At 43.9% G+C, this 70,313-nt stretch overlaps 7 protein-coding genes across 7 annotated transcripts; 2 read left to right on the top strand and 5 right to left on the bottom strand.

The window, feature by feature from the left end:
- The first annotated feature begins 2,330 nt into the window (after nt 1-2,330).
- Nucleotides 2,331-13,164, top strand: LOC146578218 (uncharacterized). Its single transcript, XM_085268636.1, has 7 exons — nt 2,331-2,737; nt 2,836-2,931; nt 3,242-3,565; nt 8,482-8,814; nt 10,765-11,094; nt 11,256-11,585; nt 11,651-13,164. The coding sequence occupies exons 1-7, from the start codon at nt 2,365-2,367 to the stop codon at nt 11,740-11,742; spliced, it is 1,878 nt and encodes a 625-aa protein (XP_085124762.1). The 5' UTR covers nt 2,331-2,364; the 3' UTR covers nt 11,743-13,164.
- On the bottom strand, nt 12,513-18,768 carry LOC146578217 (uncharacterized). Its single transcript, XM_085267776.1, has 8 exons — nt 18,736-18,768; nt 18,350-18,527; nt 18,168-18,209; nt 17,810-18,088; nt 17,518-17,745; nt 17,207-17,428; nt 16,919-17,044; nt 12,513-15,171 (listed from the first exon to the last, which is right to left on the bottom strand). Exons 1-8 carry the CDS (start codon nt 18,766-18,768, stop codon nt 15,134-15,136), a joined length of 1,146 nt encoding a protein of 381 aa, XP_085123902.1. The 3' UTR covers nt 12,513-15,133.
- Nucleotides 18,769-21,830: 3,062 nt separating this feature from the next.
- Nucleotides 21,831-23,517, bottom strand: LOC146578216 (E3 ubiquitin-protein ligase TRIM21-like). The gene has a single exon (XM_085268567.1). It carries the CDS (start codon nt 23,511-23,513, stop codon nt 21,855-21,857), a length of 1,659 nt encoding a protein of 552 aa, XP_085124693.1. The 5' UTR covers nt 23,514-23,517; the 3' UTR covers nt 21,831-21,854.
- Nucleotides 23,518-33,359: 9,842 nt separating this feature from the next.
- LOC146578214 (uncharacterized) lies at nt 33,360-43,734 on the top strand. Its single transcript, XM_085268630.1, has 8 exons — nt 33,360-33,526; nt 37,468-37,824; nt 37,923-38,018; nt 38,329-38,652; nt 39,386-39,718; nt 42,125-42,454; nt 42,622-42,951; nt 43,017-43,734. Exons 1-8 carry the CDS (start codon nt 33,478-33,480, stop codon nt 43,106-43,108), a joined length of 1,911 nt encoding a protein of 636 aa, XP_085124756.1. The 5' UTR covers nt 33,360-33,477; the 3' UTR covers nt 43,109-43,734.
- Nucleotides 34,520-35,980, bottom strand: LOC146578215 (uncharacterized). Its single transcript, XM_085249901.1, has one exon. It carries the CDS (start codon nt 35,978-35,980, stop codon nt 34,520-34,522), a length of 1,461 nt encoding a protein of 486 aa, XP_085106027.1.
- A 6,174-nt stretch (nt 43,735-49,908) lies between the features above and the next one.
- LOC146578213 (E3 ubiquitin-protein ligase TRIM21-like) lies at nt 49,909-51,591 on the bottom strand. Its single transcript, XM_085268571.1, has one exon. It carries the CDS (start codon nt 51,589-51,591, stop codon nt 49,936-49,938), a length of 1,656 nt encoding a protein of 551 aa, XP_085124697.1. The 3' UTR covers nt 49,909-49,935.
- Nucleotides 51,592-63,950: 12,359 nt separating this feature from the next.
- LOC146578212 (uncharacterized) lies at nt 63,951-68,853 on the bottom strand. Its single transcript, XM_085267775.1, has 7 exons — nt 68,811-68,853; nt 67,698-67,739; nt 67,352-67,618; nt 67,021-67,271; nt 66,772-66,967; nt 66,072-66,197; nt 63,951-64,216 (listed from the first exon to the last, which is right to left on the bottom strand). Exons 1-7 carry the CDS (start codon nt 68,839-68,841, stop codon nt 63,951-63,953), a joined length of 1,179 nt encoding a protein of 392 aa, XP_085123901.1. The 5' UTR covers nt 68,842-68,853.
- Nucleotides 68,854-70,313: the final 1,460 nt, after the last annotated feature.

Below are 70,313 nucleotides of genomic sequence, written 5' to 3'. Positions count from 1 at the left end.
CTGGTTTTATTTTAAAGGGCTTTATAAATAAAGATGGTATCATACAGTATGGTAAAGTTAAATTAACACCTATAATTCACAGTTAAATAACAGTGGCCATTATGAAGTGTTACCCACTCAGTTCCTTTCTGTTACTGAATGAACTCCCACTGGTCACCATCAGCCTTTGCTGTGTTTGATTTGAGTATCACTCCCTCTGGTGGGCTGTACAGGTATTACATGTGAATGGCATTTTTTTGTTGTTGTTTTTGCTGTTTTCTTCAGTTTTGTAACTAGAATTTAAATCTATCCTATAATATTTATGATTAAAAGTTACATTTAAAGAGAAGTGAAAATAAAGATCAATCCCAGCTGTGCTTAGATGCACTTAGATGGTGGGAAAATAGTTAAAAGAGAGTGGGAATCAACAGATCCAAAACTGGAAACATTTAATTTTAGTGTTTCATGTTGAAAAAGTGTCATGATTAAAGTTATGCATAACAGATTAAAATCACAGATTTGAAGCAGGAAGTTTTTAAATGTGCAAATAGGTTATTTAGGTTTTTACTCTAATGAATGCTTCTTTCATTCAAACAGTTTCTTCTTTACTGGCTGAGGCTTTTGTGAACACTCCTCCTCCTCCTGCTTTTAAAGAAGTGTTTCCTCTTCCTGAATGAAAGCAATCCACAGGTGTGCTGTGTGACATGGAGAGCAGCCAGAAAACACCTTTGGCTTCTTGGCAGGATTATTTAATCTCTTAGTCGGTTCAGGTTGAAGACTAACTTTGTAGATGTCTACTCTATGTATAGCAACATGAAGATTTAGGATTTGTTTGTGATTCTCCTGTACGGTAAGAAAAGTTTCTTTTAAACTTATGACACACACACATATTTACACAAGCACACACACACTGGTTTTGCTTACAGAAACAGTCAGACAGGTTTGTGCATGTTGATCTGGAAGATAAGTTCTCAAATGCCGCAGGTTATTCTCGCATAGTTAAAGCCAAAAGAGAGAATTGTTTCTGTTTTAGGACCAAGTGTATGTTTGCACCAGACTTTTACCATAAGAAGTATGTAAATGAGAAAAAAGTGAACTGTAGTCCTCTCATTTCTTTTAAAACAATGACGGGACTCAAACACAAACACACTGAAGCTGAAGTCCAGCTGTAATCCAGGCCTGAGTTCTGAACAGTAAGACAGTCAGTGGGTAAAATATCACAGGCAAGGGGGAGAGATGACAGACAAAATATAAAAACAGCAAAGGTAAACACACACACACACACACACACACACACACACACACACACACACGGCATTATTATAGACAGGAGAAACGTCTTGGAAGTAGTCTTTGAGCATGAAGAATCCACATCTGTCACTGGTGGGCAGATAAACTGAATCCGTTGATACAGCCATCCTTGGATGTGCATCTGAGGCAAATGATCAGACGGAGCAGGTGGTGGTCAACCTCCCGAGCAAACCACACCTCATCCAAAGTTTGGGCATGGAGGTGGTCACCACGTACAAGCTGCTGGGTGTTCACCTTAACAATAACCTGGACTGCTCAGAAAACACTCAAACTTGGCACAAGGACCAAAGTCGACTGTGCTGACAGGCTGAAGTCTGCAGGACATTACTGAGGATGTCTGCAATCTTTTATCCAGAGCTCTGCTGTGGAGGCGGCAGCAGAGAGAGGGGCAGGTAACGGCTAAATAGCCTGGTGAAGAGGGCCAGCTCTGTCCTGGACAGTCCCCTAGACCCCATAAAGGAGGTGGGTGGGCTATTATGCACAACATCTCTCATCCCTGCATGAGACTGTGGACGGAGACTGTGGACGGAGACTGTGGATGGAGACTGTGGACGGAGACAGTGGACGGAGACAGTGGACGGAGACTGTGGATGGAGACTGTGGATGGAGACCGTGGACGAAGACTGTAGACGGAGACTGTGGATGGAGACTGTGGATGGAGACTGTGGACGGAGACAGTGGACGGAGACTGTGGATGGAGACTGTGGATGGAGACTGTGGACGGAGACAGTGGACGGAGACTGTGGATGGAGACTGTGGACGGAGACAGTGGACGGAGACTGTGGATGGAGACTGTGGAAGGAGACAGTGGATGGAGACTGTGGATGGAGACAGTGGACGGAGACTGTGGACAGAGTGCTATCACAGGTCCTTCATCCCGACAGAAGCCAGGCTGCAACATTGTAAACAGGATAAACACTGTTTAGAAATATGTGTGTATAACTATCACTGCCTGCACTTTATGTGCACATAAAACATCTTGTGTTATTTTTCTGCACATAGCAACCATTTGCACAGAATCATTTTATTATTTATTTTTTCTATTTTTATGTGGGATCAATAAGGTCTTTGTCTATGTCTGTGTCCTCAGTTTCCCAGTGTGCCTCAGGTGTGGAGGTACTAGAGGGGGTGGAGTTTGTTCTCCTGCCCTGTGAGTATCCTACTTTTGAAGAAAAAGAATCCACAGCTGTGTGGAGTCGCTATGACCTCAATCCCTCCACAGTGCACCTGCGTCGACGAGAAGGCGATGACCTCCAGAACCAAAATGACCAGTTCAGCGGCCGAACATCCATGAATCCTGACGCTCTGGAAACCGGAGACCTCAGTCTCACTCTGAAAAAGCTTCAGCTGTCTGACAGCGGCAGCTACACCTGCACCGTCCGTAAGTTTGGAGTAGAACTGGGTCAGTCAAGAGTGGAACTGCAGGTTCAGCGGGTCAAAGGTGGAGGTCAGTGCAAAGAGATTCAAAATCACATGCAGTGTCACAGAGTGTTAATCATTTTATGTTAACATCATGTAATGTTCATGTTTTCATTGTGTTATAAGTTCCCATCAGTGTCCCAGTGGCTCTGGGTGTCCTGGCTGTAGTTGCAGCTGTCATCGTGGGTGTTGGAGTTCACTTCAGAAGCTATTTTAAGGAAGGTATGTTGTGTGTGTGACGTGTTTGCATTGTGAATAATCTGAATCATCCCTAAACCTCAGATTTATTTTACTTGACTTGACTTGTAGTGTTTTTACTTCTTCTTAATCTATTAGTTATGTTAATAGGTGGTTTTAATTGTCTCCTTTCTTTCAATAAAACACAAACCAGTGTTTCCCCATGTTTCATGTTCTTAAGGAATCCTCCAGCGCATTTTGCAAAACAGGCTCCCCTCACACACTTTACATGTCAAACATGGGGGCTTTGACAGACTGCGCGCACAAATCATTATTTGTTTTTCTTACTTCACAGTCTCACAGGTGGATGTGGATTCGGGGGTGGAGTCTGTTCAGCTGCCCTTTATAACCACAGGTCACCGACATGAAGATGTAACTGTAGAGTGGACTGACAGCTCCAACAGGATAGTGCACGTCTTTAAAAACGGTTCTGACCACCTTGAAAAACAGCACTGGTTTTACAGAAATCGAACAATGATGAGGAAAAACCTGCGGATAGCTGTGGACCTCAGCCTGACTCTGAAATACCCGACAAACAGAGACGCACTCACCTACACCTGCACCGTCTACAGGGGGGAAAACATCCTAAAGAAGAAACAAGTGAAGCTCTATGTCAGAGGTGAGTGCTGTAGACAGAAGATGAAGATGTGAGTCAGGAATTGAAGAGCTTGGTGACCACACTGATAATCTGTCCCTGAGGTGAACAGGACTTGATGAGTGAGCTACAGTAAGATCTATTAAGTTAGGTTTTTCAACCATTACTTTTTTATCAGCTCAAACTGAAGATGTGACACAAGTCCGAGAAATTGAGGAGTTTAAGAGAAATTTATGAAATGATTTAGAATGAAAATATTATAATGATAATGTTTTTGAGTCAATGTCAGCCTGAAAGCACCAGGATTTTGAGGATCAGATGTTTTTGTGGGAAACTCACACGAGCTTCTTCTATTTCTTCTATTCCACATTAAACAACCTCATTAAAATGCTGCACGCTTTGTCTGGGCCTGCATAGCCCAGAATAATAGCTTATTTAACAAAAGTTCATATTAATCTGCATGTAGAGAGAAAATTCAAAGGAAATATTAAGTAGGCAAGCTCCCATTATGGTCTATTAACGTTTCCAGTTTGGGTGTAGTAAGTGAAGATAAAGACAGATGGCACCGATGATAAATTTCTTCCCATAATTGATTTAGGACTGTCAAGGCTCGGCTGTGTGGCAGGCAGGAGTAGGACCCAAAATGCAGGACTCACAGGCACGAGGGAATGAACTCAAAACTCAGCTTTATTTGCTGGCAGAACAAACATATAAACTAAACCAAACTGGGAACCACAAACTAAGAACTCACAGAGAGACACACAGGGAGATCCACACAGCAAGAGGGACGACGTCACACTGAACAGAGGGAGACGCAGACAGAAATACACAGAGGGTTAACGAGGGAAGTGGGAACACACGGGGAACACAGGTGACACTGATAATCATAACGAGACAGGGCGGGGTGAACTGAACACTGACGGGAGAGGTGAAACAGGAAGTACAGGAGGAGAGAGAGCACGAGTAGAACACCAACGTAACGGGCAGGGGAGACACGGAATAAACACGAAAGGGGACGAGGGCTCATAAATACATAGAGGGCACACAGGGGGAAGAGAGAGCACGGGGAGAACTTAGACATAATGGGCAGGGGAAGCATGGAATAAAACATAAGGAGAGACGAGGGCTCACGGATACACAGAGGGGCACACAGGGAGACATGAAGGGCAAGGGATCAAAACTAGAAGCCATAGAATAAATCACACACAAGTACAATAATACGAAAAATCACAAAGAACTAAAAACGCTGGGTCAGGAGACCCAGGACCGTGACAGTACCCCCCCCTCAAGGGCTGGCTCCAGACAGCCCAAACACAGAAAAACAAAACCAAAACAGAAAACAACCCAGGGCGGGCGGCGGGGGCCCAGGACGGAGGGCTCGGAACAGAAAACAAAAGAAGAGCACAGCAAACACCGGAGCCCAAGAAAATAACTCAAACACAGAACAGTTCAGGAGGCCGGCCGTGCGCAAGGCAACGGCGGAGACGTGGAAACAGTTCAGGAGGCCGGCCGTGCGCAAGGCAACGGCGGAGACGTGGAAACAGTTCAGGAGGCCGGCCGTGCGCAAGGCAACGGCGGCGACGTGGAAACAGTTCAGGAGGCCGGCCGTGCGCAAGGCAACGGCGGCGGTGAAGGAGACGACGGAGCAGTTCAGGAGGCCGACCGCGCGGGAGGCGGCGGCGACGATGACAGCGCTGGTCCGGGGGCCGACCGTGCGGAAGGCGACGGCGGCCACTCAGGCGATGACGGCGCAGTTCAGGGGGCCGGCCATGCGGAAGGCGACGGCGGCCACTCAGGCGATGACGGCGCAGTTCAGGGGGCCGGCCATGCGGAAGGCGACGGCGGCCACTCAGGCGATGACGGCGCAGTTCAGGGGGCCGGCCGTGCGGAAGGCGACGGCGGCCACTCAGGCGATGACGGTGCAGTTCAGGCGGCGGCTCTCCAGTGTCAGGCGTACTGGCCGAGGCCCGGTGGGCACAGGACCAGTCGAGACGGGACCAGGCGAAGCACAGGCTGAGGCTGCTGCGGCAGACGAAGGCTCTGAGGAGGCTGCGGCAGACGAAGGCCCTGAGGAGGCCGGGCCAGGCGAGGACGAAGACTCGGAGGCCGGGCCAGGCGGAGCTGCAGAGGCTGAGGCCGGGCCAGGCGGAGCTGCAGAGGCTGAGGCCGGGCCAGGCGGAGCTGCAGCACAGGCGGATGTAGCCGGGCCAGGCGATGACGAGGCGGTCGCAGATGGCGGCTGGACAGGCTCCTCGGGCCCTCCAGCTGATGCGGCGTGAGGCTGAACGGGCTCCTCGGGCCCTCCAGCTGATGCGGCGTGAGGCTGAACGGGCCCCTCGGGCCCTCCAGCGGAGACAGGAGGCTGAACGGGCCCCTCGGACCCTCCAGCGGAGACAGGAGGCTGAACGGGCCCCTCGGACCCTCCAGCGGAGACGGGAGGCTGAACGGGCCCCTCGGACCCTCCAGCGGAGACAGGGAGGTGCTGGCCGGGCTCACTGGAACCCCCAGCGGACGAGGTAGATGGCGGCGTGGGAGCCGCGGAGTCCTGGATGAGCTCATCCGAGCTTCCAGCAGGAGCCGATGTAGAGCCAGAGAGGATTGGGACCCCGGGCTCAATGTTAAGCTGGCTAGAAAACTGCACTGCTACGGGGAACTGGGCCAAAGGTTCAGGTGCGAGCTGAGCTGCTGGACACACGGGGACCTGAGCTGCTAACGGTGGAGAAGTAAATGACTGCACAGGGGACTGAACTGATGTCTGTAGTAACGGTGGTGGTGAGAGTGGAGTAGGTGGTGGAGTTAATGACTTCACAGGGGAATGAACTAGAGGTAGTGATGGTTGTGGTGCTGGTGGTTGAGTGGGTGACTGCACTGGAGACTGCACTGGAGACTGCACTGGGGACACTGGAGACTGCACTGGGGACACTGGAGACTGCAGTGATGGTTGTAGTGGAGGTGTAACGGGTGAAGGAGTGGCTGAAGTGGCTGTGGGTCGGACGGCTAGTGGCTCAGCTACAGGGTATGGTAACGGCAGGGCTCTGGGTTGAATGACTGACTGAGTAGCAGCCTGAGTGGCTGGGTGTAGTGACGGTTGTGGTGGAAGAGAAACAGGTGGTAGTGTGGATGATGGAGCTAAGGGCGACTGAGTGGCAGACCGAACTGATGACTGAAGCGATGGTAGAGGTGAAAATGGAGCTTGTGGTGGAGTTAATGGCTGAGCTAGCGGGGACACAGGAGACTGAACTGAGGGTGGCGGCGAGGGAGCTAACTGAACTGAGGGTGGCGGCGAGGGAGCTAACTGAACTGAGGGTGGCGGCGAGGGAGCTAACTGAACTGAGGGTGGCGGCGAGGGAGCTAACTGAACTGAGGGTGGCGGCGAGGGAGCTAACTGAACTGAGGGTGGCGGCGAGGGAGCTAACTGAACTGAGGGTGGCGGCGAGGGAGCTAACGGAGCTGTGAAGGGCTGCGAGGGAGCTAACGGAGCTGTGAAGGGCTGCGCAGGCGATAAGCAGCTCGCATTGACTCCCGCCACACAAAACACAGCCCCTGAATGAACAGTCATAATGTCTGGAAAAGACACAGAGTTCTCACTCACCACAGCAGGTGAATTAGAAGGCCGAATGTCCGGCTGTGGGGTGGCGCGTCGGCGGCGTGAATGCCGTTTTCTTCGGGAAGCCGGAGGTGCGGTGATGGAGGAAACCGGCAACGACGGAGAGATCGCGGCCGGCTCCTCATCCTCCGACCACATTGCTGCGAGAAAAGCAGCGGGTGAGTGACAGTCAGAGTGGAGGGTGGATGGAGAGGAGTCCAGTGGCAGCAGCGTGGAAACGTTTCCCGATTGTGGCGGTCGCTGTTGCGGTATGACGAGCTCGCGAATTTGTACTGTCTCCTTGGCTTTCTGCAGATTGGACAGTAGGCCCGAAAATCCTGAGAGCTCGTGGAGATGGGGATTCCCTTTGAGAATAGCCTCGATGGCGTTTATCCCAATGGACACGGCTTTAATGTCCGAGGCGTGGGAAACTCGCTCCCACAGGCCGAAGATGCGGGCCAAATCGCTTTCCCGGGAGGAGCCTGCTGGGTCCATGTCTGGTGACGTCGTACTGTCAAGGCTCGGCTGTGTGGCAGGCAGGAGTAGGACCCAAAATGCAGGACTCACAGGCACGAGGGAATGAACTCAAAACTCAGCTTTATTTGCTGGCAGAACAAACATATAAACTAAACCAAACTGGGAACCACAAACTAAGAACTCACAGAGAGACACACAGGGAGATCCACACAGCAAGAGGGACGACGTCACACTGAACAGAGGGAGACGCAGACAGAAATACACAGAGGGTTAACGAGGGAAGTGGGAACACACGGGGAACACAGGTGACACTGATAATCATAACGAGACAGGGCGGGGTGAACTGAACACTGACGGGAGAGGTGAAACAGGAAGTACAGGAGGAGAGAGAGCACGAGTAGAACACCAACGTAACGGGCAGGGGAGACACGGAATAAACACGAAAGGGGACGAGGGCTCATAAATACATAGAGGGCACACAGGGGGAAGAGAGAGCACGGGGAGAACTTAGACATAATGGGCAGGGGAAGCATGGAATAAAACATAAGGAGAGACGAGGGCTCACGGATACACAGAGGGGCACACAGGGAGACATGAAGGGCAAGGGATCAAAACTAGAAGCCATAGAATAAATCACACACAAGTACAATAATACGAAAAATCACAAAGAACTAAAAACGCTGGGTCAGGAGACCCAGGACCGTGACAAGGACACCAAAGATAACACAGTGTCGGCACAGTGGAGCAACAGGACAAATCCCAGGCTGCAGCCAGTCAAACATGTTTTCAGTGCAGATGTTTCACTTCATCCAAACAAAATGTTCTCAGTGCTGATGATGCTGTGTTCAGCTCATTGTGGTATTTTTTCTCCTTTCAGTCCCCCTGGTGGAGGTGGAGCAGGGGGTCGAGTCTGTACAGCTGCCCTGCAAAACCAAACTTCACCTGCTTAAAGGCAGTAAAGTGGAGTGGACCTGCATTTACATCCGGACCACAAAGGTCCACGTGTCTGAGAACGGCTCTGACCAGCCTGAAGAACAAGACCACTTTTACAGAGACCGAACGAAGATGAATGAAGACCTGCTGAAAACTGGAGACCTCAGTCTGACCCTGAGATACCCCACAGACAGAGACAACGAAGTCTACACCTGCACCGCCTACAGCAGCGAGGGAAACATCCTGCTGAAGAGAGAAGTGAGGCTTCGAGTCAAAGGTCAGAAATGAATTTAAGTCAGTTATTTATACAGCACCAAATCACAACAACAACTGCGTCAAGGCACTTTATATTATAAGGTAGTTCCTTCAATAATACAGAGAAAACAGAGAAAAACCCAACAATCATATGAGCCCACTATGGGTAAGTGCTTTGGTGATAGTGGGAGGAAAAAATCCCTTTTAACATGAAGAAACCTCCGTCAGAACCAGGACTGGGGCGGCCATTTCTGACCCATTCCAACAAAACGATGGCTGATAAACAGACATGCTGTGGTAGAGAGGCAGAGGTTATTAATGACTAATTATTACATTCAGAGAGGTGTATTAGTGTATTAACACATCATCGCAATCACAATCAACACAATCATCATCTCGGCTCCTCTGACGACCTGTTTGCTGTTGCATGCTGCTGAAAGGCAGTGGGGAGAGGGGACACTCGGGCAGTGCATTTATCACGTATAATGTGTTTCCTGGATACACTGCTGCTTTTACAGCATTCAGAGATCGATGGCTCCGTGTCAGAGCTGGCTATGAATTTCAGACGGATCAGACTTTAACTTAACAAAAAAGTTATCAGTAGTTCTTTTCATCTTTCCTTATTACCCACACCTACATCCACTCTGTCAGGCCCAGGCTGCTCACTAGGGCTGGGTATCATCGCTGATTTCTATAATCCCTTTGATTCTGATTCACGAAGTCCCGATTTGATTCAATTTAGCCTCAGACAGTCAGAAATATTATAATTCTGATCATTTATCAGCACTGATACATGTGAGACTTCATCACAATTGTGAGCATCACAGCAGATGTCTTTGTGTGAAAGTAACTGAGGATAAAACACAGAAAAACATGAAGGAGATTTTCCTGGTCTGGCGTTTTATAGCAGATAACCTTAAAAATATTCTGCAGTAGATCAAAAACTGTAGAAAACCATGAATCGACATAGCATAACTAAGGGAGGATTCAGGGTCACCTGGTCCAGCCCTAACTATATGCTTTAGCAAAAAGGAAAGTTTGAAGCCTAATCTTGTAAGTAGAGATAGTGTCTGTCTCCTGAATCCAAACTGGAAGCTGGTTCCACAGAAGAGGGGCCTGAAAACTGAAGGCTCTGCCTCCCATTCTACTTTTAAATACTCTAGGAACAACAAGTAGGCCTGCAGAGCGAGAGCGGAGTGCTCTGGGTAAACTGGTGTAAGATCCAATAAAGTGTCATCTTGTCATTATATGCTCCACTTTCTTGTAACTAGTTACCAAAATAGATTGTACTGATACAATACAATAGATTTATACACAAAATGAGTTGAGATCAGGAGTATCTGTACTTCATTGATTTGATTGATCACAATCTGTGTGTTACATGAACACACAGATTGTAGTTTTGGGTAAGTTTAAGGGTCCAAATATGTGTTTCACTCAATGATATACAGATGAATTTACACTTTTTATGTAATCTTTCTTTTTTGGATTTTTTGTTAATAAATGGTAAATGGCCTGTATTTATATAGCGCTTTACTCAGTCTCTAAGGACCCCAAAGCGCTTTACACTACATTCAGTCACCCATTCACACACACAGTCACACACTGGTGATGGCAGCTACAGTGTAGCCACAGCCACCCTGGGGCGCACCGACAGAGGCGAGGTGATAATTTGTCTCCCTTTATTAAAGTCAAACTACCATAAAAAATTAGAGACTCGTTCTTTCTTTGTGAGCAGTCCCACTCAAATCCTACTAAAGTGGACTGAAGGCAACAATTCAAAAGAAATGAAGAACAACCAATAAAATACATTAATCCTGAATTAAATGAGTGTAGTATATTTCATCTTTAGGAAATCAACACAAGCAAAGACAAACATCATAGTTTGAGCTTAAAATTGAATATTAAAGCTCTCTTTGGAATCATTGAATAAAACTGCTGCTGTGTCATGTTGTGTTCGTTGTCCTCTCAGTCTGTCAGGTGGAGGTGGAGGAGGGGGCGGAGTCTGTCCAGCTGCCCTTCACAACCACAGAAAACCTGCCTGCAGATGCTGAAGTGGAGTGGTGGCGCTATGAACCTGAACCACCGATGACTGTTCACAAATATCACGCCGGCTCTGACCAGCCTGACGCACGAGACCAGTTTTACAGAGAGCGAAACGAAATGAGAGACGACTCACTGAAAACTGGAGACCTCAGTCTGACCCTGAAACTCCCCACAGACAGAGACACTGGAAAGTACATCTGCAGAGTTGAGGGGAAAGGGATCAAGAGAAAGAAAACAGTTCTGCTGAGAGTGATGAGTCAGTGCAAATACCTATGAAATATTTCTTACAGTGTATTTGTTTATAAAATAACAATAATTAAATGTAAATATCAGACTGCAGCATAAAGAAGCTTAATAAGGTGTTTTCTAGATTCACTGCTGTCTGTACAGCTCATGTTGTGTTTGTTGTCCTCTCAGACTGTGTGGTGGAGGTGGAGGAGGGGGCGGAGTCTGTCCAGCTGCCCTTCAAAACCACACAAAACCTGCCTGAAGATGCTAAAGTGGAGTGGAGACGCTATGAACCATACAGGAAGGTCCACGTGTATGAGAACGGCTCTGACCAGCCTCACAAACAGCACCAGGATTACAGAGACCGAACGGAGATGAATGAAGACCTGCTGAAAACTGGAGACCTCAGTCTGACCCTGAAACAGCCCACAGAGAGAGACAGTGGAGAATACATCTGTAATGTCTGCAGCAAAGAAAGAAGCGTTTCAAGAGAGACCACGGTGCTATTAAAGGTCAAAGGTCAGTATGAAAATATAAGTTTGTCTCTTGTTGTCTGTCCCTGTCTGACTGTCTTGTCTCTGCAGGGAGAGTTCAGGTCCAGGATCAAACAGGGGACATCAGGAACAGAAGCAGCTCCATTGATCCGACTCCTCTGATGGCTGATCAATCAGTTTGATCTGTGCTTAGTTTAGGATCAGCTTTTAGTTCAAGTTAAAATTAAAGTCCCTTTCTCATGACTACACTTTAAGAAAGGGACTGGAGCACACCAGCCTGCGTGGCAGAGTTCCAAGACTTTTGGGGAAAAAAAACCCTGGACTGATGAGTGTGTGTCATTACACACTGCATTTCAGAAAAGGAAGCTCATACAAACAGTAAAATATGGTGGTGATAGTCTGATAGTCTGAGGCTGTTTTGCTGCCTCGGGACCTGCAAGACTTGCCTCCCTAAATGGAACCATGAATTCGGCCCTCTTAAAGAAACAATTCTTTAGGAGACTATCTGGCCATCCGTTCTCATCTGACCTGAAGCGCACTTGGTTTCTGCAGCCGGAAAATTATGCAAAACACCCAAATAAGTCAAAGTTCTTACCTGAATCTGATTTATATGCTGTGACATGACCTTAAAAACGTGGTTCATGCTTGAAAACCCAGCAATGTGGCTAAATTACAACAATTCTGCAACAGTGAGTGGGCTGAAAATCCTCCACAGTGCTGTTAAAGATTTATTGCAGGTTGTTACAAATGCTTGGTTGCAGTTATTTATTAAATTCAGGGGGCAATAGCTTTTTCTGACATGTTCATCTAGGTTTGGGTTTTTTCCCCTTAATGATAAACACATTTATTTAGAAACTGCATTTTGTATTTACTTCTGTTCTTTGGATAATATTGTAATTCAATTAATGTTTTATCACTCACCTTTGAAAGTTCAGGTCAGGGGTTAACGTGTAATAATGAGAAATAACAGAGAAAAACAAAAGGAAGGTGCAATGAGACATAGGAAATCATGATTCATGGCAAATGAAATTTATCAATAATTGAAAGCCATCCTGACAGTTATTACAAATTAATATTAGCAGGTTCAGTCCCAACTGATGACCTATAAAGATCTGTGTCATTACCAAAGTGTCACAAAAGAAACATCTCATGATGGGTAAACCAGTGAGCTGTCTCAAAACCTTCACAACCGTATTGTTGCAAAACATACTGAAGGTATTGGTTCTAAACTACTGGAGGTTCTAGTGAGCACTGTTGGGTTCTTAATGCAGAGGTGGAAAGAACATCATTTCACCATATATAATAATGATCAGAAGAGTCGTTGAAGAGCCAAGGTGCTACAGAAAAACCTGGAATCAGCAGGTACAATTGTTTCAAGAAGGCATGGCATGTAGGTCACCATCCATGGTGCCATTGCTGAAGAAAAAGAGCTTTTAAAGTTTGCTGAACATTTAGAGAAGCCAGTGAAATATGGTCTGGTCAGATGATCATATGATTGTTCGGTTTTTCTCTGTAGGGTCTACCTTACAATATAAAGGTAACTGTTATTGTGATTGGTCGCTATATGAATAAAATTGACTGGAAATGAAAAGATGACATTTAGTCCTTGCCAAGCTCAATACAGGAAGGCTACATAGATAAAGGTCAGTAAAAATAGTGTTCAAGCTTGTGGTTTATTTTCCGGCTCTACATAAGAAATGCTTCAACCACGAGTGATGGCAGTTCACTGATTATCATTTATACATGTAAACTGGTTGTCTGTGTAAACGAACTGCTGCTACTGCTCTAATCCAGCTGAGCACTCAAGACTCAGCTATTCACACACTGCTTTCTAAGCACCTTTATCAAACACTCACGTTTGGATGGAGGCGTCAGAAGAAATTTGGGGTTCAGTATCTTGCCTAAGAATACTTCAGCATGCAGACAAGAAGACACATTTAGAAGACAACCCACTGCATCACATGAGCCTCAGTCAGCGTTCACAGTGCACAGAGAGATCCTGCTGGTTTGCTGTTTATGCATTACTAATGTAGATTTGTTTTTGACATGCGTGTTTAAGGTTCGGTGCCCAAACTGACAGTGACTGATGGCAACATTTAGACTGAAAACCAAACAATGAAACTCTGAGAGACAAGGACGATTATCGACTCTGTCCACACAGTGGAAAATTAGTTCTTAATAGAGGAAACATCGTCTACATAACAGACCCAATCAGCAGGAGCGATGCTAAACACAGCAGCTGTGGTTTCCTGTTTGATGAAAACAGGTCGTCTGCCTTCATGTTCAGTCGTCATGTTACAGATACTAACTGAACTGAACCTTCAGCAGGTTTTGGACGTTTATGAGACAAATTTAAATCACAAACTTTCATCACTTTAATCCTGCAGGTTTGAAACTGTTTTCTATTATTAGAAAGATTCTTTGTGTATTTCAGGTAAAGTGTGATGCTCATATGTAAATAACATCTTGTTTTGTTTCCTGTCCAACTGGCCAGCTTTGAGATGAAACCAGTCATTTTTAACCAGGATATGTCCTTTAATGCACATATTAAACAAATATGTAGGACTGCTTTCTTCCATCTGAGCAACATCTCTAAAATTAGAAATATCCTGTCTCAGTGTGATGCTGAAAAACAAGTTCATGCATTTATTACTTCTAGGCTCAAAATCGTTTTCTGTGCCTGTCATGAACAGCTGTGTGGCAGGCAGAGGCAAGACCCAAATGCAGGACTTGGAAACAAAGGGGTCGGCTAAAAGAGGCAGCGTTATTAATGTTAGAAGATACTCAGAAAGAAACATAAAAATACAAGAGAAACAAAAAAAGAAAATTAGAGAATATAAACAGGAAACTACGAAGGAAACATAGAACTCACAGAAGAACACAGCAAAACAGGCACGAGGGAGACTGAGGACCTAAACACAGGGATGGGATTACAAACACAATGAGACAGAACACAGAGAAAACAGACAAACGCAGGTACGTGAGCGGGGAGACTGAAAGAATAACAAAACACAGAGAAGAGGCTGGCACAGACTGGACACGAAGGAAATAAACATGAACAACAAGAAATAGAGAATAAGAAATATAAATAATGACGACTCTGACAAATAAGGGAACCTGAGCTCAAGAGACACCAATATAGAACCAGAACAAAGGTCATTGAAACAAGAGAACAAATAAACACATAGTCCATAACAAACACAAAAACTAGGTCAAAGACTGAGGACCATCACAGGACACTCTGTGTCAAACATGAGTGTTCATAAGTTCAGAGTATTGATCAGTTTGAAATGATGGAAGCAGCTCCTGAAAGTGACGACTCTTCACCTCACAGTAGACCTTTGTCAGAGTTCAAGCTGCACAGACTCAAACCAGCAGCAGGTTGATTTCTTTAGTTCCCCGTCAATCCTGGTTCCTCAGGAGGAACTTGCTCCCACAATGACATCACTGTGTGAATGAATGGGAGTGAATGAAGAAAGGAGGAAGCTGATGACTGCCTGTAAATGTTCCCACGGTGACTGACAGAGTGAGACTGTCCACAGGAAGTCTGCAGGTCTGTCCTCAGCTTCCTGTTTACACTTCTTCTGTGGTGTCTGTGGTTCCTTTAGCTTCTGTAAAAATGGGACAGTTGAGTGTGCAGTCATGGTGCAGGTCACTAGAAGGGTGAGGCATTTATTGTCCTACCAACTTTAAAACCTAATTAAAATGTATATGTATGTAACAAATGTATGAAACTTTAAACCTAATTTTTAAACTGAAGCTTAAAGAGAAAAAAGTTAATGATGGATTGCATTTATATAACACTTTTCTAGGCACCCAAAGTACAGTTCCACAGTCACTCTCACACACTGGTGGAGGCAGCTACAGTTGTAGCCACAGCTGCCCGGGGGCAGACTGACAGAAGCGAGGCTGCCATATCGCACCATCGGCCCCTCTGGCCAACACCAGTAGGGGGTAGGGGAAGTGTCTTGCCATAGGACACAACCACCAGGACAGAGAGAGAGCAGGAGGGATCAAACCGGCGACCTTCCACTTATAGAGGAGCTTCCCAATCCACTGAACCACAGTCGCCCCGATAGTTCAGCATGTAATAACACTGGGACATGAGTCATATAGGTGCAGCCTCCCTACCTGTGTTCTCAGGGGTCTGAGTGATGATGTCAGCATTGGTCATGTGTGTTTTTGGGATGACATCATCAAGACAAGAACATGCCAATGAGTGACTGAATATCCGGGTTTTATTTACAACTCACTGAACTTGGATTTCCCATCAACCCTGTTTGCCTGCTGAACTGAATTCAAATATATATTGTTTTCATTTAATAATAATCCTGCAGAGAAATCTTAATTCTTATGAAGACGTTGTGAGGGGCTTCATGAATCTCTCTCTGAAAAAGAGCTCATTTTGTTTCACTTTAAACACTAGTCACACAAAGAGATGAAGACAAGAAACAAAGTTAAGAACATCTTTTGCTGTGTGGTAACTTTACATCTTCCTTTGTTCAGTCCTGTATCTCAGCACCGGTATCTGCTGACATGCACTCTCTCTACTCTCAGACACTGTTTATCTCTACAGAGTCCACAACATTCAAATAGCTGCTAGACTGATCTTAAACACATAAAACACTTCATGGTTTATGTGTTTTACCTTTGATCATTTCCCACTGATCTCAACAAAGAAGCTCCGTCACAGAGAGCTTCTCTCAGCAGTTAACCACACCAGCAGCACCTGTTTTGATGTGGGTGAATGAACGCTCGACTCCGGGAAATATGAACTACTGACTCAGGTGACTTCACTATTTATGTGCTTTTACATCTGATTACTGCTACTACTGTGTATAACCCTCAGATTTACATGGCAATAAAAGAAATAATGTGGTCACTGAACTAGCTTCTCTTTATTTTTGAAAAGATACATCTGGATTAAAAACAAACCAAATCCGCTCAGATTATTTTTAATCTTCAGTTCAGGCCGACAGCTCCTGTTACACTGTGTCATTCACACAAACCTGAATTGACTCCCATCAAACACCGATCATATCTGTTTAAGCTGCAGGATTTCCTGTCTCAGTGCCACGTCTCTCTCTGCTGACTGCCTCATGTTATAAACACTGAACTGACCAACGAAACCACAGTACAGCTTTAATTATGAAACCAGTGACAGGTTTTACTGAGGAAACAGGAACCTAAAAAGTGAAATGCACCTGCATTCAGGTCCCACTTTCAAAACACTAGTTTGATAAGTGTGAGAAGAAGATTCTCATTGTTTCATTGACCACATTTTACAAGCCCAATGAAAACTACTTTTGGGTTTATCTCTCATTGATGTCCCTCGCTAGAACACAGGTGAATGTGTACCTGCAGTGTTTGTCCTCAGACTGGAGTAAAGTACTTCAGGTTCGCTGGCTGGAGTCTTATTGGTCCAGGCTCTACTGGTGACCTCAGCATAGGTGACATCATTTACTGGAGCTGACTGGTATCTCCCTGCAAAGATGAAGTGATCTGAAAGAATACTAGTATTTGTGTCTGTGGAGTTTTAGTCTGAATCTACTTTCTAAGTGTTCTAAAAATAGAAACGCTGATGGAGGCTGTCTTGATGTGTCCAAGATGATGACTTTGGATGAAAATTTGAGACAGACGCCATACCTGTGCGCTTCTTCCACAGAAGATGAAGTACAAACAGAACCAGAACCAATAGCACCAGGGAACCTATAGCAGCTACAATTGGGAATATGAGGGAGGAGGGGGGAGAGGGAGAAGGGGGAGGAGAAAGAAGGGTAGAAGAAAAGGAGATATGAGTGTTTGTGAGTGACGTTATGGTTGTTGTTTCTTCTTTTGTTGTTGTAAACAAGGCTGTGGTTGAAGGACCTGCAGGAGAGATGAGGAAGCTGGTTCAGTCAGTTTATCATCAGCTCAGCAGATTGGCTTTAAACAGGAAGTGATGTCAGTGATCTGACCTCTGACCCTCAGAAAGCTCTGAGGAGATGATCCAAACTCATCAGTAGCACACCAGTAGAGACCTTCATCAGACTGCTGCACGTTAATGGTGATGAGTTTCTCTGATTTAGGTCTAACAAGACGTCCATTACAGTAGAAATAAGCTGCAGCTGTGCCACCAGTTTTCTTCTTACAGCGTAGAGTGACATGACTTCCTGTCCTCACAGGAAGTGCAGGGATCTCCAGGAAGAAAAGACCCACAGAGTGATGTAGAGGTGGTATAACAGTCTGCTGTTAGTCTGATGAAATGAATGACTTCATTACCTGATACAGTGATGTTGACTTCTTCACTCTTCTCTCCAGCTTCACCTTCACACCAGTAAACTCCACTGATTGGCTTGAACTCATCAAACAAACAGGATGAACCATTGAACCTCCCGAAGCCCCGCCCCCTTGCTCCACATGACTCAGTCCCACTTCCTGTGTCCCTCTTCACCGTCCATCCATCAGAGCCCAGCTGACCGTCACATGTCAGAGACACTGAGGCTGCTGTGAAGAACTGCTGAAGGTTTGGACTGACGCTCAGAGAGACTGGAGGACAGACGGACAGTTTCTATCAGTGTTTACACTCAGTGTTTGTCCTGGACCATGGTGCACTTCATCTACTCACCTGTACAAACAGTCAGTGCAAACAGCAGCAGCACACACACACCTGCAACAGGAGGTCAGAGGTCAATGAAGGCCAGAGGTCAATGAAGGTCATAGGATATTAAAGGTGAGAGGTCACTGAAAGAGAGTGGACATTATGACCAGAAGGCAGTAATAGGCCTGGGAGAGCATCTTCTATGTTACCATGTTCACTCTTCACCCTGCTATGATGGCACTTGTTTAGCCATTTGTCACATAGACTCTGGATGTTATATTTCAAAGCTGCACACTGGTTATCTGTGTAGGTCACAGTTAGGTGTTGTGAGAAAGTTGGTGACACCCAGTTGGTGGGGAGGTCCTGGTGGTGAAGTCTTCTGTTCTCCTGTGTCAAGGGTGTAGACAACAGCTGTTGAAACACCTTCTCTTTTAACGTCTATTCAACTAAATGCTGTGCTATTTATCTTTAGTGACTGTGTACCTGCCCCCCCTCTCTCTCTCTCTCGTGCTCATAAGAATAAAAACGAATAGAAAGTTGTTGATTACTTCTACTCATGTGACAAAGTGCAGGAAGACCACGCCCGGGTGCATACTTTTGATAATAGCCCGTCACCAGTAGTAACCATCTATTACCTATGACAAGCCACCTGGGAAGGCGAGACAAACTTTGGAGCAGACACAAGACACTTTGTCGAGAGACACTTCTGCATCGATGACGGGCTGATTTCAGTTCCCACAGAGTCCCACATGTGCAGCCGAGTCCAACCTCAAACTCCACAAAATTGCCTCAAATAGTTTCTTAGTCATGCAAGCCTACACCCGGTGTGGAGTTCTCTCCATATGTAATAGTATCTTCAACCTCTTGTATACTCCGAGTGGAAAACAGTTAAAACATAAACATGTTTAATCAATACCTTTCATAACTTGAAATGCAAATAGAAATGATACATTTTTAAAAATGATGCAAACAACAAAGTAAAATGTTGCTATTTACCCCAAAATGCAGCAAAGGCCTCAGAGTTTTTTGCACAATCATTTCAAACTATTTACAGAACAATCAGGTGTGTTGCATCAAATAAGAAGGCACACAAAGTATTCATGCAACTCCCAAAGAATAGGTCCTGTCCACTATAAAACAGAGGAGAACACCACAAGGTCTGACAGCAGGAGCACCTGTGACATTCACTAGTATAACTCACAAAAACCCAATAACTGCATAACACACTAACTACAGCCTCCAAGTAACTCCCTGATGGATGACATGAGCAATGAATAGCTTCACTGATTTTATTAGGTTCTATTTGAGTCTCAATCTGCTGCTGTTTGAAGCTCATCACCAGAAAAACAACAAAACATACAAACTCTGAGGGAAATGACCAAAACAGTCTCCAGTCTTTTGTTAGACTCTGTGTTTATAGTGGAAAATTTGCTCTTATTAAAGGAAGTGAAGGCTACATAATAGGCAGATAAGACAAACGTGTGGTGAGTGCAACTAGCAGCTGTGGTTTCCTGAATGAACGTCGATGTTCGAAGAAACGAGGTTACTACACCGGGGGACCCCATCCTTGGGGTGGACCCATTTTTGTTTTAGCGTCTTTTGGAGTTTAAAAGCCACAGAGACGCGGTGCTTAGGAAAAATGCATTTCAGCTGTGCTGATGCTCCTGACACGTATAAGACTGGGGAAACCTGCATTCAGCTGGACCTGAAAAACACTATGTCCAGATAAACACAATCAACTTTTGGAGAAAAGTAAAAGATTCTTCATCAGACTAACAACTAAAAACATGACACTTACCTTAACAGTATGGGCTACATCAAATATATTCAAGACCGACAACAACACTTCTCACTGCTGCTAATTTTAACAAAACTAAACAAAAAGTAGAAAAAGGCAATTCACCAAGTCTTGAAAAGTAAAACTGAAAAATAGAAACACAGAATAAAATAAAACATCCATCCAGATCTTTACCACCAACAACATAAAATCTATCTTAATTAAATGGCCAAATTCTCCAATAAATTAGCAATAATAAAGTAAGAAAAAATAAGACATTCAATTTATGGACGCTCAAATTAACAGAGCGACATTAAACGCACCTCATTGCCTGCCGTAGCGTTCTTCGCAGCTGCACTTCACCTCAAAGGTCGGTTAATACATCGGATTGAACTTAACCAAAGTCCAATTAAAGGAAAATAAATGTTTCTAACAAATACAATGAAGAAGATTAAAATAATTCACTGTCAGTTACTGTCGCTGTGAGTTTGACGAGGTCAGCTGCTTCATTTGGTTCTGCCTAAAGTTCTCTCAGTGATCCAGTGTTTATATGATAAGATACGTGTTTAATGCAGAGAGTTGGAATTACAAGTTGGTAAGAAGCTTTTTAACAAAGGTTTGATTTAAGCTTTAAGTTCAAAGGTGAAAGAAATTTCACGTTTGATGAAGGAAGATCAAGGCTAACAAGGACATAGGTCAAAGGTCAAAATAAGGTGAGAAAATATAATAGATATATATAATCAATCAATAAGGTGAAAATATCAGATAAAAGGGTTTCTTTGGTTATAAGGAATAAAGAGGTCAAAGGTCAAAAGAAGAGTACTGTTAAGTTAACATTAAAAGGTCAAAGGTCAGATTAAACAGGTTACACAGAAAGGATCGGCAAAACTTAAACAAGGATAAAGAAATAATACATTAAACAAGGAAATAAATTAAAAGTCTGAGTTAATGAGAAATTAAACGTTTAAATCAGGTTAAGAGTTAAATTTTAAGCTTTTCTTAGTTAAACTAAATAAAATAATCAGAATAAACGATTGGAGGAAAAAAGCAAAGATGTTGTGATCAAATAGTTTGTACGGCAGAAAGAAAAACATGTTTCAGTAGATTGTATGTTGGAAACCACAGTAGACACAGTAGACTCAAATCATTGTTACTGAGGAATTCTGCCTTAAACAGTAAAGTGTTCTTTAACAGTGTGTGTGTGTCTGCAGCTGTTCTTTGTGTTGTTGCTGCATCGTTGCCTCAGGGGGAAAGTTGTGTGTGTGTTATGCAGACTAGCAGAGACTGCAGCTGTCAGCAGCCACACACACTTTCTATTCTTCAAATCAAATCACAGTGAAACATGTTCACTGACAGCTCAGCTTCAGCATCGTCTTCATGCTGTGACTGCAGCCGTTCAACTCTGTTTGTCTTTAACCCAAATCATCACAACATGCAAATATAATCATCAAAATGATGTGACTGGAAGGATGCAGCAGTCTGTGCTCCACCTTTCTCCTCCACACCTGCAGGTGGAGAACATGGATGCATGAATCTCTACAGAGTTCTTTGAATATTATCCGTCTCATCAGTTTTCAGTGAACAAAACTCCTCACAGAGCCAAAATAAGCAGTTTGTATCCAACATAACTCAGCTGGACTCTGATGCTCCGTATAACAGCCACACATGAGTCTGGATTCACTCAAAGCATTGAACAAACTTTATTGGAAATGAAGCTTTTGGACATTTGTTCTCTGATATTTGCTCTTCAGCTCGAGTCTCCATCAGTGGGAACATTTCCTGATTCAACTTTTCTTCTGTTCAAATCAAACTCCATGAGAATCAAAGTGTGAATCAGAGTCCTGATGATCAGATTCTATAGAAACATGGAGACTGTAGAGGATTTACACTCAATATGTTCATTTGTTCCCTTCAAGAAAAATCAATCATTCATCCAATTAAATCAGTCGTTGATCAGTTTGATTGACAGGACAGATGATCAGAGGTGCAGAGTTTTTACCTCCATCATTAGGACTGGGACTGAAGAATGGGTGGAGTTTGTGAGTGAAGGAGCAGCCAGTAAAGGAGTAGATCAGAGCTGCAGCACCTACATCATAAAAGGAGACCAGACCCTCCTCATAATCCACAAACACCCCCACCTTCTCAGGACCAGGATGAAGACAGAGGGGAACTAAATACTTAGCACAAGCTTTGTACTCATTTCCATTTCTCAGCATCACAGTCCAGAAACCATCCTGAGGACTCAGTCTGATTCGTCCCTTCCTGTTGATCGACTCTGTGGCCACTCCTAAATCCCAGTCAGTCTTTCCTTTAACCTGAACCTCAAAGTAAAATCTGCCTGAAGAGAAACTCTGCTCTCCTAAAACACAAACACACAGAGAAAATCTCTCTGGGTTGTCTGGAAGTTTCTTCCTCACATCACTATGATAAACTTGTTTTCCATCATCAGACAGGATGAGAGCAGGATGAGCTGTATCAGGATCCAGAGTCACATCCACCTCATGCTGCTGCACCCTCTGCAGCTCAGCCTCTAACAGCTTCTTCTTCATGGGTTTCCAGACTGTCTCCTCCAGCTGAGCCACAGCTCTCCCCACAGTCCCCTCATATGATGGTGGATGAACTCTGACCTCTGTCCAGTCCTTGCTGGGTGGAGCAGCTTTCAGGGAGGAGAAGCTTTGGAGGAGGTGGAGGTGGTCTTCAGAGCGTGAGAGCTGCTCCACCTCAGAGCTTCTCTCCATCAGCTCAGAGATTTCCTGTTCCAGATCTTTGATGAGACCTTCAGCCTGTTTCTCTGTAGCTTCCTGTTTGTCTTCGATCTCCTTCATGAGCTCCTTCAGGCGTCTCTCAACAGACTCCATCAGAGCCGTGAGGACCTGAACACCTTCTGCTTTCTGTCTGTCTGCAGCATCTTTACTCATCTTCACCGACTCTGTGATCTCCTGAATCTTCAGTCGTCTCTTCTGGATCATCTGCTGAATCTCAGCCTCTGTCTTCTCCAGCTCTGCCTTCTTTCCTTCATATTCTTCTCTCAGAGGAACAAACTCGTGGTTCTTGTGGTCTAAAACAGGGCAGAGCATGCAGACACATGTCTGGTCGGTCTTACAGAACAGCTGCAGAAGGTTATCGTGCTTCGTGCACATCCTGCCTTCCAGGTTCTCCACAGCATCAACCAGCTGATGTCTTTTCAGGCGTTTCAGTGTCAGATGAGGCTCCAGGTGAGTCTGACAGTAGGAGGTCTGACACACCAGGCAGGACTTCAGGGCCTTCAGTCTGGTTCCAGTGCAGACGTCACAGGGAACTTCTCCTGGTTTGGCAGCTTGTTGCTCTGAGCTGCTGCTGCTGGCTTTCTGCTGAGCTTCACGTCTGAACTGAGCAACCATCTCAGAGATGAAGGTGTTGATCTTCAGCTGAGGTCGAGTGTAGAAAGTCTCTTTACACATGGGACACTGACAGCTCTGACTCATGTCCCAGTGCTGACTGATGCAGGTTTTGCAGAAGTTGTGTCCACATGATGTAGTGACTGGATCAGTGAACACATCCAGACAGATGGAGCACAGAAACTGATCTTCAGATCGCAGATTGCTGGCAGCAGACATGTCTGCACTCTGAGGGAGAAAGAAAAGAAACATTTGATTCAAAATTCACTTTAAATTTCATTTTACAAAGAGAGAAACAAGCGTCAGTAGTCTGAGGAGCTTGGAGAGAAAAGCGTCTGGACTTCTTTAAGTTTCTTTTCATCACAGAAGCTTCTTCACCTCATCCTCAACACGGACCAAGGAATGAATACTGCACTTTTGGAAGAACTCCCTCCCCTGCAGCCTCTTATCGTCAAAGGGACGGAGGTGGAGACGGCAAACAGCCACAGATTCCTGGGACTGCAGGTTACATCAGACCTGAGCTGGACTCTCAACACTACAGCAACTGTGAAAAAAGCCCAGCAAAGGCTTTATTTCATTCGGCTGCTCAGGAAAGCTGGCATGAACCACCACCCTCTCACCCAGGCCTGCAGAGGACTGATAGACAGCATCCTCACCGCAGGCATCACTGTCTGGTATGGAAACACTACACAGACACAGAGGAAGGCTCTGCAGAGTCATAAAGTCTGCAGAGAGGATTATGGGAACAACACTTGCATCCATGGAGCTGCACATACAAAGCTGCACATACAATCTCAGACACAACAGAGCGGACAGCAGCATCACACACAGAACACGATTCTTCAACAGCTTCTTCCCCACAACTGTCAGACTGACGGCAAACAAAAACACACTGAACACTTAAAATAACACAGCACTACTTAACCTCACTTTGAATGTATCATCGGTTCACTGACCATCGGGCAATACACTCACAACAGACTTGTGAAACAGATCTGTGGAACAAATGTGCAACACTGTGAGTGCGATAAGAGGTAGAGAACTACACACTCTCTGTACATTTTCTTCTTTTTCTTTGTATATAGAAAAGAGTACAAATAAAATAATTCACGCGGAGTGTGAGGCATGAATTATGATCAGTTATTTTTTTAAGAATTCTAGAAATGGTTGCCAAATCATACAAAAACTCGCCAGTTTCCCCTCTCTATCAAATCTTATCTGCTCCACCCTGGCCACAGACACCATCTCATTAAGCCACCTGGTAAAACACGGGGCCGAAGAAGACCGCCACTGTAAAAGAATAAGTTTCTTTGCAGCCAGCATACCCATTGTAATTATCTGTTTTTGTGAAAAGGAAAAAGATTCGACTGATGCAAATGATCCAAGTATAGCCAATGTACCATCACGTGGTACTTTTTTCCTAAATTGGTTTGAAAACCACATAAAAAATCTGGCTCCAAAAAGCATTCAAAACAGGGCAATGCCAAAATAAATGTGCAAGGGAACCTTCACCGACTTTACATCTGTCACATAAGGGGGATACAGAATTATAGATCCGGTTAAGTTTAAGTTTAGAAAAGTGTAGTCTATGAATGACTTTAAACTGGATTAGTTTATATCTGGCATTTATTGAGCCTTTCTGAATATTGGACAAACAATTTGACCATTGGTCTTCAGACAGAGGGACCCCGAGGTCTTCAGACCATGTTTTCTTAATTCGGTCGGAATCAACTGGGATTGTAAAGCACTTAACAAACTGAGATATCAAATGTTTAAAATCTGCTTTCCGAATTATATCAAAGTAAGTATAACTTCATGGCTTCAGTGGAAAGTCTGAAAAGTTTTGTTGAACAAAATTCCTTATTTGAAGATAACGAAAAAAATGTGATTGAGGTAATAGAAACTTTTCTTGAAGTTGAAGGAAGGACATAAATTTGTCATCTGTATATAAGTCCTCAATGTATTTCAATCCCGTTCCCCCCCATTCTAAAAACACCCTATCCATTTTACCTGGTTTAAACAAGTAGTTATGTATTATTGGCATTCCTACTGAAAAATCAGGTTGTTTGAGAGATTTCCTAATTTGACTTAATATCTTTAAGGAGTGTTTAACAACAAAATTACGACTGAGCGAATTGTTAAAAGAACCCGTGTTAGAAAACAATAAGCCCGGTAATGAGGCTTCAGATACTGTTGCTGCCTCTACCTGGAGCCAGATCGGAAGCTTGTCATGACAATAATCAATAGGCGAGCCCCACTGCCAGTGCAATAGAGCTCTTGAATTTGCTGCCCAATAATAATGTCTAAACACAGGGAGACCTAACCCCCCGCAGGAAGTGTTTTTTTGAAGATGAGCCATGGATATCCGAGGGGGTTTTCCTGCCCAAATGAATGAGTGAATCAATGAATCAAGCTGCTTAAAGCTGCTTTTTCTGTCTTTATATTGTTAAAGTGTGATTTGACTTGGAAAGCTCTGCACAAGTATTCCACTGTGCATGGACTGTTGGTCCTGTGTGCAAATGTCAAAATAAAAATCTTGAACCTTCAGTTGTCAGAGTAACTGGTGGAGACCCAGCAACACATTCAGACACAAACTGGTTCATCTCAAACACAAACTGAACAACGTCGTGTCTGCTGTACAGTGCAGCGTCCAGATGAACAGGATCAACAGGATGAACATCTTTTTAACAGTCGTTACAAAGATGTGAAGTTGTTTGGCTGACACAGACAAACAGTATCCCACATTCTTGATTTTTAGCTCACAAACACGTCTTATAAGGACTTATTGATCCTGAAATGTTGGAGGTTTTAGCTCTTTAAACAGTAAAGTTACAGGAGGATACAGATAATTATCAGGAAAATGTCCTCGGTTTGTTAAAATGATCCCGTCCGATAACACACGAGAACAATAAATGTATCATTTTCTGTTGTAACCCACAAACTGAACGGTCACACTCATCTTTCATGTTGTCACTAAAACATCACTCCTTCCACGTCTAGTTGGTCGTGATGGAGGCGGAGTGCGTTGGGTCCGCTTTCCCTGCCCAGCCGATGTTCCTGACGCAGGGAAACAGATCCTGTTGGGGATCCCTACCTCGGCACAACACCTGCCATGGTCTTTGCACACTCACCACAGTAAATGCATCATGTTGTCAGCTTTACAGTATCATAGTCAGAGAAACTGGTCAGGCCGCTCTCTTCCAAATGTCTACACTTCACCCTTTTACTGTCAGTGGGCTCAGAGTCCATCTAATGTGGCTCATTATCTGATGCCGTCTGCAGACCAGTGTTAGACACTGAGAGGTTGATGGCTCCGTGTCAGAGCACCGGCCTTAACGAAAAAGTTATCAATCGTTCTTTTCATCTTTTCTCATTACCCACAGCTACATCCACTCCTATCAGGCTGCTCACCTCTGCTGCGACGATTCAAACAGCCGGAAAGTAAATAATTTGGAGACGGTGCGTTTGTGTCACAGTGAAGAGTGAAAACAGAGACTTTCTAAAACGATGATGCATGTTAGTCATGTGATGCAGGCATGTGACCAATTAAACAAAGATAGTGGAGAGCATTATACAGCAGCAGTTTTGACAGTCCTATTAAAGATGAATATCAGTCTGCACATGCTCCACAGAGCTTTTCTTCAAATTCTTTATTTCTCTCTCGCTTTTGCAACTTTGTACTTTTGTGTTACTCGCAGCAACAACTCCACCTCATTGTTAGTCCATTTTAAAACTCGGTGCTTTTCCTCCACCTTTTGCCGCGACGTTTCAAACAGCTGGAAAGTGAATAAGCGGCAGACAGAAATGAGACCGGTCGAATCGTCTTGCGTTTCACGCATGCGCAGGACTGGAGCGTAAGCGTTTTCGGCCGTCTTAATGTGGACGCACAACTCTGTGAAAACGACTGAAAACACTAGTGTGGACGCGGAGCGCTGTTTTCAAATCTATCCGGGCGAGTGTGGACGTAGCCTAAGTGGCACCATGGAGAAATGAGGAGGCGCTCTAGAGCCTGATGAAGTGAACAGAGTGAAGATTTGTGTAGAAACAGGAAGTGTGATCAGCTGCACTCACCACTGTTGCTGAGAGAAACCTGATGGACTCCAGTGAATCTTCTTTTAGAGACAAACAGGACTCGACTGCAGCTCTGCTGCTGCTCTCTCACACTTTCACTTCTGCAAAATGACGTTGAGCTTCTTGTTTTTCAGGTGTTGCTCCGCCTCTTCCTGCCTCTCCCTTTACAGGAATCAGCCGGTCTGTACTCAGTAACTGTGTGCAGCGGGTGGGAGGAGTGAGGAGTGGTGTGTGGGTAAAGTTCAAACAGTAATGACGGCCTCAGGTGATCAGGAGAAACTCACCTGGATTTCCTTTTTCCACAGCAGACTGAGAGCTTCAGGTGGACCCTGAAGGAGGTCTCAGACACAGGTGGTAAAAGTACACACAGTGTGTACTGAAGTAGAAGTACTACTGTTAAAAATACTCCAAGTACTAATTCAACTTCTTTACTCAAGTAAAAGTAAAAAGTACTGGCTGTGAAATGAGAGTAAAAAGAGCTGATTGAAGAACATTTCTAACACATGTTTATACAAAGCTAACTGAACCATGTGCTGCATCAACGTGATAATAAAATAATATTATTCACTTTGTTTCTGTCTAAATTTGAATTCTAATAAATATTTTAGCTTGAAATAAGTGAAAAAAATCTGCCAATGGAACAAGTTAAAACTCTATTTTTTCTCTGGTTTCAAGATTCACTGTCTTGAAAAAAGTTCATATCCGGTGGCGGACTCCCTCAGACATCGGTGCGTTGGTGGTTCTTTGTGTCCAGGGATGGGCGTCCAGGTACACACCGGCTCACTCCTTGGTGGGTGCTTATCGGGGCCTGGAGCCTGGGGCTCGCTCGGGCCACTTTGTGGGTGGGGTGCCTCGGTCACTCTGGCACAGCTGGCTGCCGGCGGAGCTCACGGGCACGTCACTGCAACCCCCCCTGGCTTCTGCTCCGCGGCTGCTGAGTGAGCCCTCATCTGGGACTCTCCTCAGCTCTTTCTGTTGGTCTTCCTTGGTCTCTTGTGTTCTGGGGGCCTCTGGATGTCTGGAGTTTTGATCTCCTCCATACCTGCTTCATGCCCTGGAGGACGGGGCTGTGGCCCCCCCACACCCTCTAGCAGATCATTACATGAAGGAACCTTTTAAAAACAAGCGCGTCCATGCTCACAGGTGTACACACCGGTGCTCACACACACAAACTACACCCTTTTTGGCTCCTAACTTAAGGTCAAGGTCAAGGTCAAATTTATTTATATAGCACATTTCAAACAGCTGATGCTGCACAAAGTGCTTAACAATATAGAAATGGTATTAAAAAGCAACAATGTAATACAATAATAACAATAAAAAACAATAATAGGACAGTAAAAGAATTAAAACAATAACTAAACTAATTCAAATAAGACCAAAATGCTTGGGTCATAGTGTGTTAAAAGCCAGGGCATAGAAATGTGTCTTTAGTAAAGATTTAAATTGCTCAAGTGTTTGTGCAGATCCAATATTTAAGGGGAGACTATTCCAAAGTCTGGGACCTGCCACAGAGAAGGATCTATCACCACGGGATTTGAGGTTAGTCCGTGGGATGGACAGCATTAGTTTTGAGCTAGACCTCGTGGTTTTTCCTGGAGCATAGGCAGAGAGGAGCTCAGACAGGTAAGGAGGGGCTCGGGCGTTAAGTGACTTAAAAACAAAAAGTAAAAGTTTAAATTGGATCCTGTAGGAGACAGGAAGCCAGTGTAAAGAAGCTAAAAGTGGGGTTATATGCTCTCTCCGTTTGGTACCAGTTAGCAGGCGAGCAGCTGCATTTTGAACCATCTGAAGATGATGGATGATGGCCTGATCTAGACCATAATACAATGAATTGCAGTAGTCCAATCTGCAAGTAAGAAAAAGGTGAATAACACGCTCAAAGACGTTAGCCGGAAGGTATGGCTTTACCTTGGCTAGCTGTCTTAACTAAAAAAAACAGGACTGAACTGCTGCACTCACCTGCTTATTCAATTTAAAAGAACCATCAATGTAGACACTGAGGTTTTTTACATGTGTTTTACAATACGAGGAAAGGGGCCCAGAGTGCTGTCGATATGATTAAAGTTGCCAAAAATGACAACCTCAGTTTTATTTTCATTTAGCTTTAAAAAATTTAATGACAACCACTGTTTGACATCATCAGCGTAATAAGAGCTGGGGATGGTCTGACCCTGCTTTTAAAGGTAGATAAATCTGCAAATCATCAGCAAAACAATGAAATGAAATGCTGTACCGTGACAAGATGGAGCCCAATGGCAACAAATAGAGTACGAACAGAGCAGGACCCAAAATAGAGCCTTGAGGTACACCGTATTTAAGAGGGGCTATTTTGGAGTTGTGGGGGCCCATACTGACATAAAAAAACCTTTCTGACAGATAGGACCGAAACCACTGTAAGACAGATCCTTTTAGGCCAGCATGAAATTCTAGCCGTGACAACAGGATGTCATGGTCGACCGTGTCAAAAGCTGCTGACAAGTCCAACAATAAAAGGGCAGCAGGGCTGCCAGAGTCCAGAGTTAAATGAATAGCGTTAAAAATCCTTAAAAGTGCCGTCTCAGTGCTATGTAGTGGAGGCCGGAGACAGCCCTGATGCCAAAGGATCCCAAGAAGCAAGTGGTCTCACCCGAATACCTCGGTACTTCATATAAGTTCCTGTTAGGCATAGCAACAAAGAGGAATAAGGATTAATATGTGAGTGGGGCACACAAAGGAAAACTACACTGACCAACATCTGCACCACCTGCATTTACTACAAGAAAGCCTATGACTCTGTGCCTCACACAGGGATCCTGGAAGTGCGCAAGATCAACTGGACTGCAAGGACCTTCATAAGTCACCATCAAGTGCATTATTTACCAAGGAGTTGCTCTGTCCTCACAGCTGTTTCTTGAAGACGTTTCATCCGAGAAGCTTCTTCAGTTCTAGGGTCGAACCGTGGAAAATCCCAGATTTAAGCCCTGTGGGAGTGTCCCCCCAAGAGGGACAATGGTGTGAAAACGGGTGTGGGTCACAATCAGCCAAGGTTTTTGGGTGAGTTCATTGTGAAACCTAACGCCACCCTATCATGTGATTTCCTGAGGTCAGATGGCCCAGGGTGTGAGTGGGCGTTAAGGCCTCTGGGGAGGGATCTCAAAACTGGATTATAGATGGCAGAGAGTTGGTGTCGTAAACCACCGCCTCTGTTCAAAGATGGTCGCTCACAGTGGACATAGATGGCTTGTGAACTTTGGCATCCTCAAAAGAGTGACCTTTGTCCTTTAGATGCAGATGGACTGCTGAGTCTTGTCCTGTGGAGGTGGCTCTTCTATGCTGTGCCATACATTTATGAAGTGGCTGTTGGGATTCCTTAATCTTAGATAAGTAAAAGCCATATCTGAACCATGGCTGAATGAAGGCACCTGTGAAGCCAGAAGAAAGTGTAGAGAGCTGAACGTAAACGGAAGAAGGATGAACTTCAGGTGTCAGCAAATATTACAGTATTACTGGAATTCACATCCTGAAATGACTGCAAATTACAGACCTATTTCCAAATTGAGTTTTATCTCAAAGATTCTTGAAAAGGTAGTTTACAAGCCATGAATATCCATTTTTAGAAGAATGTTGTATTTCGGAAGTTTTTCAATCTGGTTTTAAAGCTTTGCATAGTACAGAATCTGCCCTTTTAAGAGTTTTTAATAATTTTTTGTAGGAACTGCATCACATGACTGTGTTATGATCGTGCTTTTAGATTTAACAGCTGCCTTTGATACAGTGGATCATAAGATTTTAATTTGCAGTTTAGAGCAGGTGGTGGGTGTTAGGAGTACTGCACTGCAGTGGTTCAGATCCTAATTGGCAGACCAAACTTTCTCTGTGAAACTTGGTGAGCTTGTATCCTCTGCTGCTTCTTTTCAATGTGGGGTTCCACAGGGTTCAGTTTTAGGCCCGCTTCTTTTCTCCTTATATCTGATACCACCCGAGTATATTTTCAAGAAACATGGGATTTCTTTCTACTGTTTTGCCGATGACTCCCAGATTTGTTTCCCACTTAAAAGATAAATGGTTTCTCAGTAGACCCTCTGCTCAGATGTCTTGATGAAATAAGGGCCTGGGTGGCTTTGAACTTTTTACATTTTAATGAGCAGAAAACAGAAGTGATGGTTTTTGGTGGCACTTCTGAGACCACTACTATGGATCCTGGTTTGCTGGCGCAGTTTGTTAAACCAATCACCACTAACCTGGGAGTTTAAATGGAGGCAGATGATGAAGTTGAAAGCCAGGTCAGAGCTGTTGTAAAATCTGTCTTTTTTTCATTTGAGACAACTGGCAAAAATAAAGCCCATCTTATCAGAGCAGCTTTTTGAGACAGTGATCCATGTCTTTGTTACATCTAAGATAAGAGATGAGATAAGATGTACCTTTATTAGTCCCACATGTGGGAATTTTCTAGACTCCATTATTGTAACGCACTTTATAGTGGGGTTAGTGATGCATCTGTTAGGCGTCTGCAGGTTATGAAGCGCATCTTTTAACTGGAACAAAAAGGTCTGAGCACATTACCCCCATTTTAATTTCACTCACTGGCTTCCTGTCACAAACTGGTAGTAGGAACTCAAGAGCAGAGCGGTGTGACGTCTCCAAAAACAGTTTATTTACAGCACCAGTGCACGATATATACAGTGAAGGGAAAATCCAAACTCCAGGGAATCACAGGGTAGCTCTCTCACACTCGCTCACGTCTTCTTGCCCAAACTCACACATGCTCACACGACAGGGAGGTCCGGGGAGGAAAGTCTGTAGCAGAGGAAAGGGAAGTCACTCACAAATCACGAATCATAGGTATACTCAAGCACAGGTTCACAGGAGCTGGGAGAATCACTAACGTCTGTAGTACAATCATCCAGCGATGAGAGGATCTGTGTTCCAGCCTCAAATAGTGCTCCAGGTGATGACAGCTGATTGTTGTCAGGTGTGTGGGCCAAGGGCGGGAGCCCACAGTGAGCTCCGCCCAGGCAGAGAGAGAGAAAACCAAACACCACATGCAGCCTTGTGGGCCGGCCGGGCAGGCACGGAGACCATGACACTACCTGTACATTTTAGGGTCCTTCTTAAAGTTCTTTATTTGTTTTTAAATCTCTTATAGCCTGCCCCCACCTCTCTGAGATGCAACAGCCATATACACCTTTCCACTCCCTTAGTAAGCATTAATTTGCTTTGGCTGTAGCAGCTCCAAAGTTGTGGAACGATCTGCCCTTGCACATTAGGCAGGCTTCTTCTCTTTCTGAGTTTTAAACTCTTCTTAAAACACATTTTTTTGCTGGCGTGTACAGCATTTTGTGAACCCTGGTTTTATTTTAATGGGCTTTATAAATAAAGATGGTGTCATACAGTATGGTAAAGTTAAATTAACACCTATAATTCACAGTTAAATAACAGTGGCCATTATGAAGTGTTACCCACTCAGTTCCTTTCTGTTACTGAATGAACTCCCACTGGTCACCATCAGCCTTTGCTGTGTTTGATTTGAGTATCACTCCCTCTGGTGGGCTGTACAGGTATTACATGTGAATGGAAGTAGATTTTTTGTTGTTGTTTTTGCTGTTTTCTTCAGTTTTGTAACTAGAATTTAAATCTATCCTATAATATTTATGATTAAAAGTTACATTTAAAGAGAAGTGAAAATAAAGATCAATCCCAGCTGTGCTTAGATGCACTTAGATGGTGGGAAAATAGTTAAAAGAGAGTGGGAATCAACAGATCCAAAACTGGAAACATTTAATTTTAGTGTTTCATGTTGAAAAAGTGTCATGATTAAAGTTATGCATAACAGATTAAAATCACAGAGTTGAAGCAGGAAGTTTTTAAATGTGCAAATAGGTTATTTAGGTTTTTACTCTAATGAATGCTTCTTTCATTCAAACAGTTTCTTCTTTACTGGCTGAGGCTTTTGTGAACACTCCTCCTCCTCCTGCTTTTAAAAAAGTGTTTCCTCTTCCTGAATGAAAACAATCCACAGGTGTGATGTGTGACATGGAGAGCAGCCAGAAAACACCTTTGGCTTCTTGGCAGGATTATTTAATCTCTTAGTCGGTTCAGGTTGAAGATTAACTTTGTAGATGTCTACTCTATGTATAGCAACATGAAGATTTTGGATTTGTTTGTGATCCTCCTGTACGGTAAGAAAAGTTTCTTTTAAACTTATGACACACACACATATTTACACAAGCACACACACACTGGTTTTGCTTACAGAAACAGTCAGACAGGTTTGTGCATGTTGATCAGGAAGATAAGTTCTCAAATGCCGCAGGTTATTCTCGCATAGTTAAAGCCAAAAGAGAGAATTGTTTTTTGTTTTAGGACCAAGTGTATGTTTGCACCAGACTTTTACCATAAGAAGTATGTAAATGAGAAAAAACTGAACTGTAGTCCTCTCATTTCTTTTAAAACAATGACGGGACTCAAACACAAACACACTGAAACTGAAGTCCAGCTGTAATCCAGGCCTGAGTTCTGAACAGTAAGACAGTCAGTGGGTAAAATATCACAGGCAAGGGGGAGAGATGACAGACAAAATATAAAAACAGCAAAGGTAAACACACACACACACACGGCATTATTATTGTCAGAGATTTATAGTTAACAAACAGTCAGGTGAATAAACAACACTGAGACACTTGTTACTGATAACGTGCGGCACGGGTGAAACTCAGGGAGTAATCACACCGAACTGCAGCATTCGTTTATTTTATAGGTTACATCGTCAATATGCAAATATAATCACATTTCCTGTTACGCAGGTCCTGATGCTGTCTGTGTGTAAGCTGTGTGTGTGTGTGGTGTAAGTGTGCTACAAGTCAATTTCTAAGAATAGTATAATGCAATTCAACTTCTGCGGATGTGTATTTCTGAGCTGAGCTGAACTCTTGTCACTCTTGTCACAGGGTCAGCTTCCTGTTTCTACAGAAAGCTGTCTAGTGAAATATGTGAACATAAGTATAACATAACATGTGAAGCATAATCAAATAAAACATTAAAAACTCCCTGACATTCCCTCCTGTTGTTACCGTATTTCACCACTTCAATCATACTTTATTATCAGCCAACAATCACTTGCTTATAACACTTTCAATTGTAGCATCATTCAGTATGTGTGAGTGTGTGTGTTCCTATACTAAATCCTCTTCGTCCGGTTCATCTTCTAGTGGCAGTCCAACATAGGTGATTACTGTGGCCTGTACCATTTTGTCAATCATTGATCTGATACAGGGTAGAATGCAAGTTGAGAACATGCAAAGCAATAAAAGAAGAACTCCTATCAAGACAAGTCCTTTAATCACGAGGGTCTTCCAGCTGCCGCTCAGCAGCCAGGTCAGCCAGTCCTCTGTGTTCGTGACATAGTCTTGTTGCTCTGCATTACTCAGTTGTCGTAACTTGTCTAGGGCGGTGGTCATGGTCAAAGAGTGCACGTTGTCCGGGATATAGGTGCAGCAAGTGGTGTTGAATAAGACACAGAGGCCCTCTCTCTCAGCCAGAGTCATGTCCAGGGCGACTCTGTGTTGCATGACCACTATTCTGATCGCGTCGATCTCCTCATTCTGAGCCTTGTTTATCCTTGTTGAGCTGTTCAGGAAAAGTCCAAATCGGTAGTCAAGTGTCTCTATCCTGAGCTTGTTCTTCCCAGTTCCGACCCATGGGAACAGTGAGTGCAGGACCTTCTGTCCGGTGGTCCACAACTTGAACTCCGCTGGCACATCACTGCCCCATATTGGGTCATGGGGTTGCACGTCATCAGTGCTCCTCTTGCGTCTTGGTTGGTTCCGATGGAACATTCTGAATGTGTGGTCTGACACTAAAATTGGGGCGCAGAGTCCGGTGCTGTTGGGTGGGATGGTGAAGTATGTCTTTGAGCCACATGCCCATGCTGTACCCTGCACCCAATACGTGCCATTCAGGAAGCTTGTCTGTGCCTTTCTGTCCTGCGGCATTCGGAAAGTCTGGGAGCAGTTTTGATTCATTCCCAGCTTTCTGTTGCCGTATGCGAAGGTGAAACACATTGGATGTTGTATTCCTGGTTCCCTCCTGACGTTGAAAGATTTTCCCTTGTCATTGGTTGCATTTAAGTGTACCCAGTATCGTCCATCACAGCTGTAGTTCCAGTCTGAGATCTCTGGTGTACAGAACACTACCTCATTAGTTGTATAGTTGATCTGTGTTCCATTACACCGTGGCAAGTCGGGTTTTGAGACTTGTGTCTTTAACTGAACCTTGAAGAAGAAGATGTCTTCGGGGGAACATGTTCCGTTGATGGCTTTGTGGAATATACATAGGGCTTCGGAAAGGCTGGGTGATTTTCCATATAGGGTGGCTTGTATTGCTGTTGTTGGGAGGTGAGAACAGACATAGCAGCCAGTGTGGTTGTCTTCTGTATGTACTCGGTTGTAGACGTACCGGTACCAGGCATTGTTCAGCCAGGGGTGGTTGTGCTCTTTGTCCATATCCTTTAGGTGTGAGTTGTCATATGACCATTTCTTCTGCAGGTGGTGCTGTGGGTCTTCATCTTTCCAGGTGAATATCAGTAGGCTCACTAGGAGCACAATGCCAGCCACTATGAGGACAATTTTCTTCATGATGACCAGGCACACCTAGACTTCTGGTGAGTAGACTACCAGCGAAGTGGAGAGGCGGGATATACCCAATCAGCCCTTCCTCCACCGGTAGATCACCTGGAAGCTAGGGGAACTGGCGTCTAAACGTCTGGACTGTCACTCACTTTTTTGCAGTGGCTGTGGTGGATCCAAGATGGTCTTTCTGCAATTTTGCAGGCAGTCGGTGTGGTAAGTAAGACCTGATATGGGCCTTCCCACCTTGGTGAATACCAATTCTTTCTCTGGAGTACTTTGATCAGGATCCAATCACCTGGTTTTAACCTGCAAGAAACTGGAGAGGTATTACTCGGCAGTTTATTGTTTAGCACAATCTCTTTGTTCTCAAATAATTTAGTCATCCACTCTGCTAGGGTGGTTTCTCTTATAGACTTATTAATAGGCTCAGTAGTGAGAGGAAGCGGAAATTGCCTCCCGTGAACGATTTCAAAGGGTGTGAGCTTTTGTGACCCCTGGGTTAGTCTCATCCACATCTTAACCAGATCCAAACACTCAGGCCACGGCCTTCCTGTCTCTTCCATGCATTTTCTTAATCTCTGTTTTATTGTGCCGTTAGTTCTTTCCACTAATCCTGCACTTTGTGGATGATAGACAGGAGAAACGTCTTGGAAATAGTCTTTGAGCATGTAGAATCCACATCTGTCACTGGTGGGCAGATAAACTGAATCCGTTGATACAGCCATCCTTGGATGTGCATCTGAGGCAAATGATCAGACGGAGCAGGTGGTGGTCAACCTTCCGAGCAAACCACACCTCATCCAAAGTTTGGGCATGGAGGTGGTCACCATGTACAAGCTGCTGGGTGTTCACCTTAACAATAACAATAACCTGGACTGAAGTCTGCAGGACATTACTGAGGATGTCTGCAATCTATCCAGAGCTCTGCTGTGGAGGCGGCAGCAGAGAGAGGGGCAGGTAACGGCTAAATAGGCTGGTGAAGAGGGCCAGCTCTGTCCTGGACAGTCCCCTAGACCCCATAAAGGAGGTGGGTGGGCTATTATGCACAACATCTCTCATCCCTGCATGAGACTGTGGACGGAGACTGTGGACAGAGACTGTGGATGGAGACTGTGGATGGAGACTGTGGACGGAGACTGTGGATGGAGACAGTGGATGGAGACTGTGGATGGAGACAGTGGACGGAGACTGTGGATGGAGACTGTGGACGGAGACAGTGGATGGAGACTGTGGATGGAGACAGTGGACGGAGACTGTGGACAGAGTGCTATCACAGGTCCTTCATCCCGACAGAAGCCAGGCTGCAACATTATAAACAGGATAAACACTGTTTAGAAATATGTGTGTATAACTATCACTGCCTGCACTTTATGTGCACATAAAACATCTTGTGTTATTTTTCTGCACATAGCAACCATTGAATCTTTTTATTATTTATTTTTTCTATTTTTATGTGGGATCAATAAGGTCTTTGTCTATGTCTGTGTCCTCAGTTTCCCAGTGTGCCTCAGGTGTGGAGGTAGTAGAGGGGGCGGAGTTTGTTCTCCTGCCCTGTGAGTTTCCTACTTTTAAAGAAAAAGAATCCACAGCTGTGTGGAGTCGCTATGACCTCAATCCCTCCACAGTGCACCTGCGTCGACGAGAAGGCGATGACCTCCAGAACCAAAATGACCAGTTCAGCGGCCGAACATCGATGAATCCTGACGCTCTGGAAACCGGAGACCTCAGTCTCACTCTGAAAAAGCTTCAGCTGTCTGACAGCGGCAGCTACACCTGCACCGTCCGTAAGTTTGGAGTAGAACTGGGTCAGTCAAGAGTGGAACTGCAGGTTCAGCGGGTCAAAGGTGGAGGTCAGTGCAAAGAGATTCAAAATCACATGGAGTGTCACAGAGTGTTAATCATTTTATGTTAACATCATGTAATGTTCATGTTTTCATTGTGTTATAAGTTCCCATCAGTGTCCCAGTGGCTCTGGGTGTCCTGGCTGTAATTGCAGCTGTCATCGTGGGTGTTGGAGTTCACTTCAGAGGCTATTTTAAGGAAGGTATGTTGTGTGTGTGACGTGTTTGCATTGTGAATAATCTGAATCATCCCTAAACCTCAGATTTATTTTACTTGACTTGACTTGTAGTGTTTTTACTTCTTCTTAATCTATTAGTTATGTTAATAGGTGGTTTTAATTGTCTCCTTTCTTTCAATAAAACACAAACCAGTGCATCCCCATGTTTCATGTTCTTAAGGAATCCTCCAGCGCATTTTGCAAAACAGGCTCCCCTCACACACTTTACATGTCAAACATGGGGGCTTTGACAGACTGCGCACACAAATCATTATTTGTTGTTCTTACTTCACAGTCCCACAGGTGGATGTGGATTCGGGGGTGGAGTCTGTTCAGCTGCCCTTTATAACCACAGTTTACCGACATGAAGATGTAACTGTAGAGTGGACTGACAGCTCCAACAGGATAGTGCACGTCTTTAAAAACGGTTCTGACCACCTTGAAAAACAGCACTGGTTTTACAGAAATCGAACAATGATGAGGAAAAACCTGCAGATAGCTGTGGACCTCAGCCTGACTCTGAAATACCCGACAAACAGAGACGCACTCACCTACACCTGCACCGTCTACAGGGGGGGAAACATCCTAAAGAAGAAACAAGTGAAGCTCTACGTCAGAGGTGAGTGCTGAAGACAGAAGATGAAGATGTGAGTCATGAATTAAAGAGCTTGGTGACCACACTGATAATCTGTCCCTGAGGTGAACAGGACTTGATGAGTGAGCTACAGTAAGATCTATTAAGTTAGGTTTTTCAACCATTACTTTTTTATCAGCTCAAACTGAAGATGTGACACTAGTCCGAGAAATTGAGGAGTTTAAGAGAAATTTATGAAATGATTTAGAATGAAAATATTATAATGATAATGTTTTTGAGTCAATGTCAGCCTGAAAGCACCAGGATTTTGAGGATTAGATGTTTTCTTAAGGAAACTCACACGAGCTTCTTCTATTTCTTCTATTCCACATTAAACAACCTCATTAAAATGCTGCACGCTTTGTCTGGGCCTGCATAGCCCAGAATAATAGCTTATTTAACAAAAGTTCATAATAATCTACATGTAGAGAGAAAATTCAAAGGAAATATTAAGTAGGCAAGCTCCCATTATGGTCTATTAACGTTTCCAGTTTGGGTGTAGTAAGTGAAGATAAAGACAGATGATAAATTTCTTCCCATAATTGATTTAGGACACCAAAGATAACACAGTGTCTGCTCAGTGGAGCAACAGGACAAATCCCAGGCTGCAGCCAGTCAAACATGTTTTCAGTGCAGATGTTTCACTTCATCCAAACAAAATGTTCTCAGTGCTGATGATGCTGTGTTCAGCTCATTGTGGTATTTTTTCTCCTTTCAGTCCCCCTGGTGGAGGTGGAGCAGGGGGTCGAGTCTGTGCAGCTGCCCTGCAAAACCAAACTTCACCTGCTTAAAGGCAGTAAAGTGGAGTGGACCTGCATTTACATCCGGACCACAAAGGTCCACGTGAATGAGAACGGCTCTGACCAGCCTGAAGAACAAGACCACTTTTACAGAGACCGAACGAAGATGAATGAAGACCTGCTGAAAACTGGAGACCTCAGTCTGACCCTGAGATACCCCACAGACAGAGACAACGAAGTCTACACCTGCACCGCCTACAGCAGCGAGGGAAACATCCTGCTGAAGAGAGAAGTGAGGCTTCGAGTCAAAGGTCAGAAATGAATTTAAGTCAGTTATTTATACAGCACCAAATCACAACAACAACTGCGTCAAGGCACTTTATATTATAAGGTAGTTCCTTCAATAATACAGAGAAAACAGAGAAAAACCCAACAATCATATGAGCCCACTATGGGTAAGTGCTTTGGTGATAGTGGGAGGAAAAACTCAGTTTTAACAGGAAGAAACCTCCGTCAGAACCAGGACTGGGGCGGCCATTTCTGACCCATTCCAACAAAACGATGGCTGATAAACAGACGTGCTGTGGTAGAGAGGCAGAGGTTATTAATGACTAATTATTACATTCAGAGAGGTGTATTAACACATCATCACAACCACAATCAACACAATCATCATCTCGGCTCCTCTGACGACCTGTTTGCTGTTGCATGCTGCTGAAAGGCAGTGGGGAGAGGGGACACTCGGGCAGTGCATTTATCACGTATAATGTGTTTCCTGGATACACTGCTGCTTTTACAGCATTCAGAGATCGATGGCTCCGTGTCAGAGCTGGCTATGAACTTCAGACGGATCAGACTTTAACTTAACAAAAAAGTTATCAGTAGTTCTTTTCATCTTTCCTTATTACCCACACCTACATCCACTCTGTCAGGCCTAGGCTGCTCACTAGGGCTGGGTATCATCACTGATTTCTATAATCCCTTTGATTCCGATTCACGAAGTCCCGATTTGATTCAATTTAGCCTCAGACAGTCAGAAATATTATAATTCTGATCATTTATCAGTACTGATACATGTGAGACTTCATCACAATTGTGAGCATCACAGCTGATGTCTTTGTGTGAAAGTAACTGAGGATAAAACAGAGAAAAACATGAAGGAGATTTTCCTGGTCTGGCGTTTTATAGCAGATAACCATAAAAATATTCTGCAGTAGATCAAAAACTGTAGAAAACCATGAATCGACATATGAACATTACCTGATGCTGCTGAAGTTGTCATGGGCCGTGGTGCGCGGGCACGAAAGGATCCAGGCGCAGACTCCGCGCTAACAGAAAAAACACTTTATTGTACCAACGAAAGGCGACCTGGGGAAACTAGGGAGCAAAGCAAGAAACTAAAAACCCGGGGAAACAATGACACGAGGAAGCTGGGATCGGGATGGTGGGAGGCTGCAACAGAAAGGGGAGATGATTACTAGGGAGCCGGGAAGCGGGGAAAACACATCTGGACTGAGAGTAGGGGCTTACGATAGAACGGGACCGTGGGAGCTCGGGAGGGAAGTGTGGCAGTCCGTGGGGCAGGAAGTCCGTGGGAATGGCGAATGGGCCAGGTGAGCACCGCGAGATCCAGTTGAGCCGGAGGACAGGCAGGTAGCAGACGCCGAGTAGAAACCTGGACAGAAGTAGGCAGGTAAAACACAGTTCCAATCCAGAAGAGAATGCACGCTTTTCGTGGAAGTCTGGTTACCACTGTGGGGGTGACTAACGGACTGGCGTGGAGCATCTGTCAGCGCCGGGTTAAGTAGATCTCCGTGTAGTCACCGTGATGGAGAGCAGGTGTGCTGGTGATGGCCCAGCCCGGGGGTGTGGCTACCCAAGCATCACGCATTCCACAGACACAGGACCACGGACCATGACAGAAGTGAAGCAGAGCAAAGTTGCAGAGGTTCTTTTTAAAAGTGGAATTAATGATGACATTTATCAAATGTGAGTTGTAGTTTGGATCTTGTCTGTGAAGCTTCTCAGTGATCCAGGTCATCGTAGTCTAAGGAGTGTGGAAAGGAAAAACATCTGGACTTCTTTAAGTTGCTTGAAGATGTTTCACCTCTCATCCGAGAAGCTTCTTCAGTTCTAGGACCTAATTGGTCACACTCTAGGGACTCCCCGGCAGACTACACCTATTGCAGCATAACTAAGGGAGGATTTTTATGTAATCTTTCTTTTTTGGATTTTTTGTTAATAAATGGTAAATGGCCTGTATTTATATAGCGCTTTACTCAGTCCCTAAGGACCCCAAAGCGCTTTACACTACATTCAGTCATCCACCCATTCACACACACAGTCACACACTGGTGACAGCAGCTACAGTGTAGCCACAGCCGCCCTGGGGCGCACCGACAGAGGCGAGGTGATAATTTGTCTCCCTTTATTAAAATTAAACTACCATAAAAATTAGAGACTCGTTCTTTCTTTGTGAGCAGTCCCACTCAAATCCTACTAAAGTGGACTGAAGGCAACAATTCAAAAGAAATGAAGAACAACCAATAAAATACATTAATCCTGAATTAAATGAGTGTAGTATATTTCATCTTTAGGAAATCAACACAAGCAAAGACAAATATCATAGTTTGAGCTTAAAATTGAATATTAAAGTTCTCTTTGGAATCATTGAATAAAACTGCTGCTGTGTCATGTTGTGTTCGTTGTCCTCTCAGTCTGTCAGGTGGAGGTGGAGGAGGGGGCGGAGTCTGTCCAGCTGCCCTTCACAACCACAGAAAACCTGCCTGGAGATGCTGAAGTGGAGTGGTGGCGCTATGAACCTGAACCACCGATGACTGTTCACAAATATCACGCCGGCTCTGACCAGCCTGACGCACGAGACCAGTTTTACAGAGAGCGAAACGAAATGACAGACGACTCACTGAAAACTGGAGACCTCAGTCTGACCCTGAAACTCCCCACAGACAGAGACACTGGAAAGTACATCTGCAGAGTTGAGGGGAAAGGGATCAAGAGAAAGAAAACAGTTCTGCTGAGAGTGATGAGTCAGTGCAAATACCTATGAAATATTTCTTACAGTGTATTTGTTTATAAAATGACAATAACAATAATTAAATGTAAATATCAGACTGCAGCATAAAGAAGCTTAATAAGGTGTTTTCTAGATTCACTGCTGTCTGTACAGCTCATGTTGTGTTTGTTGTCCTCTCAGACTGTCTGCTGGAGGTGGAGGAGGGGGCGGAGTCTGTCCAGCTGCCCTTCACAACCACACAAAACCTGCCTGAAGATGCTAAAGTGGAGTGGAGACGCTATGAACCATACAGGAAGGTCCACGTGTATAAGAACGGCTCTGACCAGCCTCACAAACAGCACCAGGTTTACAGAGACCGAACGAAGATGAATGAAGACCTGCTGAAAACTGGAGACCTCAGTCTGACCCTGAAACAGCCCACAGAGAGAGACAGTGGAGAATACATCTGTAATGTCTGCAGCAAAGAAAGAAGCATTTCAAGAGAGACCACGGTGCTACTAAAGGTCAAAGGTCAGTATGAAAATATAAGTTTGTCTCTTGTTGTCTGTCCCTGTCTGACTGTCTTGTCTCTGCAGGGAGAGTTCAGGTCCAGGATCAAACAGGGGACATCAGGAACAGAAGCAGCTCCATTGATCCGACTCCTCTGATGGCTGATCAATCAGTTTGATCTGTGCTTAGTTTAGGATCAGCTTTTAGTTCAAGTTAAAATCAAAGTCCCTTTCTCATGACTACACTTTAAGAAAGGGACTGGAGCACACCAGCCTGCGTGGCAGAGTTCCAAGACTGTTGGGGGAAAAAAACCCTGGACTGATGAGTGTGTGTCATTACACACTGCATTTCAGAAAAGGAAGCTCATACCAACAGTAAAATATGGTGATAGTCTGATAGTCTGAGGCTGTTTTGCTGCCTCGGGACCTGCAAGACTTGCCTCCCTAAATGGAACCATGAATTCGGCCCTCTTAAAGAAACAATTCTTTAGGAGACTATCTGGCCATCCGTTCTCATCTGACCTGAAGCGCACTTGGTTTCTGCAGCCGGATAATTATGCAAAACACCCAAATAAGTCAAAGTTCTTACCTGAATCTGATTTATATGCTGTGACATGACCTTAAAAAGGTAGTTCATGCTTGAAAACCCAGCAATGTGGCTAAATTACAACAATTCTGCAACAGTGAGTGGGCTGAAAATCCTCCACAGTGCTGTTAAAGATTTATTGCAGGTTGTTACAAATGCTTGGTTGCAGTTATTTATTAAATTCAGGGGCAATAGCTTTTTCTGACATGTTCATCTAGGTTTGGGTTTTTTCCCCTTAATAATAAACACATTTATTTAGAAACTGCATTTTGTATTTACTTCTGTTCTTTGTATAATATTGTAATTCAATTAATGTTTTATCACTCACCTTTGAAAGTTCAGGTCAGGGGTTAACGTGTAATAATGAGAAATAACAGAGAAAAACAAAAGGAAGAAAAGGAAGGTGCAATGAGACATAGGAAATCATGATTCATGGCAAATGAAATTTATCAATAATTGAAAGCCATCCTGACAGTTATTACAAATTAATATTAGCAGGTTCAGTCCCAACTGATGACCTATAAAGATCTGTGTCATTACCAAAGTGTCACAAAAGAAACATCTCATGATGGGTAAAACCAGTGAGCTGTCTCAAAACCTTCACAACCGTATTGTTGCAAAACATACTGAAGGTATTGGTTCTAAACTACTGGAGGTTCTAGTGAGCACTGTTGGGTTCTTAATGCAGAGGTGGAAAGAACATCATTTCACCATATATAATAATGATCAGAAGAGTCGTTGAAGAGCCAAGGTGCTACAGAAAAACCTGGAATCAGCAGGTACAATTGTTTCAAGAAGGCATGGCATGTAGGTCACCATCCATGGTGCCATTGCTGAAGAAAAAGCATGATGAAGAGCATTTAAAGTTTGCTGAACATTTAGAGAAGCCAGTGAAATATGGTCTGGTCAGATGATCATATGATTGTTCGGTTTTTCTCTGTAGGGTCTACCTTACAATATAAAGGTAACTGTTATTGTGATTGGTCGCTATATGAATAAAATTGACTGGAAATGAAAAGATGACTTGTCCATGGATATGCAGACTGGAGCATCCAGGAAATGATCCCATCAATTTTCCAACTGGGAAATGATCTGCTTTACCTCCTGAGTTGGTAGATTAACACCCCAAGTTGCTCTCTGATGCAAAGAATGAATGTTAGCATATCTTAGCTAGAAAGCACTAAAGCATAGAAACCAGTGCTCGTCTGGTTGAATGAGGCAAGTTCTTTAAAATGACCGTTGCTCTGAGCTGATGTCCTGAAACTGTTTGGACCTGCAGGAGAGATGAGGAAGCTGGCTCAGTCAGTTTATCATCAGCTCAGCAGATTGGCTTTAAACAGGAAGTGATGTCAGTGATCTGACCTCTGACCCTCAGAAAGCTCTGAGGAGATGATCCAAACTCATCAGTAGAACACCAGTAGAGACCATCATCAGACTGCTGCACGTTAATGGTGATGAGTTTCTCTGATTTAGGTCTAACAAGACGTCCATTACAGTAGAAATAAGCTGCAGCTGTGCCACCAATTTTCTTCTTACAGCGTACAGTGACATCACTTCCTATCCTCACAGGAAGTGCAGGGATCTCCAGGATCACATGTTTATCTGAAGAAAAGACCCACAGAGTGATGTAGAGGTGGTATAACAGTGTGCTGTTAGTCTGATGAAATGAATGACTTCATTACCTGATACAGTGATGTTGACTTCTTCACTCTTCTCTCCAGCTTCACCTTCACACCAGTAAACTCCACTGATTGGCTCGAACTCATTAAACAAACAGGATGGACCATTTATCCTCCCAAAGCCCCGCCCACCTGCTCCACATGACTCAGTCCCACTTCCTGTGTCCCTCTTCACCGTCCATCCATCAGAGCCCAGCTGACCTTCACATGTCAGAGACACTGAGGCTGCTGTGAAGAACTGCTGAAGGTTTGGACTGACGCTCAGAGAGACTGGAGGACAGATGGACAGTTTCTATCAGTGTTTACACTCAGTGTTTGTCCTGGACCATGGTGCACTTCATCTACTCACCTGCACAAACAGCCAGTGCAGACAGCAGCAGCACACACACACCTGCAACAGGTCAGAGGTCACTGAAGGTCAGAGGTCAATGAAGGTCATTGGACATTATGACCAGAAGGCAGTAATAGGCCTGGGAGAGCATCTTCTATGTTACCATGTTCACCCTTCTCCCTGCTATGATGGCACTTGTTTAGCCATTTGTCACATAGACTCTGGATGTTATATTTCAAAGCTGCACACTGGTTATCTGTGTAGGTCACAGTTAGGTGTTGTGAGAAAGTTGGTGACACCCAGTTGGTGGGGAGGTCCTGGTGGTGAAGTCTTCTGTTCTCCTGTGTCAAGAGTGCAGACAACAGCTGTTGAAACACCTTCTCTTTTAACGTCTATTCAACTAAATGCTGTGCTATTCATCTTTAGTGACTGTGTACCTGCCCCCCCTCTCTCTCTCGTGCTCATAAGAATAAAAATGAATAGAAAGTTGTTGATTACTTCTACTCATGTGACAAAGTGCAGGAAGACCACGCCCGGGTGCATATTTTTGGTAATAGCCCGTCACCAGTAGTAACCATCTATTACCTATGACAAGCCACCTGGGAAGGCGAGACAAACTTTGGAGCAGACACAAGACACTTTGTCGAGAGACACTTCTGCATCGATGACGGGCTGATTTCAGTTCCCACAGAGTCTGCAGCCATCGATCGGCTTAAGCACACATGTGCAGCCGAGTCTAACCTCAAACTCCACAAAATTGCCTCAAATAGTTTCTTAGTCATGCAAGCCTACACCCGGTGTGGAGTTCTCTCCGTATCTAATAGTATCTTCAACCTCTTGTATACTCCGAGTGGAAAACAGTTAAAGAAAAAAAAACATAAACATGTTTAATGAATACCTTTCATAACTTGAAATGCAAATAGAAATGATACATTTTTAAAAATGATGCAAACAACAAAGTAAAATGTTGCTATTTACCCCAAAATGCAGCCAAGGCCTCAGATTTTTTGCACAATCATTTCAAACTATTTACAGAACAATCAGGTGTGTTGCATCAAATAAGAAGGCACACAAAGTATTCATGCAACTCCCAAAAAATAGGTCCTGTCCACTATAAAACAGAGGAGAACACCACAAGGTCTGACAGCAGGAGCACCTGTGACATTCACTAGTATAACTCACAAAAACCCAATAACTGCATAACACACTAACTACAGCCTCCAAACACACTAAACGTCACTAATCTCTCACATGTGAAAACTCGCTCTCTCTCTTTCTTTCGCTCTCTCTCTCTCATTGGTGTCACTCCTAAAACTTCTCCCTCTTCCTAAACAACCAAACGCCTCATGTTGCCATATCATTTTTTGATTGGTGGACATGGTACACTTCAACATGAATAAGGAAGGGAAGTGGTGCTTTTTCTTTTTCACTCGCAAGCGGAGAGCGTTTGCTAGCGCTGTCCTTAGAAAACGCAGTTGCTGAGGCGGCTGAGGTCATTTGGAGTCCAGGGAGCGCTTTGAAGACCTTCTGTGACTCTTTGGTGGCATCTGTCATTTTTTACAGTGTTGTATGTTGGTACCTCAGGTCCCACATCTCCAGATTCACTAACAGCTTCTTCCACCCGGGCCATTCGGACATTTAACAAACACCATGTCCCCTCTGTTCTATCTCTGCTGTGATCCCAACAACCTACATGTAAAGGTCGGCCAAACTAATAAAATTGTCAGGGATTATAGTGGAGAGAGAAAACAGGCGGCTCCCACCCTCTATCTGAACATCAGTTTTGAGTGGCTATACAGTATATCTGCAGAGATACGGGCAGTACAGGTGCAGCAGTTAGGTATTAAGAAATAAAAAAGAAAAGAAAAACATAAAATGAATTCATATTCAATTTCCACATTTACTAAAAGCAAACAATGTAATGATATTAAAGTAACTCCCTGATGGATGACATGAGCAATGAACAGCTTCACTGATTTTATTAGGTTCTATTTGAGTCTCAATCTGCTGCTGTTTGAAGCTCATCACCAGAAAAACAACTAAACATACAAACTCTGAGGGAAATGACCAAAACAGTCTCCAGTCTTTTGTTAGACTCTGTGTTTATAGTGGAAAACTTGCTCTTATTAAAGGAAGTGAAGGCTACATAATAGGCAGATAAGACAAACGTGTGGTGAGTGCAACTAGCAGCTGTGGTTTCCTGAATGAACGTCGATGTTCGAAGAAACGAGGTTACTACACCGGGGGACCCCATCCTTGGGGTGGACCCATTTTTGTTTTAGCGTGTTTTGGGGTTTAAAAGCCACAGAGACGCGGTGCTTAGGAAAAATGCATTTCAGCTGTGCTGATGCTCCTGACACGTATAAGACTGGGGAAACCTGCATTCAGCTGGACCTGAAAAACACTATGTCCAGATAAACACAATCAACTTTTGGAGAAAAGTAAAAGATTCTTCATCAGACTAACAACTAAAAACATGACACTTACCTTAACAGTGTGGGCTACATCAAATATATTCAAGACCGACAACAACACTTCTCACTGCTGCTAATTTTAACAAAACTAAACAAAAAGTAGAAAAAGGCAATTCACCAAGTCTTGAAAAGTAAAACTGAAAAATAGAAACACAGAATAAAATAAAACATCCATCCAGATCTTTACCACCAACAACATAAAATCTACCTTAATTAAATGGCCAAATTCTCCAATAAATGAGCAATAATAAAGTAAGAAAAAATAAGACATTCAATTTATGGACGCTCAAATTAACAGAGCGACATTAAACGCACCTCATTGCCTGCCGTAGCGTTCTTCGCAGCTGCACTTCACCTCAAAGGTCGGTTAATACATCGGATTGAACTTAACCAAAGTCCAATTAAAGGAAAATAAATGTTTCTAACAAATACAATGAAGAAGATTAAAATAATTCACTGTCAGTTACTGTCGCTGTGAGTTTGACCAGGTCAGCTGCTTCATTTGGTTCTGCCTAAAGTTCTCTCAGTGATCCAGTGTTTATATGATAAGATACGTGTTTAATGCAGAAAGTTGGAATTACAAGTTGGTAAGAAGCTTTTTAACAAAGGTTTGATTTAAGCTTTAAGTTCAAAGGTGAAAGAAATTTCACGTTTGATGAAGGAAGATCAAGGCTAACAAGGACATAGGTCAAAGGTCAAAATAAGGTAAGGTGAGAAAATATAATAGATATATATAATCAATCAATAAGGTGAAAATATCAGATAAAAGGGTTTTTTTGGTTATAAGGAATAAAGAGGTCAAAGGTCAAAACAAGAGTACTGTTAAATTAAAATTAAAGGGTCAAAGGTCAGATTAAACAAGTTACACAGAAAGGATCGGCAAAACTTAAACAAGGATAAAGAAATAATACATTAAACAAGGAAATAAATTAAAAGTCTGAGTTAATGAGAAATTAAACGTTTAAATCAGGTTAAGAGTTAAATTTTAAGCTTTTCTTAGTTAAACTAAATAAAATAATCAGAATAAACGATTGGAGGAAAAAAGCAAAGATGTTGTGATCAAATAGTTTGTACGGCAGAAAGAAAAACATGTTTCAGTAGATTGTATGTTGGAAACCACAGTAGACACAGTAGACTCAAATCATTGTTACTGAGGAATTCTGCCTTAAACAGTAAAGTGTTCTTTAACAGTGTGTGTGTGTGTCTGCAGCTGTTCTTTGTGTTGTTGCTGCATCGTTGCCTCAGGGGGAAAGTTGTGTGTGTGTTATGCAGACTAGCAGAGACTGCAGCTGTCAGCAGCCACACACACTTTCTATTCTTCAAATCAAATCACAGTGAAACATGTTCACTGACAGCTCAGCTTCAGCATCGTCTTCATGCTGTGACTGCAGCCGTTCAACTCTGTTTGTCTTTAACCCAAATCATCACAACATGCAAATATAATCATCAAAATGATGTGACTGGAAGGATGCAGCAGTCTGTGCTCCACCTTTCTCCTCCACACCTGCAGGTGGAGAACATGGATGCATGAATCTCTACAGAGTTCTTTGAATATTATCCGTCTCATCAGTTTTCAGTGAACAAAACTCCTCACAGAGCCAAAATAAGCAGTTTGTATCCAACATAACTCAGCTGGACTCTGATGCTCCGTATAACAGCCACACATGAGTCTGGATTCACTCAAAGCATTGAACAAACTTTATTGGAAATGAAGCTTTTGGACATTTGTTCTCTGATATTTGCTCTTCAGCTCGAGTCTCCATCAGTGGGAACATTTCCTGATTCAACTTTTCTTCTGTTCAAATCAAACTCCATGAGAATCAAAGTGTGAATCAGAGTCCTGATGATCAGATTCTATAGAAACATGGAGACTGTAGAGGATTTACACTCAATATGTTCATTTGTTCCCTTCAAGAAAAATCAATCATTCATCCAATTAAATCAGTCGTTGATCAGTTTGATTGACAGGACAGATGATCAGAGGTGCAGAGTTTTTACCTCCATAATTTAGACTGGGACAGAAGTATGGGTGGAGTTTGTGAGTGAAGGAGCAGCCAGTAAAGGAGTAGATCAGAGCTGCAGCACCTACATCATAAAAGGAGACCAGACCCTCCTCATAATCCACAAACACCCCCACCTTCTCAGGACCAGGATGAAGACAGAGGGGGACTGGAGAGGAAGCACCAGCTTTGTACTCATTTCCATTTCTCAGCACTACAGTCCAGAAACCATCCTGAGGTCTCAGTGTGATTTTTCCCTTCCTGTTGATCGACTCTGTGGCCACTCCTAAATCCCACTCAGTCTTTCCTTTAACCTGAACCTCAAAGTAAAATCTGCCTGAAGAGAAACTCTGCTCTCCTAAAACATTAACACACTGAGAAAATCTCTCTGGGTTGTCTGGAAGTTTCTTCCTCACATCACTATGATAAACTTGTTTTCCATCATCAGACAGGATGAGATTAGGATGAGCTGTATCAGGATCCAGAGTCACATCCACCTCATGCTGCTGCACCCTCTGCAGCTCAGCCTCAAACAGCTTCTTCTTCATGGGTTTCCAGACTGTCTCCTCCAGCTGAGCCACAGCTCTCCCCACAGTCCCCTCATATGATGGTGGATGAACTCTGACCTCTGTCCAGTCCTTGCTGGGTGGAGCTTTCAGGGAGGAGAAGCTTTGGAGGAGGTGGAGGTGGTCTTCACAGCGTGAGAGCTGCTCCACCTCAGAGCTTCTCTCCATCAGCTCAGAGATTTCCTGTTCCAGATCTTTGATGAGACCTTCAGCCTGTTTCTCTGTAGCTTCCTGTTTGTCTTCGATCTCCTTCATGAGCTCCTTCAGGCGTCTCTCAACAGACTCCATCAGAGCCGTGAGGACCTGAACACCTTCTGCTTTCTGTCTGTCTGCAGCATCTTTACTCATCTTCACCGACTCTGTGATCTCCTGAATCTTCAGTCGTCTCTTCTGGATCATCTGCTGAATCTCAGCCTCTGTCTTCTCCAGCTCTGCCTTCTTTCCTTCATATTCTTCTCTCAGAGGAACAAACTCGTGGTTCTTGTGGTCTAAAACAGGGCAGAGCGTGCAGACACATGTCTGGTCGGTCTTACAGAACAGCTGCAGAAGGTTATCGTGCTTCGTGCACATCCTGCCTTCCAGGTTCTCCACAGCATCAACCAGCTGATGTCTTTTCAGACGTTTCAGTGTCAGATGAGGCTCCAGGTGAGTGTGACAGTAGGAGGTCTGACACACCAGGCAGGACTTCAGGGCCTTCAGTCTGGTTCCAGTGCAGACGTCACAGGGAACTTCTCCTGGTTTGGCAGCTTGTTGCTCTGAGCTGCTGCTGCTGGCTTTCTGCTGAGCTTCACGTCTGAACTGAGCAACCATCTCAGAGAACAAAGTGTTGATCTTCAGCTGAGGTCGAGTGTAGAAAGTCTCTTTACACATGGGACACTTACAGCTCTGATTCATGTCCCAGTGCTGACTGATGCAGGTTTTGCAGAAGTTGTGTCCACATGGTGTAGAGACTGGATCAGTGAACACATCCAGACAGATGGAGCACAGAAACTGATCTTCAGATCGCAGATTGCTGGCAGCAGACATGTCTGCACTCTGAGGGAGAAAGAAGAGAAACATTTGATTCAAAATTCACTTTAAATTTCATTTTACAAAGAGAGAAACAAGCGTCAGTAGTCTGAGAAGCTTGGAGAGAAAAGCGTCTGGACTTCTTTAAGTTTCTACTCATCACAGAAGCTTCTTCACCTCATCCTCAACACGGACCAAGGAATGAATACTGCACTTTTGGAAGAACTCCCTCCCCTGCAGCCTCTTATCGTCAAAGGGATGGAGGTGGAGAGGGCAAACAGCCACAGATTCCTGGGACTGCAGGTTACATCAGACCTGAGTTGGACTCTCAACACTACAGCAACTGTGAAAAAAGCCCAGCAAAGGCTTTATTTCATTCGGCTGCTCAGGAAAGCTGGCATGAACCACCACCCTCTCACCCAGGCCTGCAGAGGACTGATAGACAGCATCCTCACCGCAGGCATCACTGTCTGGTATGGAAACACTACACAGACAGAGAGGAAGGCTCTGCAGAGTCAGAAAGTCTGCAGAGAGGATTATGGGAACAACACTTGCATCCATGGACCTGCACATACAAAGCTGCACATACAATCTCAGACACAACAGAGCGGACAGCAGCATCACACACAGAACACGATTCTTCAACAGCTTCTTCCCCACAACTGTCAGACTGACGGCAAACAAAAACACACTGAACACTTAAAATAACACAGCACTACTTAACCTCACTTTGAATGTATCATCGGTTCACTGACCATCGGGCAATACACTCACAACAGACTTGTGAAACAGATCTGTGGAACAAATGTGCAACACTGTGAGTGCGATAAGAGGTAGAGAACTACACACTCTCTGTACATTTTCTTCTTTTTCTTTGTATATAGAAAATAGTACGACTACCCTACTCCGGACTTCATTTCTATCCTCCTGCTTTTTCTGTCTTTATATTGTTAAAGTGTGATTTGACTTGGAAAGCTCTGCACAAGTATTCCACTGTGCATGGACTGTTGGTCCTGTGTGCAAATGTCAAAATAAAAATCTTAAACCTTCAGTTGTCAGAGTAACTGGTGGAGGCCCAGCAACACACTCAGACACAAACTGGTTCATCTGAAACACAAACTGAACAACGTCGTGTCTGCTGTACAGTGCAGCGTCCAGATGAACAGGATCAACAGGATGAACATCTTTTTAACAGTCGTTACAAAGATGTGAAGTTGTTTGGCTGACACAGACAAACAGTATCCCACATTCTTGATTTTTAGCTCACAAACACGTCTTATAAGGACTTATTGATCCTGAAATGTTGGAGGTTTTAGCTCTTTAAACAGTAAAGTTACAGGAGGATACAGATAATTATCAGGAAAATGTCCTCGGTTTGTTAAAATGATCCCGTCCGATAACACACGAGAACAATAAATGTATAATTTTCTGTTGTAACCCACAAACTGAACGGTCACACTCATCTTTCATGTTGTCACTAAAACATCACTCCTTCCACGTCTAGTTGGTCGTGATGGAGGCGGAGTGCGTTGGGTCCGCTTTCCCTGCCCAGCCGATGTTCCTGACGCAGGGAAACAGATCCTGTTGGGGATCCCTACCTTGGCACAACACCTGCCATGGTCTTTGCACACTCACCACAGTAAATGCATCATGTTGTCAGCTTTACAGTATCATAGTCAGAGAAACTGGTCAGGCCGCTCTCTTCCAAATGTCTACACTTCACCCTTTTACTGTCAGTGGGCTCAGAGTCCATCTAATGTGGCTCATTATCTGATGCCGTCTGCAGACCAGTGTTAGACACTGAGAGGTTGATGGCTCCGTGTCAGAGCACCGGCCTTAACGAAAAAGTTATCAATCGTTCTTTTCATCTTTTCTCATTACCCACAGCTACATCCACTCCTATCACGCTGCTCACCTCTGCTGCGACGATTCAAACAGCCGGAAAGTAAATAATTTGGAGACGGTGCGTTTGTGTCACAGTGAACAGTGAAAACAGAGACTTTCTAAAACGATGATGCATGTTAGTCATGTGATGCAGGCATGTGACCAATTAAACAAAGATAGTGGAGAGCATTATACAGCAGCAGTTTTGACAGTCCTATTAAAGATGAATATCAGTCTGCACATGCTCCACAGAGCTTTTCTTCAAATTCTTTATTTCTCTCTCGCTTTTGCAACTTTGTACTTTTGTGTTACTCGCAGCAACAACTCCACCTCATTGTTAGTCCATTTTAAAACTCGGTGCTTTTCCTCCACCTCTGCTGCGACGTTTCAAACAGCTGGAAAGTGAATAAGCAGCAGACAGAAATGAGACCGGTCGAATCGTCTTGCGTTTCACGCATGCGCAGGACTGGAACGTAAGCGTTTTCAGCCGTCTTAATGTGGACGCACAACTCTGTGAAAACGACTGAAAACACTAGTGTGGACGCGGAGCACTGTTTTCAAATCTATCCGGGCGAGTGTGGACGTAGCCTAAGTGGCACCATGGAGAAATGAGGTGGCGCTCTAGAGCCCTGATAAAGTGAACAGAGTGAAGATTTGTGTAGAAGCAAGAAGTGTGATCAGCTGCACTCACCACTGTTGCTGAGAGAAACCTGATGGACTCCAGTGAATCTTCTTTTAGAGACAAACAGGACTCGACTGCAGCTCTGCTGCTGCTCTCTCACACTTTCACTTCTGCAAAATGACGTTGAGCTTCTTGTTTTTCAGGTGTTGCTCCGCCTCTTCCTGCCTCTCCCTTTACAGGAATCAGCCGGTCTGTACTCAGTGACTGTGTGCAGCAGGTGGGAGGAGTGAGGAGTGGTGTGTGGGTTCACACAGTAATGACGGCCTCAGGTGATCAGGAGAAACTCACCTGGATTTCCTTTTTCCACAGCAGACTGAGAGCTTCAGGTGGACCCTGAAGGAGGTCTCAGACACAGGTGGTAAAAGTACACACAGTGTGTACTGAAGTAGAAGTACTACTGTTAAAAATACTCCAAGTACTGTTTCAACTTCTTTACTCAAGTAAAAGTAAAAAGTACTGGCTGTGAAATGAGAGTAAAAAGAGCTGATTGAAGAACATTTCTAACACGTGTTTATACAAAGCTAACTGAACCATGTGCTGCATCAACGTGATAATAAAATAATATTATTCACTTTGTTTCTGTCTAAATTTGAATTCTAATAAATATTTTAGCTTGAAATAAGTGAAAAAAATCTGCCAATGGAACAAGTTAAAACTCTATTTTTTCTCTGGTTTCAAGATTCACTGTCTTAAAAAAAGTTCATATCCGGTGGCGGACTCCCTCAGACATCAGTGCGTTGGTGGTTCTTTGTGTCCGGGGATGGGCGTCCAGGTACACACCGGCTCACTCCTTGGTGGCTGCTTATCGGGGCCTGGAGCCTGGGGCTCGCTCGGGCCACTTCGGGGGTGGGGTGCCCTCGGCCTCTCGCCCTGGGGCTCGGTCACTCAGGCACAGCTGGCTGCCGGCGGAGCTCACGGGCGCGTCACTGCAACTCCCCCTGGCTTCTGCTCCGCGGCTGCTGGGTGAGCCCTCATCTGGGACTCTCCTCAGCTCTTTCTGGGACAGTGGCGCGGCTGCCCCTCTGTTGGTCTTCCTTGGTCTCTTGTGTTCTGGGGGCCTCTGGATGTTTGGAGTTTTGATCTCCTCCATACCTGCTTCATGCCCTGGAGGACGGGGCTGTGGCCCCCCCACACCCTCTAGCAGATCATTACATGAAGGAACCTTTTAAAAACAAGCGCGTCCATGCTCACAGGTGTACACATGGGTGATCACACCCACAAACTACACCCTTTTTGGCTCCTACCTCAAAGCACACTGTGTTCTTTTATTTATGACTATTGTTTTTTAATGCATTGGATGATTAAAAAATCGGCATGTACATGGATCTCTTCCATTCAGAAATCCACATGGCTGCAGCCAACTTCCCAGGAGAGAGTAACCTGTCCTAGCAGTTTTATATCAGGACCAGTTAAAACTGGTGGGGTTGACCTGCTTGTTTTGCAGGCCCTAATTCTTTTATATGGATACGTCTGCAGGTTTCTAAGTAATTGTTCAGTAAGTAAAAAACTACAGATTCTACTAATCACAACATTAAACCCAACATTAGCAGGTTCCCATAGCCAGTGCTGGCAAAGGTAGGTTAGGCCCAATCAGCTCTTACTGGCTAAGTAAAACAGAGACATTTAAAAAGCAATCAGAGTTAATGAACCATCAAACCACCGAGATCACTGGATTAAAGTTAGGCGACTTTGGCAATATCAGCTGCTGAGTGAGCGACCTGAAAAATCTGTTTAGTAAACATTACAGTCGTTTGAGTCCCGCTCGTCTAAATCGCCATCAGAAAATTAACAAAGCGTACAGAAAATGAGGAAAATCCGACGTTAATTCTGGAAAACCAACTATCTTCAGTCATTTAGTTAGACTCAGTCAATCTGGTCTGAACAGAGGAAGTGATGATTACAACAGGCAGATAAGGAGAACATGTGGTACATGCAGCTAGGAGCCGTGGTTTCCTGAGTAAAGGTTAATGTTTGATGAAAACAGGTCACTTTCCTCTCTTACAGACACGACATGAAGCTTCAGCTCTGTGAGTCAGTCCAGATTACAGAGAAACGCAGAGTTAAACTTCTAAATTTGAAAGAGTTTATGCAATTGAAACAGTTTTCTGTCATTTGCTGTATCTTCATACACTCCAGTTAAATATGAGGTGCTTACAGGAAATACACCACTTGATTTGTGTCCAAACACACAAACAAATATCAGATACAACCAGCCTTAGATAAACAAAAGAAGTAGTGATCACTTCTTCTCACTAAGGAGACAAAACCAACAGATCTGAACAGATTTCATGTGAGAGAAACTATCAGCGAGAGCTTCCAGCTGCTGAAAATAGGCTCTTTACCTTTGACCTTTAGTGTGTGTTGGAGCTGTGATAAAGAATTGAAGAAGGGAGGGTTTGACTCACCGAGGAGCAGAGCGACAGATGAAGTCGGCATGTTGTCATGTTGGAGACCGACAGCAGAGTGATACCTTCAGCTTCACCACTTCCCTGTTAACATCATCAGCTCGTCACGCTGCTGCTTCTCCACAAGGACGAGCTGTTTCTAATACACTCGTCTTCATCAGAATCAGAGAAACTTTATTGATCTCAGAGGGAAACTGAGTTATCATAGCAGCAAATATACAAGAAACAACACATAAAATCAGTGTAGAAACAGAGATATGATAACAAAACTATTAAGATAAACAGATGAATACAGAGACATGGGACTAAATATAAATATACATATGAACGTGGAAAGACAAGCATACAGTCCTGAGTGGACATAAATTATATGTGCAGTTTGCTAATACTGCAGTTTATGCAGTCTATGAACAGCTCAATGCTCCTTCTGAGAACAGGAAATAACAAAGAGAATACAACTTTATTTATATAGCACATTTAAAACCAGCAGTACCCCAAAGTGTTTTACAGTAATACGATCATTTATAGGAGGGAAACATTAAAAGCCAATAAATACACCAACAGGTGGAGCGCACTAATTTGCTGCAGTGCCGTGAAAATATGTAAAAGAAAATACAAACACAACTCGACTAGGAGATTATTTAACAATAAAATAAAATAATTAAAACTACATAAAAGAACATTTACAGGATACAGACAATAACTAAGGAGGGCTAGATTGAGTAAATCTTTTTATTAAATTATGACCCCTGTGACTTTACCTGTAAGCTTCTCACTGGGAAGCTGCAGTTTCAGATCGCTATGAAAGTCCCGTGACCGACTGTCACTGCAAGGCTGCTGAGCTTGAACAACTGCCTTTACAAACCCAGTTACACAAGATCTGGGGGCCTTCGTAAAATGTAAATAACAACAGAAAGAACTGTTTCACAAATCTCAGATTTCATTTTTTATTCACAATAGTATGCAGAAGTCATTTAGAAAAAGACTGAGGTTGTGATCAGGAAGATTTTTCATTTCATGAAGTTTCTGCATCTATAACCAGAAATGGTGGAATTATGTAAAAACATACAGAAAAATGTGTCAGTGCTTCTTTAATTACCTTATTAAGCAGAGAAGACATCAGATCATCTTTTTTTAATGGAGTGTTCACCCAGGGTGCCAAACAGGCTAGCCTCTGCCTATTACTAAAAACATAAATAAAAACATTTAAGTTTGTGGTTTTAAGGTGAAAAAATGTGTAAATTTTCAAGGGGTATGAAGACTTTTTCAAGCCGTCCTAATCCCACAGATGATCTTCTGTAAGGGAAGTGAGTCTGGAATCAATGAGGCAACTAGAAAAATTTGCATTTCCTGCGAAAATGCAGTGTGGATGCTTTAAAGCTAAAAAAATAATAATAATAAAATGCTGCCCTGAGCAGGATTCAAACCTGGCCCTTCTAGTCTCAAGGAAGCCACTCATCTCACTGCACCAAACTCTTTCTCACAAAGAAGAGGTGGAGAGACTGACAATTCTGCTGAAATGAGCAGAAGCTGCAGAGAATTGTGGTGAAAAGAGGTGAAAAGGCTAAAACTTTGCAGAAAACAGTTCAATCAGCAGAATTCTGCTGAAAAGAGGTTTTTGCTGAAAACAGCTGAAAAAGCTGGGATTTGTGCTGAAAAGTGGTGAAAAAACTGAAAATTCTGCTGAAAAGGGATGAAAAAGCTGAAATTTGTGTTGAAAAGAGTTAAAAAAGTTTAACTGTTAACTGAAAGAAATGTTGCCATAAGCGGGATTTGAACCCCGGCCTCCCAGTCTGAGAACGGATGCTCATCTCACTGAGCTAAAACACAGCTCAGCCCGGCGAGCAGAAATAAGTGACCACATTGATAATGTGTTCCATTCATTTCAATGGGCAAAAATATTGCAAAAAAAATTCAATATCTCAAAAATTATAGAAGTTATGAGCACCAAAAGATCTAGCCGGCATTAGCAAAAAATATCAGCATAGTTTAAAATTTGAACGGTGAAAATCGGCTGAAAATTGTGGAAGTAGTTAAGTGCCAAAAAGTGTACAGAAGCAACTAGAATAATAAAGTATAAAGATTAAAGAGAAACAGGAACTCAATAGTGTGGATGCTTAAAGCATCCACACAATTAAACACCTGGTTGGTGGCAGAGCCTGTAGTGTGGATGGGATTCACTTTGATTTCCTGAAGGCTCTCGATGTTGTAGGGCTCACTTGGTTGACAGGCCTTTGGAACGTTGCATATCTGGGGCCCTTGACTCTCAGACTCAGGTAGTGGTCCCCATATTTAAATATTGGGGAGTGAAGGGTGTGCTCAGACTGTAAGGGGATCACACAACCTCAAAGTACAAATTTTGACCGAATTTTTCTTCCTTTCAGCTGATTGGTTAACGTCATGTCAATCACAAATTTAACAATCCAATGAGAGAACAGATAGGTTTGGCTGTTGGAGGGGTGCTTTACTGAGCTTCAGGTCCTGGAGGTAGTTCATTCTTATGGTTCTTATGGGCTAAAATTGTTGGTTCTTCAGCCTAATTATTATTAGGCTGGTAACAATAATAATTATTGTTATTATTATTTTTCTTTTCTTTCTTTTAAAAAAACAAACAAAAAAACCCAAATCTTTTTTGCACATACACCAATTTGCATCTATAGATGCACAAACATAAATGTTTTAGATATTTTGGTTTACAAGGTTACAAAACTCAGTTCACAACTAGTCGGTCAGATTTACAAGTACAAAATATTTATGACCACAATTTGAGCCCATAGATGTGTGTGGAGAATCAGTTTGTGTTGAACATGTTTCACCTTCACGAATCCTCATAGTCAAGGGAGGAGGAGACAGGGAGGCAGGAACCAATGAGAGACAAGGAGGAAACTGAAAAGAAGAAAATAAAGAAGAGTGAAATAAATGAGACAAGGAGAGAGTAGGCAACGAAGGAGGAGTGAAGGATGAAGGAAACTTTGAGACAAGAAGATAGAGGCAACATAGGAGGAGGCAGGAGATAAAGTGAAAGAAGAGAAGGGTAAAAAGAGTAAAGAAGCGATGAAGGAGACATACATAGAGGAGGAAGGAACAATGAGACTGGAGAAGTAAGAATGTGAGAGTGGGGAAGGCATGGTGGAAGGAGAGAGGAGACAAGGAGGCAAGATGAAAGGAGACACATAAAGGGAACAGAAATAAAGAAAGTTAATTTTGGACAATTTATGCCTTTATTTTCAATCATGTGACTCCGGCGCCCTCTGCTGGTCAGTGCTAACGTCACACAGCTCACAGAAGAAACATTTCCCTTTGTTTGCACTCAGGTTTATTTCTGATGTCATCACTCATCTCTGTGTCTGATAGAAGAGACAGGTTACTGTTAATGTTTGTCTGACTGACACAATAAAGCCTAAACATTTACTGACTTTACTGACTTTAGTCACTTTGAATCAATAACCAGGATCCATTTACCTGACTTTACCTGTTTAAACTCATTCGTGCCTTTAATGCTACATGGAATATACAAAGGAGCACGAGGAAGATGAGGAGAGGACTGAACAGTGCTTGCCTTGCCTGAAGATCATTACCTCTCCTCACCAGCAAGTCTGCAGCTCTGACCTCAGTTTCCATCATTCATTTTCCATTTGATCTTCTTCTTTTGTGGTGTCTGTAGGCCCCAAAGACCTGGGCCTTCGCATGATGTGCCCAGTCACGCCACCCAGGTCTCACTGTCATTGTCCACATGAGCTCTGAAGTCTCCAAAGATTCACTGGATGAAGAACCCTTGAGTACCCCACCCAGTTACCCCCAACAGACTGGCTGCTCTCAACTGTTGTTTGGTGCATAAATACAAACCACAGTCAGGATTTGTTCACTTTCTAAAGATGAATTCATTTGTTCATGATTCTCTGGACCTCTGTGGTTAGTCCACATACAGGTACGCCCAGCCTACCTTCGTTCTCACCTGTGTGGCGACGTCAGTGTTGTTGTGTATGAGTGAGTGAAGGACTGAGTTTGAGTTTCTGTCTGTTGAACTGAACTCAGATTATTTGTAAGTTTTTTTTTACTGAGAATGTTTAGAGACAGTCTGAATGTCTGAGAACAAAATGCTTTTGTTCATTTGTCCATTTTTGAAATTGAGGTGCTGCGATAGTCCAAAGCCGAGACCCTAACATTGAATGAAATGTGTTGGTGGGATTTCAGAGAGCTGTGCATAACGTACATAAACGTCAGTGAGCTGAAGCAGCACTGTGAAGAAGATCACGTTTTTCAGTAGTCTTGAGATCAATGTCTCATGGAGGCTTCACCTGTTCACCTGTAATGACCTACGCCTGTATTCACACCTCTGCTCGTGTGATGACTCACATGATCAATATTCGGTCAATGACCTTCAGGACAGAGGTTAGTGAAACAGTTTCAATGTAGAAACAGACACAGTTACTCTTAATGACCTCTTTGCAGAGACCTTCATCAGACTGCTGCACATTAATCATGATGCTGTTTTGGTTAGTTGTCCATTAAAGTAGAAATAAGCAGTGACTATGCCACCAGTTTTGTCTTTGCAGTGTAGAGTGACATCACTTCCTGTCTTTTCAGGAAGTGTCAGGATGTCAGGATCCTTTCTTTATATAAAAATTAAAACAGCGTGCTGTTATTCTGATGATTAAATGAACGTGTCATGAGGGCCAGAACTGAGCAGAACCCTGGAGGAGAAGCAGGGTTTAACAACATTTATTGGTCTAGCACAGGTTAACACTTGGCAGTAGCAGAAAACAGCCACACAGAATGTAACAGTGACTTGGCGTGAGAAACCTGGTAACGTGGTTGTGGACCAAAGGCGGAAATTGGGCTGGAAGGGTAACTGGAGCGTGACAGCTTAGGTCTAGCTGTCAGGAGAACGGAGTTAGAAGAAGGGGAAACACTGGAGAGGGTAAGTTTAGCTGTATTTATAGCTCACTGGGAGTTGGAGTGAAAAACGCTTTGAGGGAGGGGCAGTGTGAGTCCAGGTGAGTTGGATGGTGTGAGCTGGCTGATCTACGTTCCACAGGTTTGGATGGAGCGGGATGGCAGGCCGGTGAGGCACGGAGAGATTTCCAGAGTGAAGGTAAGTTGTTCGAGGTCCAAGGGATGAGCTTAAGGTAGAGTAAGAGACGTGGAAAACTAAGGCACACGAGAACAGGGGACATAAAAGCCAGCTCCAACATGGAGTAGCTGACTAACTGGTGGAGAAGGAACGTCAGTGTGAGGCTTAAATATCTCCAGCCTGATTGCCAAAAATCAGCTCCAGGTGAGTGGAGCAGATGAAGAGATTATGGGCCTGCTTGGGGCGGATATGAAAGAGGTTCAAGAACCTGGTGGAAATTTGCAGCCACTCACCTCGATTGTAACGGAATGACACACCAGTAAACTCCACTGATTTGTTGTTTGTTTGAGTTGATGCTCCCCACTCAGGCTCTCAGCAGCTTTGGGTAAGTGGACAGTAAAGGTACTGCAGGCAGGTCTTGCAAAATAAAAAAGCACATTCTTGAAGGTTAGATGTTTATTCCACCTCAGCTGTGGGATGAACAGTGTGAAAAAGCTGTTTCATGGATTCTATTTGCAGGTTTACGTCCTGTTTGAGTCTCACTTTGCTATTTGAAGCTCATCATCAGAAAGTAACAAAGCATACAAACTCTGAGAGAAATTAAATTTGACTCAGTTGACATGATGGAAAATTTGTAAACAGAAGAGGAAGTGAAGACTATACAACAAAGGCCGGTCAGACAAACATTTAGTACATGCAGCTAGCAGCTGTGGTTTCCTGAGTGAAAGCTGATATCTGATGATTGTTGGCTGATATCTATACAAACCATCATGTTACAGAAACTGAAAACATCTCTACTTGATTTCCTCTTCACAACATGACAAACAAATATCAAATAAAACCAAAACACAAAAGAAGATGAGTGAACTCTTCCTGTCGCCTAAACAACACATGAAACTGTGGACAGAACTGAACAGATTTGATTTGAGAGTCAGTCAGTGAGAGCTCACACTCTGTTAGTGTGTCCATCTGTGACAGATGAGTGAAGCACTTCAGTGTTTACACTCAGTGTTTGTCCTGGACCATGGTTCACTTCATCAACTCACCTGCAGTGCAGACAGCAGCAGCACACACACACCTGCAACAGGAGGTCAGAGGTCACTGAAGGTCAAAGGTCATTTAAAGACACTGTTAATTTAATGTTACAGTCACATAGTCTTTGGCTGTTGCCAAATTCAGAGGCCGTATTTGTAGGCTGAATACGTCACAGTGAGGCGATGAAGGTTGTTCATATTTGAAGGCTCCTCCAAATGTGGCCCACAAATGCGTCCTCTGTCTCCCCAGATTTGAAGGATGGGTCTCGCGAATCCTTCATGGGCCACCATAAATGCAGCAGCAAGGAGCATTAAGATCAAATGAATATCGTGGAGGGGAAATCAACAGAGGACAGGAAATCTCTACCTTATCCCACTGGGATTCAGCATTCTGAACAAGCTGAAGATGAGAGAGCAGAGCCTGGCTGATACCAAAATAAAGACTATCACAGTAATCAAGCCTGGATTAAATAAATGCATGAATAACTTTCTAAAGTCAGCAGATTACAAAATGTTCTTATTTTTTGCCCTGAGCTGGAAGAAGTTGGCTTTTACAACGGAATTGATTTGTTTCACAAATGAAAAACTGCCATGAAAGAAATCACTTGCAAATTTTTTAATCAGGAAGTTCTGGAGTTTTCCAAAGGGCTAAGGTCACCCTAAAGATAATGACGGGGCTCAAATCGTAAAATCTACGTTCTTTGATCATTTACATGCAAAATATTTAATGTCAACCATGATTTTAAATCATTGGGTTAATCTAGCAAAGCTGCACCAGCTGTTTGTGGTCAAACAGCCGCTAAAAAGAGCTGAGTAATAGTAATAACGAGATAATAATAATAGTAATAACATCTTGGAGATTGAGAGACCAGTGACGGACATCTAGAGCAACTGTAAAATTGGCATGCAGTTTTTGCACTAAAGGAAAATCACTACCATCTCATGCGCCTACCATATTGGCGCCAGCTGTGGCCTCAAGGCTGGAGCTGGACAACAAGACCTTTCTCCATGATAACAGACTGTGTTTAGAATCTTCGTTCCCATCCTTTGCACCCCAAACACCTCTGCATGCTTATCTCCAAGGCCGAGGTCAGGGGGCAGATCTGGGCCCAGCGCATGCTACAGGACCAGATGTGCTGTCTACACCGGCTTACCCCCACCCCTGTTGCTTGTGCTTCCATGGTGTACTAAGATTCGTTGAGCGCTTAGAACAGGTACTGCTGAAGGGATTGGCTGAACAGCTGTCCCAATCCAAGGAATGGGTGCGAGTGCAAGGATAGGTTGTGTCTTGCCCACTGTCACCCTAGGAGTAGGGAAAGGCATGGGAAGTAGTTGGACACCAGCCAGGGTGCAAAGGTGGACTGGGCCTTGGATGTCCTCACGCTGGGAGCAGGCATGGGAGCAGGTGACAGCTGGACACTAGCTGTTGCTACCTGAGGAACTGATATGGTTGCAGGGACAAGCGGAGCCCTAGCTGCTCTAGGCAACTGGGACTGACTGGACCACAGCGACCACCATTCAGGGAACTGGAAAGGGTGCAGGGGAAGGCAGGGTACAAGCCTCTCTGTGAGCAGGAATAGGCAGAGAGACAGGCTCTAGGATGGTCACGGGAGGGCAGAAACAACCAGAAAGAAAGAAAGCAGGAAAACTATAACTGATACGGGAAAATTCGACTGAACCACACGGCGTTGTTGAGGTGGAACTGCTGAGTGAAACAAAGCTGACCTTGAGGAGACAGGCATTTGAGGAGGGAGGTTGTAGGTAGTCTTCTTCCTTCTACTCATCATCATCATTCTTAGTTTACTGTAGTTCATGAGGTCATGGTATTTCATTCTCAGTAATAATTTGATCCAGTTCAGCACACTCTCATGTTCTGTCAGACACTGTTTATCTTTTCTTTCTTCATGGCGGGAAACAGTCCACAACGTTCGAATAGCAGTTAAACTGAACTTAAACACATAAAACACTTCGTGGTTTATCACACCGGTTGTTTTACCTTTGATCATTTCCCACTGGTGTCAACAAGGAAGCCCTGTCACGCAGAGACTTCAGCTTCTCTCATCAGTTAACCACACCAGCAGCACCTGTTTTGATGTGGGTGAATGAACACTCGACTCTGGGGAAAAACAGCTACTGACTCAGGTGACTTCACCATTTATCTGCTTTTGATGTGACTGCTGTGTCTCACACAGGAGAACTTTCTCCCGTCACTTTGGTGACTCTGCATCTTCATCAGCTCCTCGTGCGTCGTGTGGAATCCAAAAGGTGGCATAACCTCATCTTTGATCTCTCTCTGAGCGACTTGTCAACTTTATTTTTCACCAAACACACATGGATAAAGAAAATTTCCCACATTTATTTTGGAAAAGGGCAGACGTTCATACTAACCTGAACTGACTCACACTATGTACCAATCACATTCTTCCAGTGCAGCGATCTGTTGAAGCTGCAGGATCAGTGCCATGGCTGTCTGACACTGTCACTGTCCCATTTTTCAAACAGTGACTCGACCACAGAGACCACAGTAAAGGTTTAGTGGAAACCAGTGACAACGTTAACTGTAAAACAGGAAACTAGCGACAGAGCTGCAGACCTGCTGTGGATCCTGCGTTCCTGTCCCACTTTCAAAACTTTTGATATATTTGAGGTAAAAATATTTTTTCCATGACCACATGTTACGACCTCAAAGTAGTGATGCTGTTTAAAACAAATAAAAACAGAATCCAATGATTTTCAAGTCTCATATTCTCTCAAAGACAGAAAACCAAACACATATCAGAAGTGTAATTTTGTAATGCTCCTGTACAGCCTCGCCTTTTAACATCATTCTGGAAATGTCTGTGAACTGAGGACAGCAGCTTTTGGACTTTTTGGGAGTGGGATGTTGCTCCATCCGTGTCTGATGGAGGGTTTTAGCCGCCCAGCAGTCCTGGCTCTTCTTTGTCCTGCTTCTGGTTTCATGATGCTCCAGATGTTTTCATTGATGAAAGATCAGGACTGCAGGCAGGCCAGTTCAGCACCTGACTCTCCTACTATGAAGCTGCGCTCCTGGAATAGGTGGTGTGGTGAACTGTGTTCATTGACAGTCATTTCTGGAAGTGTTCCTCCTCCAGCTGTTGGTCTTTGCTACCACTTGGTTTTCTCTTCTTTTAACCTGGTTTTGGTATTGTATTGTTAATAAAATATAAGATTTACAAATCTTTGTATTCTTTGTTTATTTACACATTTTTTAAATTTAAAATTTTTAGAAAATGGGTTTACATTTAAATTTGTCCAGAACAAGAAGCTTTCAGATTAATTTAGAGACAGAGGTCAAATACACATGGCAGCATGATGAGGAGAAAAAAAGTCTCATCTTCTTCAACTCTCAATTTCTCTTGCTTTTATCGCTCATTTATGTCACCTGCTAGAATGTGTACCTGTAGTGTTTATGTTCAGGCTGGAGTAAATCACTTCTGGTTGGATGACTGACATCTTATTGGCTGACTCTCTGATGGTGACCTCGGCATATGTGACATCATTTGTAGAGGCTGGCTGGTGTCTCCCTGCAGAAATGATGTGATGTGAATGAACGTTGGTGATCACTTCACTGCTGTAGGATGTTTAGAAGACCTTCATAGACAGTCTGATGTTACAGGTACAGGATTCAGGAGCAAAGACTCGTTGATTATGGATTAAGCAGAGCCATGATGGCAGCATCAGAGTGATGAGACCACAGAACACTGTTCCTGTATCATACCACCTTAACAAGTGACAGCCAATCAGGAAAAACAACCCAAACTGGTGTTTGTGTCTGTGGGGTTTTAGTCTGAATCTAATTTCTAGGGAGCGATCCTAAAATTGAAACCCTGATGGAAGCTGTCTGGACGTGACTTTGAATGAGAGATAAGCCCAGTTTATATCAGTAATACTTTTCATTTTTATGGACCCACTTCCAGAACTTTTAAAACTTTTCAATTGGGCCATGGGAACGCATCAGTCTAAATATGTTGGGACCCAGTGCTCTACAAAATAAATGCAGACAGGAAAGTCCCTCAGATTTTCTCAAGTGAAATTTCAAAATATTTTAATTTGCTGCTTGAACCAAAAGAGCCCAGGTGGGTCAGACAGATATCATACCTGTGTGTTTCTTCCAAAGAAGCTGAACTAGAACCAAAACCAGAACCACAAGGACCAGAGAACCTACAGTAACTATGACTGGGATGATGAAGGAGGGATTAGGAAGAGGAGGAGGAGAACAGGAGATATGGATGTTTGCTGATGTTTTTGTTGTTGGTGGTGTTGGTGTAGTAGGATCTGCAGGAAAGATATGAAGCTGGGCCATTCAGTTTGTTATCAGCTCAACAGGTTTAAGCTTTAAGAGGAAACAGTGTTCTGACCTCTGACCCTCAGAAAGCTCTGAGGAGATGATCCAAACTCATCAGTAGAACACCAGTAGAGACCTTCATCAGACTGCTGCACGTTAATGGTGATTATGTGCTCTGATTTAGGTCCAACAGGACGTCCATTAAAGTAGAAATAAGCTGCAGCTGTGCCACCAATTTTGTTTTTACAGCGTAGAGTGACATCACTTCCTGTCCTCACAGGAAGTGCAGGGATCTCCAGGATCACTTCTTTATCTGAGGAAAAGACCCACAGAGTGATGTAGAGGTGGTATAACAGTCTGCTGTTAGTCTGATGAAATGAATGACTTCATTACCTGATACAGTGATGTTGACTTCTTCACTCTTCTCTCCAGCTTCACCTTCACACCAGTAAACTCCACTGACTGGGCTGAACTCATCAAAAACACAGGATGGACCATTTATCTTCCCAAAGCCCCGCCCACCCGCTCCACATGACTCAGTCGCACTTCCTGTGTCCCTCTTCACCGTCCATCCATCAGAGCCCAGCTGACCGTCACATGTCAGAGACACTGAGGCTGCTGTGAAGAACTGCTGAAGGTTTGGACTGACGCTCAGAGAGACTGGAGGACAGACGGACAGTTTCTATCAGTGTTTACACTCAGTGTTTGTCCTGGACCATGGTGCACTTCATCTACTCACCTGCACAAACAGTCAGTGCAGACAGCAGCAGCACACACACACCTGCAACAGGTCAGAGGTCACTGAAGGTCAGAGGGCAGGAACCTGTTTCAATCTGGTCTTGTTCCAAAAACATCACATTAAAGGGGGGAGACCTTTAATTCACTTTGAAGGTTCTGTTTAGGTTTTAAAAGTACATTTAGACTTATAAACATCACACAAAGCGCCAGCTCAGTTTTAACACATGCTGACGAAACTATGTTGGTACACTTGGTCTGAATGAGGTGGGCGTCATATCTGTTTTGACAATCCAACACCCTGCACCTAAATATTTCCCAGACTAAGCAGATTTTGGGGAATTGTTGATTATTGGAAGCAGAAGAGAAACTGCTCCCCACTCAGGCTTCATGAAGACTCAGCAGTTTGGGGTGGATGGGCAATGGGGAATAAAAGAGTAAGGGGTACAGCAGGCAAGAAAAGCATTCTCAGGATTAAACAGTCAGAACTTATAAACCAAAGCCATGGGATAAGGGTTAGGTGTTTATTCAGCATCAGCTGATGAATAAAAACCTGGAGAAGCTGCTTCATTGATCTTTATTCACAGGTTTGAGTCCCAGTTTGCTTCTGTTTGAAGCTCATCATGAGAAAACAAAATACACAAAAGTAAGGTAAATGACAAAAAACAGTCTCCAGTCCTTTCATTAGAGTCCACATAAAGGAAAGTTTGCTCTCTATAGTGGAAGTGAAGACTACATAACAGAGGCAGACCAGAGGAGCATGTGGTACCTGCAGCTAGCAGCTGTGGTTTCCTGAATGAAAGTTGATCTTCGATAAAAAAAAAAGAGGTTGCCTGACTTCTCTACAAGTCAACATGTTAAAGACAACAAACTGGATATGAAGGTCCAACTCTCTGAGTCCAGAACACACGATGGATCTGAACTTTAAAACAACAAAAACGCTAAAGAAGAAGAGTGAACTCTTCTTCTCGCATAAACGTAACTTCAGACTTTGGACAGACCTGAAGAGATTTCATTTTAGAGTCAGTCAGTGAGAGCATCCAGCACACACTCTGTTACTGTGTTATAAGATAAATGAACGCTATGAGTGAGTGAAGGATTTCAGCGTTTGACTCACCGAGGAGCAGAGACACAGATGAAGTCTTCATCTTGTCGGGACGACGACTGGCAGCAGAGTGACACCTTCAGCTTCACCACTTCCCTGTCAAGATCATCACGCTGCTGCTTCTGGACAGCGAGGACGAGGAAGAGCTGGTGATGCGCAGTTAGCTGATTTGGATCAAAGCTGGCTCCTTATTTGGTACAGAGGAGGGAACTAGAGGGCGGAGGTGGCTGTGAGCTGGGGTTTAAGAAGCTGCTGTACATCCAATCATCCAATCAACACTTAGGAACTCTTTCAAACCAGCAATCAGCAGCATCCACCTGCCTCAACATTCAACACACACATATCCATACTCACATCTCAGAGAAAGCAGAGAAAGATGCACACCATCCCGTGGGAGGAGCCAAACGTCTAAAAATATTTGACCATGTGATCATGTATCATGAAATTTACCCCCACCCCAAAATCAAACATTTCTCCCCTAAAAGAAATGGACTTGGGGTTCAGAGTGTGTTTGGGGAGTGTGGGTTCATCTTGTCTCCACACTGGGTGAGTGCTGAATATTTGTATATGTGTGTATGAGGGTGGTGTATGTTTGTGTCTGTGTGTGCATGTTTGTCTATGTCTATGTGTCAAGTCAGGTCTCACATACTGGCTCACTCCCGGCGGCTGCTTGGCAGGGCCTGGCATCCGTGACTCCGTCAGGCTACTTTGGGGGGTGGAGGGCCCTCAAACCTCGGGCCTCGGTCTGCTCTGGTGCAGCTGGCTGCCGGCCCTCTCTGACTTCTGCACTGTGGCTGCTCGGTGACATCCCATATAGGCATCTCTTCAGCTCTTTCAAGGAGGGTGGAGCATCTGCCCATCGGGTGGTCCTGGGGGGGGGGCTGAATCTATGGCTCCCCACACCCACTATAAGATCGTTACACGGAAAAACCTTTTGAATACAAGTGCACACAGGTGTGCGTCAAGATGAACCGAATCAACCTTTTGGGACTGCAGGGAGGGCACTGGCTGCCTCGAGAGCGAAATGCCGTGACCTGTTATTGGAGATACAACATCTGTCACGGCGGGGTGCGCCGATGTGTGTGGAAACAGGACCCAGAAGCAGATGATGACGAGGAATTGTAATGATTAACAGAAAGGTGAACCTTTAATGCGATGACGGCAGGGAAATGAACCAAGAGACCAAAAACAAACAGGCAAAACACTAAGAAACAAAATACTAAATGGTACTGAGACCAAAACCTAAACTATGACTGTGGTGGAAAAATAATAAACAAAGACCATGACTAAGACTGTGACCCTGGTGAGATAAACAGACGAACCGACAATGGCATGAAGAAAACAAAAGGCTTAAATACAGACATGAGGTGATCAGGGGAAGTGGGGACACATGGGGGAACAGCTGACAGACATAAACCTAATGACAGGACCAGGAGAGAAAGCTAAATACAATGAACAAAGAACACATGACATTGTCAAAATAAAACAGGAAATACTAAAACATGACAACACAAC

Source organism: Mchenga conophoros, linkage group LG3 (genome assembly GCF_057382185.1).
Source record: "Mchenga conophoros isolate Kocher_MC1m ecotype Shallow Benthic linkage group LG3, M_conophoros_male_GT1.1, whole genome shotgun sequence".
Taxonomy (NCBI): Eukaryota; Metazoa; Chordata; class Actinopteri; order Cichliformes; family Cichlidae; genus Mchenga; species Mchenga conophoros.
This window is presented reverse-complemented; position numbering and strand designations above follow the sequence as displayed.

Bases quoted from the DNA above. Each gene is read 5' to 3' on its own strand.
- LOC146578214 (XM_085268630.1), top strand. From the start codon at position 33,478: ATGTATAGCAACATGAAGATTTTGGATTTGTTTGTGATCCTCCTGTAC. The intron at 37,825-37,922 runs GTCAGTGCAAAG...TTGTGTTATAAG, and splicing joins TCAGCGGGTCAAAGGTGGAG to TTCCCATCAGTGTCCCAGTG. The intron at 39,719-42,124 runs GTCAGAAATGAA...TTGTCCTCTCAG, and splicing joins AGTGAGGCTTCGAGTCAAAG to TCTGTCAGGTGGAGGTGGAG.
- LOC146578213 (XM_085268571.1), bottom strand. From the start codon at position 51,591: ATGTCTGCTGCCAGCAATCTGCGATCTGAAGATCAGTTTCTGTGCTCC.
- LOC146578216 (XM_085268567.1), bottom strand. From the start codon at position 23,513: ATGTCTGCTGCCAGCAATCTGCGATCTGAAGATCAGTTTCTGTGCTCC.
- LOC146578217 (XM_085267776.1), bottom strand. From the start codon at position 18,768: ATGGTTACTACTGGTGACGGGCTATTATCAAAA. The intron at 18,528-18,735 runs GTATGCACCCGG...CCCTTGACACAG, and splicing joins GTGACGGGCTATTATCAAAA to GAGAACAGAAGACTTCACCA. The intron at 17,045-17,206 runs GTATGGCGTCTG...TCATCTTTGCAG, and splicing joins TCTGTGGAAGAAGCGCACAG to GGAGATACCAGTCAGCTCCA.
- LOC146578218 (XM_085268636.1), top strand. From the start codon at position 2,365: ATGTCTGTGTCCTCAGTTTCCCAGTGTGCCTCAGGTGTGGAGGTACTA. The intron at 3,566-8,481 runs GTGAGTGCTGTA...TTCTCCTTTCAG, and splicing joins AGTGAAGCTCTATGTCAGAG to TCCCCCTGGTGGAGGTGGAG. The intron at 11,095-11,255 runs GTCAGTGCAAAT...TTGTCCTCTCAG, and splicing joins AGTTCTGCTGAGAGTGATGA to ACTGTGTGGTGGAGGTGGAG.
- LOC146578212 (XM_085267775.1), bottom strand. From the start codon at position 68,841: ATGAAGACTTCATCTGTGTCTCTGCTCCTCG. The intron at 67,619-67,697 runs GTGAGTAGATGA...TCTGTCCTCCAG, and splicing joins TGCACTGACTGTTTGTGCAG to TCTCTCTGAGCGTCAGTCCA. The intron at 64,217-66,071 runs GTACACATTCTA...TCCTGCTCACAG, and splicing joins CCTGAACATAAACACTACAG to AGAGGCTTGTACCCTGCCTT.
- LOC146578215 (XM_085249901.1), bottom strand. From the start codon at position 35,980: ATGAAGAAAATTGTCCTCATAGTGGCTGGCATTGTGCTCCTAGTGAGC.